Source organism: Bicyclus anynana, chromosome 26 (assembly GCF_947172395.1).
Source record: "Bicyclus anynana chromosome 26, ilBicAnyn1.1, whole genome shotgun sequence".
Lineage (NCBI taxonomy): Eukaryota > Metazoa > Arthropoda > Insecta > Lepidoptera > Nymphalidae > Bicyclus > Bicyclus anynana.
This window is the reverse complement of record NC_069108.1, coordinates 6,283,480-6,355,023: the sequence shown is the minus strand read 5'-3', so window position 1 is coordinate 6,355,023 and position 71,544 is coordinate 6,283,480. Positions and strand designations below refer to the sequence as shown.

Here is a 71,544-nt window from a genome sequence, read left to right as displayed (position 1 = left end):
GTCCAAAGCTGGATCAGTTCCATGGCAGGATGAAGCTATTTAGAATGTAATTAAATAATAAAACAGACACTTACCGAACTCTTGTCTTTGTCTTTGTTCCATAGCCTCAAAATCCTCCATTAGAATAATGCATATTTCTCGCCAACCTGCAATACTTGCAGTATTGTCTTTGTATTTATCCAGCGTCTTGTCCCAAAGGACTGGCCTATCTTCCACCAAACTAATTAACATTTCCTTGTCTATTAACTTTTCCCACTCCTTGGTTGACATGGTTGATCAGTGATTATAATAATTATTACACACAATGGACGCGCGCGTTCTCTAGGAATGTACAATGGAAAATAGTCAAACAACTCGCATCACTCCCCCTCCTACACCCCGCACACACCGCCCGCCACGCACACAGTATCAATCCGTTAAAATTCTACGTATCCGTATATTTTTACTGTTCCGGCGTCCAGTATTCGATGACAAAACGGAATGTCATTTTTTTACGGAACGATATTTTTTACTGTATACAGAATACTGTGCCATGTGTGAAGTCGCTCATACAACTACATACGCCATCGACGAAAAAAAAACGTACACGATAAACGGAACAGTAAAACGGAGACATGTGTGAACCGGCCGTAAATGTTTTGAAGTACGCAGGTCAACGTCGGGTGCGTGCTTATAATTTATTCGCTGTCAATTTCTGTAAAACCAACGCTGGAAAGCGCGCGCCTGTGCGTCGACTTGTGGACACATACAACAAGCTATTTGACGATGTAGACGTATTTGCCTTGTCCGAACCCCAATATAAAAAGGCCATCTCAATCACACTTCAAAAATTAAATATCCCTGTACCTGAGTAGTAATAGTGTCTTAATTCTCATTACTAGATCTCTTATTATAGTTATTATTACATTTTTTTTCTTACCTATTTGTGTTTCGTTGTATTTTTAATTATTATTGTTATAATTCTCTCTTTTTTTATATAGATTTATGTTTGTTTGTTTTTTTTTTTTTTTGTAATTGATTTGTTTGTGTATTTTGTGACGCCATTATTTTCGTATGTGTATTCGTGGATAGTATCGTTGTTTACATGTTTAAACTATTTTTACGTTTACTTTTAGATTTAAGAAATAATATGTAAATGTTAACTATCCCTAAGAAATAAAATAATAAAAATAATCTTGTGGTGCTCGGTCTCTTGAGCCTTTTGAAAGTTGTACCAGGTTTCTTCATCATTAGGTTTCTTGCAAGTTGATTTGGATGTGAACGAATACGCTTTTGGTATGTTTTCATTGAGTGTGCAACTTCTGACTTTATAGTTTTAATTTTTAGTTCACGATGCAGCCGATCATTTTTGATGTACCAAGGAGCATTAGTAATCATGCGCAGCAATTTTGACTGCAACTGTTAGCAGAACCATCGTGAACCATCATGTTCGGGATTTTAAAGTAGATCTTTTGTGTGAAGTGGGTTTCCGATACTACGCAATTTGTTTCTAAAAATAGTTTAACTTCTAAAGAGTGGTGTGACAGGCCATTTGGGTTCCATAAAACTATTTTGAGCTGCTCGAATGTTGACACATGACTGTCATTAAATTGGTGAGTAGATTTGTCACGGTGCATAATTGATTCATAATTTGATTGAACATATTTATTAGATTCTTCATATCATTTTGATTATCGGAAGATTCTTGGATATTAGAATAATTTTTTGGTTGAGATTTGTTTTTAAGGATATCTGCATAGCTCGTTTCAAGCATTTGCCGTTGTTGTCTCAGCGTTATAGGATTGATTGGTATATTAGGCTGTCCTGATTCTGTAGCAGGTATTTTAGGGCGTAGAGGAGGATATTTCTGCTTCTGTAGTTCTTTATAGACACTGCATCCCTTGTAATTTGCCGGCTAATTTCCACCACATAATACACACTTGACTGAGTCTGATCGTTCTTTGCGTATGCAGTCTTCAGGTTCAAATGTTATCCGACAGTTTAGAAGGCTTTTGACGTCGTATATTTCTTTATTGTTTTGTTGTGGAGATAGTTCCACTATGAACATGTGAAGTGGTTTCTTAGATATTCTTTGTTTTATATTCCAGATATTAACTGTTTCGTGTCCAAGATCTAGCAGAGCTGCCTTTATTTCTTCTAAGTCAGTGGAAGGGTGAATCTTCTTTAGGATTACCCTAAATGATCGTTCTTGATTAGGTTTATATGTGTATTGGTTTATATCTGTACCTCTCGTATCCAGCTGTTTCTCTACTTCCCTGTAGACTTCTTGAGTTTCGAATATAATCTTTACTCTATTGCCGCTTAATATTTTTAGCTCATAATTTTTACTTGCATATTTGTCTAGAAGCTGTTTTAAAGGTGCGATGTTTTCTACTCCATCCACAAATATTGGAGGGGGCCTTGGGATTTTCTCAGCTGGGACGGCTGATTCTTTGTCTTCAGCGTCTAGATCCAACTCTTCAAAAGAGTTGGAGGTTTGAATTGCTTGACTTTTAAACTTGGTCTGTTTTTGTGCATTGAAATTGTTGGTAGGGCTTGTCATAGGACGTTTTTTGTAGTTTGATTTATCTGTGCTTGTAGTTTGTGCAGCTTTTTCGCCAACGATACGAGATTCTTCAACATCACTTACAGAATTAGTTACACGTTGGAAGAAACTTGGATGTAAGACTTGTTGCACATATTTTCTGTTTCCAGTAGCATGAACTTCGGCAGGGTCCTGAGAACTCTCTCCTGGAGAGTCGTCGGTCACATTGCCTGGTCCGGGAACCGGGGAGCGCCGGGGTTTAATCGGGTTAAAAGACATCGCATTCTCAGTATAATACTAGTATTTAATAATACTAGTGTAGGTAAATTATATTTTATTACAAATCACTTATTTATTACGTCTTACGCAACAAATAACGTAGGCCATCGTAACTCGCGCGGCGAGGCCGGTAAGAAAACGCGGACGGTAGCGCTGTGTCAGCAGTTTAACTGTGAGCGCGAACGCGGCTGTTTTAACCGAAGTGATAATAACAAATCTAAGAAAATTTATGTCAAACAATGGTTATGATTCACAACACTTGTCAGGACAACTTAATTAACAAATCAAACTGTAACCAAAATAAGACCATAAAATGGCAGACAGACCAATTTCTTGTAATTTTGCATTTAATTAAAACCGCAGCGCTGATTATCGCGCTGTATACGGAAGCGATTTAAACTTTAGATGTCACAAGGCTACGTGAAAATACAGTGCCATCAATTAATGACGTCACTGAAAGAAAAGGATTTGTTGACGTTCTTGAAGGTAACAGTGATCTGCTGCCAACCACGTTAAAAGTGGGTGGCATGTGCAATATTTTATCCTCGTATTTTCACGGGAAACGGAACTACGCGGATGAAACCGCGGAAAATTTATTAAAGGCGAATAGATTGAATCACAACGAGTGCTTTAGTTTCAGTTCCGAATCTTCATAAACACACTATATGTAATTGGCTATGCTATATCAACTGTCGGACTAAACATCGCGCTGTATACTGAAGCGATTTGAACTTTAGATGTTACAAGGCTATGTGAAAATACAGTGCCATCAATTAATGACGTCACTGAAAGAAAAGGATTTGTTGACGTTCTTGAAGGCAACAGTAGATCACTGTCGCCTTCAAGGCTGGCCTATTTACTATTTTGGTCTTTATTATCAACCTATTAATACGTTCGCTGCGGCACTGGTATTTCTGTACTTTCCTCTGGTGCGGCACGAGGGTTTTTGACCTCATACTAAAACTTTACGTGGTGTAGTACGAGGTCCCATCGACCTCGTAACTCTCGAAGACGCTAGACGTACGGGGTCAATTGACCTCGTGCCGCAGCAACGTGTTAAAATGAATAAATCAATGGTTGGCAACTGTCAAATTGGCGCTAGCTAACTTTCACCAAAAAAAAAAAATTTGTGGAGTGTATTTGGTAAAATAATTATTTTCAAGATGCCAAAGAAATGTGAAGTGCCCTTTTGTAAAGAAATCGGCGCTCACCAATTTCCTGCAGGTGTGAATAACTGAAAAAAATGGCCAAAAGCTATAAGAAGACCTAACTTTAAGCCAGAAATACTAGGTTATGTCGACTTCATTTCCTAGAAACGGATTATCGAAATATTAGTAATTATACAGGTATATTTTGATATAGTATTTGTTCCCGCGAATGCGTGATGTCTCGAAAATGGCAACACTGAGACCATAGCCGGACGTCCTACGAAAAGCGTCGGCCATGACACACACTCTCGTCTTATCTCTGCCCGCTAACACTGAACGGGTGCGCACATGTATTAAGCAATAAATCCCTAATTCTCATTAACTTTATTAACATTAACCGACTACTCGAGTGGTGTCGCGTAGTGTTTTTCACAAGTGCATAAATTCAGTGCCTCAAAGTGCTCAGTGCCAGTGCAATCGCATCTCATCGCTCACCGCAACAGGTCAGTTCGTCTCTTGTTACCAATTCCTACTCCAGCATCCCACCACATATACTATGCACAAAAATTAAGAAAATTTCTGTGCGATCATTGTTTGCTGAGATATTGGTAATCAAAGACAAAATGATCTTTTTCCATTCAAACATCGATATCTCAGCGAGAAATGCTCGTATCGAGATTTAAAAAAAACGAAATTAAATCTGAATAAACAAGCTATCCGGTCCATATGGAGGTTGAGTCGAAAAATTTTTTTCCACGTCCGTAGATTAAAAAAAACCCAAAAAAAATTCGAAAATTTTTTTTTCGGTGGTTTTCTTATGATTACTCGAAAAATATTTTCAAAAAAAATTTTCAAACTCAGATCCAAAAACTAAACACTTAAGAGCTACAATTTGCTTTTTATTTTTTTGCTGTACGACCATTTTTGTATAAGTTACAGCCTGTTGAAAATCCCCCAAAAATTTGGATTTTTTTTCTACTCCCTTAATTTTTGTGCAAAGTATAGTTTGGTCAAACTATAAATGACCTGGTCCTTCGAGTAGCCCAGAACACACAACGTCGATTGGGCATTTCGCCCGAACAATATTTAAATACAGTTCTAACATCCACGTCAACTCAGTAATTATAATGAACTTCTGTGCTGTTCCAAAATACAAATAAATTGGTCTAAGTAGAATTCTTAAAAATAAAAAAATAAATAAAAATTTTTGTTTAATAGCTAGTATAATCGCTTATGAATTTGAGATTATGGCCCAACGCAGACGACACACTACCGTGACAGACTTTTTAGTCTGTGAAAATAGAACCTATGTAATCGTATGCAGTAACGCACACGACGCACAAAAAGTCCTGCGCACAAATAATCCGTGTAATTCTGGCAGACCGCGCCACACCGCGCCGCGCCGAGCCGCGCAAAAAGTATGCGAAAAAAATACAACGCTTGTTTCCACCCGAGCTAACGCAGACGCCACGCACTTTAGTCTGCAGCCTGCGCTCGCGACGTACGCGCGGTATTACATCATGGCGCCAGACATCGATGTATCGATGCTAATACAAGAAATACAAAACAGACCAGCAATTTATGATACTTCCAAGCCAGAATATCATGATAGAAATTTAAAAAGAAAAATGTGGGATGAAGTTTGCTGTAATATTTATTCCGCTCCTGTTTGGACATCGATGACGTCTAATGAAAAAACAAAATTCGGTAGGTATATTTTTATTACACTTTATTATACTGCCAAGAAACACTTCCCATAGAAGAGGTAAAATAATTAGCAAAATACTTTCTCGTTTCCATTCCATTATCTGTCCCTCTCACACCTATGTTAGATATATCTTCAAAAGGGCATGTATACAACGCCTCTTCAAAACAAATCCCGTCTCTTTTTCTTACAAAATTATGGAGAATGCACCCTGCTTTTATTATTTTTATTGCTAACGGCATATTTACGTCTAAACTTTTTTGAAATATTCGCCATTTACTGCTGAAAATTCCAAAGGCGCATTCTACCATTCTTCGGGCTCTGGACAACCGGTAATTAAAAATGCGCTGTTGGACGCTCAAATGGCGGTCAGGAAAAGGTCTCATTACGTGTGATGAAATTGCAAAGGCTTCATCTCCTACAAATACAAACGGCATTGGTTGTCCGTTCAAATCACCGGGAAGTTTTTGTTTATTTGGTAGAGGTATTTTACCATCCAGAATTCCTTTCTCTAGTGTGGAGTTCTTAAAAATGTTAGAGTCACTGAATTTTCCATAGGCGCCAACATCAATAAATGTAAAACAGTAATTAGCATCAACAACGGCCATCAGTACTGTAGAAAAATATGACTTGTAGTTGTAATAATTAGAGCCCGAGTTTGGCGGCATCTTAAGACGTATGTGCTTCCCATCTACCGCCCCTAAACAATTTGGAAATTGAGTTTTATCATGGAATTTTTTCGCAATATCTTGCCATCTCTGGACTGTAAAAGCAGGAAAGCATTCACTTTTGCATAGTTCCCAAATTGCTGTACAGGTTTCCTCAACTATAGAACGAATAGTAGTTGCTCCAATCAGATAAGCTTCTTCGAGTTCGACGAACGACATTCCTCGTCCTAAATACCTGCAAAAAATATTAATTTAATTTAAAAAAAGTATGAATACTTAAATGAAAACCCTTTTGCAAATACTTAGACAATTATATTTTTTTATAGGAAAAGAAATACAGACGAAGTGGAACTCTTTGAGAAGTTGCTTTCGAAGGGAACTTAGTGCTCAAAAAAATATTCCTTCTGGAAGCGAAAGGAAAAAGAAGAGAAAATATATTTACTTTGATTCCCTGCTATTTTTATTGCCATTTACAGTAATAGAGAATAATGAATCTTCTATCGAAATCGAACAAAGTTCGGAATCATTAGACGTCACCACAGTGCACAGTTCAGATACTGAATCAATTGATTCTAAACGTCCAAAGATGCAAACGAAGAAGAAGACTAATTGTTACGATGAGCAGTATTTAGAACTACTTAGAGAAGGCAATCAACTAATGAGAAACAACAACAAAAAATCCGAAAGCAGAACAATCTTAGGCGATACCGATGAAGATGAATCTTTTCTTCGGTCCCTTCTGCCTTACGTCAAACAATTTTCTTCAGACGAAAAGTTACAATTAAGAATAGAACTAATACAAACTATTTTAAATTTTAAGAAAGCCTTAACCAGTTCAGCGTCTATTCGCAATCAACCACAACAAGTATCCCATGAACATACAATAATTCGAATTGATCCTCCGATCAACTCAAATGACACTACTGTGAGACCGAGCACTGAGCCTTCTAACTGCAGTAACATTGTAGAAAATTTTGAATATGTTCCAAGACCAATCTCGGTACAATACTCAAGCGGCTCTTCTTATACGCCCTCACCCGTTCATAGAGATTACGTTTCAATAATGTCTCCTGAAAATGAATCGCTATTTTCTCTTGGCGACAACGACGGTGGTGAGCTATAAAGTTTATGAAAATATCTGTGATAATTTGTGATTCTAGTAAGTTTAACTTTTGTTTGACTATTCTAGTGAATTTAAAAAATCATAATAATACCTATTACAAAAAAGAAGACTGATTGTGAATTTTAAGAAAATTATTATTTCAGAAAAAAGAAGACTGCTTGTTAATATCCCGAAGCTATAATAATTATATTAGCAATATTAACTGTGATTTAATCATTAAGCTCCTCATTTTAATTAAAGTGACGATTCACTTAAAATAATAAATCCAAAAATTATTCTTATTTTGTAGGTAATAACCCCTAGGGTTACTTAATTATTTTATGACATCATTATTATTATTAAACTTTGCTAAACGGGTTACTCACGTATAATGTCAGCTACTGGCCAACATGTTTCAACCTCATCCGGAGGTCTTCTTCAGGGCGAATGTAAATCGAGACGCGCGCGCGTACTCGTCCCGATTCGCACTCTAACTCAAAGACCTCCGGATGAGGTTGAAACATGTTGGCCAGTAGCTGACAGTATACGTGAGTAACCCGTTTAGCAAAGTTTAATAATGACCGAGTCTCACGTTAGTTTTAATCAAAAAATCATTATAATTGTTTAAAAATCAGGTCAAATATCATATGTAAGTATTTCAAAATTTGGTGCCATGAAAAAAAGTAACAATTTATCTTTATTTTTTTTATACTTTTTAATAAGAAGTTATAATTATTGTTTTGTTAGAGTAATCATATTATGTTTTGGTTTAAATAATGAGCACCTTAAAATGACAATAGGATAAAAAAATCTAATTTTGTGAGATGAATGATAAAAATATATGATTATTTGAAAATGGTTATGTATTTTATTTACTTACCTGAGAGTCACAGACAGCCTTTCTTCTGGTCCAATACATTTTCTCATTGTTGTGTCCGAATGCGTCAAAGCAGGACTTAAAATTAATAGCAGCTCATTAAATGTAGTAATAGACATTTTGTAAAATTTAAAAAATTTGTCTGGATATTGTTTTAGAATTGAATGTTTAATATGGAATTGTCCTTTCAGTAATCTATCCGAAAGTATAGGATGTACCCAAAATTCTCTATTTCGTCTTCTTTTTTTGTACTTCAAGTATAAAATAATACATCGCAATCTTTGCACTTCCATGGCGTGTACGGCACTACAGTTCTGCCGACAAAATGATTGACAATGTGCGTCGTGTGCGTTGAGTCCGTCAAAAATCCGCGACAGACTTTTTGCGCGCCATACAGACTTTTTGTGCGCCGCAGACTCGATCGCACAAAAAGTGTGTCGTCTGCGTTGGGCCTATGTGAAAGAATTATGGAAAACTCAATAAATACACAGGTAAATAGCATTTGGTATGCAATACTATGTTTTAATTCTTTTTATTAACATTATCAGTTAATGTCATTTTCTATTACATGTAATTGTTTTTGTAATATTTTGATTACTTGTTGCCTTGAAATACAACCCACATTCCTGAAGAAAACTGCTACACTATCACTTTTTTTATAAGGTCTAAACAGCCGTCGAAAACAGAATAAAAACTAATAATCTGTAACTTCATGAATGCTTTATAAATAAAAACTGTTTTGGTACACATCAACTTCCTAATTTGAAGATATTTTACAATTATAAGCAGTCATGTTTCATATGACTATACAGTGTTCCAAGAATTTGTTGAATCAGAATTAGTCGATACATAAAAATAGAAATGCTGTCAGATGTGAAGAGTTTTATGATAAAGTACCTAATAAGTAAAAAAAATAGGTATATAGGTAAAAACTTAATTTAAACCAAGTTAAGAATATTAAAAATGGGTTCAAGCGATTCTGAAATGTTGACACCAGATTCAATTATTAAAGACGAGGCAAATTGTGTTATCGAAAATCTTTTGCCAGAAATCTCATAAGAAAAATATGTAAACACATACAATGATTTTATCAAGTGGCGAGTAAAGAAGAATACAAAATCGTTTTCCGAAAGTGTATTTCTTACATATTTGTTATGTAGTATCAATAAATAGTTTAGATAAACTTTATTTTCCTCATATTCGAAATGAAAAGTAGTGTTTAACACGGGTAAAGAATCAATTCCTACTCGGACTATAACCTCGGGAATTGATTCTTTCCAATTAACAATCTGCTATTAGTGCCGTAAAAGCAAAAGGGGGTTTTAACAAAAATCCTACGGCGGCACTATTCAAAGCTGCCTTTAAGCGACTACTAATTCACATTGAACCACATCTAACCACAAGCAACTGCGTTCCATTAACCGAAATTGGCATTCTAACTTGCACGAAGCCTGCGATTGCAATTAACAATACAACAGATCGGAACAGATTACTCGAAGACAACAATGACCTTCAGCTATCCTTGAAGTGTGAGGGTAGTTTCCGAGGATCATGATTATCTTGTCGATCCAACACGACTTACAGAATATTCCCGAGCTTTGATTATTTACACAGCAGGATTTGAAATTAAAAGCTTAGCTGTACAAATAAAATGTGAAAATTGTCTATCATGTATGATTTCTTCCGAAAAAAAATAAAAATACTCTCCAATTTTAAAAAAGACAAAGGTGGCCTTCATTATCCGTCACCGTCAGTTATTAAATTATGTGAAATAGCAGAGGAAATATTTCAAAAAAATAAACTACTAGTAACTAAGTATACTAGTAGTACTTTCCTAAAAACTAACCATATAAACGGTATTGTGATGGAAGTGTTAAACGTATAGGCAGAAATCGTATAAATGTGTCTCTTCCTATTACAGATGTCAACAATTTTCTCAGCAATAAAAGCCTTGATTTGGCAATGTATAAAGTCAACAACTTTCTCAGCAAAAAAACCTTGATTTGGCAAGGTATAAAGTCAACAACTTTCTCAGCAAAAAAACCTTGATTTGACAAGGTAGTAAGTCAACAACTTTCTGAGCAATAAAAGCCTTGAGTTGTCAAGGTATATAGTCAACAACTTTGTCAGCAATAAAAACCTCGATTTGGCAAGGTATTAAGTCAACAACTTTCTGAGCAATAAAAGCCTTGAGTTGGCAAGGTATAAAGTCAACAACTTTCTCAGCAATAAAAACCTTGATTTGGCAACTTGCCAAATCAAGGTTTTTATTTAATACCTTGCCAATGGCAAGGTATTAAGTCAACAACTTTCTGAGCAATAAAAGCCTTGAGTTGACAAGGTATAAAGCTTTTGTCCACACTTTTTATATCATACGCATGGGAAACGTGAAAGGAGTTCTCCACGAATGGACTGATGATGAGATTATCTCAAATATCACTGTAACGATTGGTTCCAGACTAGTAATTAAAATTATTAAAAGAAAGATTGATTGTCGAAACTAATGTTAGCCATTTTACTAACACACAATTGTTGTCTTTTACCTAAGTACCTAGGTATTTATTGAAATTATAATTTTTAGTTTTTATACGCACTCTTTTTCTTGGAAGCGATAGTGACCAGAGGATTTGTGGGAGCAAATTAAGGTCATTTTTTAGTTACTATGCGCACTCTCATTTATTGGGAGCTGAAGTGATCAGTAGGTGGGAGTAACTTAGGGTCGTTTATGTCCCAGCTCTCGGCTTCCAGATGTATAAAAGAAATAGTTGACGTCCTCACGCAAACCATTGTAGTGGAAACACACTTCACCAGATTTCCCCAGAACTTTCAAGAGCGATTGAAACTTAATTTAAACTTTTGAATGCTCAATTTAAACTTTCTAAAAAAAGACTTGAGCAAAAAGCTTGTCCCTCCCAATAAAATCAACAACTATGTGAGATTATGTTAAAAATTGCCTGCAGTTCCATCACATTATTGTAGAAAAAACTCAAGACTTTATATTTCTCAAGTGTATTTATAATACACTAACACTAAAGTAAACGAATAGTAATATATAATATAATCAAGTCTTACTGTAAGACATGTGTTAAGTTTTTATTTAAATTTTATTTTACTTTGTTGTGTTGTGTTTTGTACAATGGAGGTAAGTGTCATTAAATATTATTTTTGTAAAATAGCAAATATAAATGTATAGATATACATAATTATTTTAACACTAGGCTTCTATTGTTGCAGAACAAATCATATAGTCCTAGCAGTCAAGAATATAATAACACTTACAAAAAGTTTATTTCCTGTTAGTGATAACAGAGAAGAGGCAACACAAGATACATTTATTACTGAAATACCTGCAAAAAAGAGAAAACAAGAATCTCTAGACATGTTTTTTGATATGCAAGCAAAAAATAAACCAAAGTTAAACTGTTCAACAGTTGCTCGAAGTAATAAGGACAATGTGACTACATATATTTCATCAAATTCCAACGATCGACGAGCGACGAACCACAATAAGTGGTGTTCCGTGGTTCGTCACTACTAATGAAATACACCATCACTTGAAGGTTGATACGGTCCATGACGAAATCCAAAAATACAAAACCAGATATCAGGAGAGAATAGAGAGGCACCCTATTGATCGCACTTAAAACAAGATCCTACACCAAACGCCAAAAAGAAATGACATACTTTAATAGCCTAAAAGACCTTCTAAGTTAACAAAAATATGTATATGAAAAAAAAAAAAAATTAGAGTAGATGGTTTGCTGGAATCACGCTCCAACTGCCAACAGCCTCACATCACATCTGATTAAAGTTGTAAAACTGATTGCAGATAAAATTGGAACACGAAAAAAAAAAAAAATTCAACGATGGAGCGAGAGCATCCTATCTGATCAAAATAGAGTTGTATGATGTACAAAAAAGTCTCATAAATCCCTCCATCAAAGCATTGGAAACGTCAAAGTAAAATATTATGTTAATAAATCAAATACATTTCTCAGTAACGTAAATTATTTAATTTATGAATATGTAACCATTGATCGACCGAACGTAGTGGAAGAATATAACCATCACATGGATGGTGGTTTACCATTTCTTAGACTTTGCCATCTCCAATGCCTGGTTTCTGTATACGAGAGTGTACAAAACCAAAAACATGAGCGAGAATCTGTTGTCGTCAGCCGATTTCTGAGATGCTACGATATTATGCAAGATTGGGACAAAGGCAAATATTACACGGCGAAACATTGAGCCGGAAATTCAAGCAAAAAGGCGTTAAGGTCCAGCTCAGTATGTCTCTCCAGTAGCTGTACAAGATCAATTTGGATATTAGCCTGGGCTGACCAGCTGAGAAGAGGATCCGGTGTAAGTATCCTAAATGTGATGGCGTAACACACACCGTGTGTGAGAAGTGTGGCGTAACTTTATGCTATAACAAACAAAATGATTATTACAGGGCCTTCCATACATCTTAACACGTTCGCTGCGGCACTGATTTTTCTGTACTTTCCCCTGGTGCGGAACGAGGTTTTTTGACCTTGTAATAAACCTTTCTGTGGTGCGGAACGAGGTTTATTAACCTCTTAACTCTTGAAGATGCTAATATCCTTTTTTTAGCTTCAATATAATAAAGTTAAAGGGATTTTTTTTTTGATAAAATAAAGAATCTATTAATCTATGTTTGAAGGTTTACCTCAGCGGATTCGTTTGTTTAGAATATATAAGCAAAAGAAAACACGAGGTCAAATAACCCCATGCCGCACTGTAGTCAAAATTTTATTCTTACAGTGCGGCACGAGGTCTTTTGACCTCGTATTAAGAATAAGTATGGCATGGAATCCTGGCTTCATAAATATATATTCACCTCTTTTCTATTCTAATCCGAAAGAAAGTTACGCTCTTTGCACTGGTCAGGTCAATTGACCTCGTTCCGCAGCGAACGTGTTATAAGAACATTTTATGACAATGTAACATATCTGTCACACTCACCTTTTTTTAATTTTTGTACTTTTTTAATAAAAAGAAAGTCCAGTTTAGTTATGCGAGACGAATTAAATGAAGCGATTAAATCTTTGACGTTCTTAGCCGAAAGTAACGACGAGCAGCAATCGATGTATAAGTTTTAACTGACAGAATTTCAAAACCTGAGGCTGAAAACTTGGAGTTGAGGTCAAAGTCGTCGGAAATTGAACTTAAAGTATGTCAGATACCAATCCAGTAAGAGTAATGTTGAAATACAATGTGTTCCTGAGCATCGTTCTGAAAATCTCTTGACGTTAATTCAACAACTGGCTAGGGTGCTTAATTTTGAGCTCGCTCCCAATGATGTGTTGAACTTTCATCGGGTAGCTAAAGTTAATACGGAATCTAAGCGACCTCGCTTGTCTGCTGTAAGTTGCATCTTTTTTTCCGAAAGGCACACTGCTTAAAATCTTCACAACTCATTGCAAGCAAAAATCAATGAATGGTAAATTCAAAATGAAGTGGTTGTACTTGTAAGCGATAATGTTGCCAAAATATCGGCTGCTATTTGGAAGGTTGATTAACCACAGATTCGATATGACCTTTGAAAAGGCGGGCTATTATTATAGTCGGTGCTAAGTTCGAGGTCGTGTTGCTTTGCTAATTCATGCAAAAAAGACATCAATTATGCATCCAAAACTTTGCAAAAACAAGACATCGATTTGGGCGTAAAATTTGGGAGTAAAACTTACCTCGTCCAAATCGATGTGAACCCTAGTGAAGACCTACGTAAAAAGCTGGAAGCCTTCGAGATGTGGACATACCGCAGAATGCTCCGCATAAGCTGGACGGCGAAAGTGTCTAACACCGAGGTTCTTGCCAGAATGCAAAAGAAGACTGAGCTTTTTAAAACCATCAAGCAGCGGAAGATCTCACCGTTTGCTTTAAACTATTATGATGGGCAAGAAGGAGTAGGCTGAAGAAAGTAGTCCTGGCTACGAAACACTAGGGAGTGGACTGGAATGAAGACAGTCGAAGAACTTTTCCGCCTAGCCAAGCACAAGGAATAGTTTAGAAAATTAACCGCCCACCTTTAGTAATGGAGAGGCACTCTAAGACTTCGTCCTAGAGTTCTTCTTAAAGTTCGACCTACACTTTTCTGAATAAACGATCATTCATTCATTAGTACCAGATGTAGGAATAACGATTCATAAATCTTAAGGCGTGCAACCTTATAGAAAATACTTTTTCATTTCCGTGAAAATGTAAACTATCATCGTTATATTATGTAGCCTGTTCTCGAGCTACTTCAGCTAATCTACTATCTTTATTTAGTTACATCAAATGATAATTTCAAATCCCAAGCAAAGGTATCATAATTGTAGTTAATTAGAAAATTATTTATTCGAACTTTTAGCAAGAGGTCCATAGACTACTCCTCTTGCGAAGGTAAGAGGATTTACAATTCCTTACCCATTTGCCACCTCTCCTTCGAGAAGGCACACAACATAAAGGCCCATTTTAACATGACACTCTCGAAAATAAATATAAATTACATTACATTATCGACATAATGCGTGACGCTAATATAGTAAGCATGATCTTGCTATTTATATTATTGGGAAACATAAAAAGTACAATTTAACTATCTACATCCAAGCCTAATACTTGACTATACAAGCACATGGGCGGCGTAGATGCGAAAGATCAGTATTTGTCAAGTCAGCCAGTGGAGTCGAGTCGGAAGAGTCAAGATCATATTTTTATTTTTGCGCGTGTGTTTTACGCAATGTGCGCGTAGTTTTCGGTACGTTCGTAAGAATTGACGTGAAACAAGACAAATACAAATATCTTTGTTAAGGCGCAACGGACGAAATGTTTCATCTGTAAATAAAAACGAATTCGCCTGCTACATATATAATTTAATTATAAATGATGTCAGCCAGTCGAGAGGGTTTGGAATAAAGTTTGGTATAAAAACTTTTTTGACGACTTTAATGCAGCCATATTTAACTGTTTTGTTATTTACAAACCAACAACTTACAGCACCGACAATTTAGAACAGCCTTAGCAGAGAGTTTACTAAAGACTCATCGATAGACAGCCCTGACCACAGACGCTTATTTTTTTATTTTAGGAGGAAATCCTCATGGATGAAATCCAGGCGACCAATTAAAATTTTTAAATATTCAAGACCAACCTGGCGAAACTTCTGACAATTGTCAATTATTTAAACAAAGTGTTGACAGATAATAATCAGACAATGCCAACATAAATTTTGGAGGCGCAGCTTAGGCGAGGAACTAACAATTTATTGACGAAATAACAATCATCACGGAAAAAAAAGGAATTAATAGGTATTGGATGTGTAATTCACAATGCAATAAAATCTGCTGAATATGGGCTACCCGTAAATTACGAAAGCGTTATTGTGAAGATATATTTTTTTTTATATCTACTTATAGCGATGAATGAAACACCGACACAATGCACCTCACTTCCCCGCACGCACGATTTCACACCCGCGCAGTCTTTCCGCCCGCCCGCATATCATGGGAGTGTCATCAACGAACTTGCCAGACTATAACTATGAAAGACAGGTCGTCAAAACCCCAGTTAAAAACCTAGTGCACGCCACAGACCTTATAACGAATGTAAGAGTTAATCTTTTCGCAGTTCTTAGGCCCATATTTAGTACTAGACGTCAATTGATGTTCGGATGTTTTTTTTTTATTCTAGTTAGCCCTTGACTACAATCTCACCTAATGGTAAGTGATGATGCAGTCTAAGATGGAAGCGGGTTAACATGGAAGAAGAAGGAGGAAAATCCATCCCTTTTGGTTTCTACATGACATTGTACCAGAACGCTAAATGGCTTGGCGGTACGTCTTTGTCGGTAAGGTGGTAACTAGCCACGGCTGATGCCTCCCACCAGCCAGACCTAGACTAATTAAGAAAACCTCAATTAGCCCAGCCGGGGATCAAACCCAGGACCTCCATCTCGTAAATCCACCGCGCATACCACTGCGCCTGAAACTGCTGAAATTTATGAGGCCATCAAAAATTTCATTTTGCTGCCATATTGTTCTTTCATTGCACCCTGAAAACATACGAAAAATAATATATTATAGTAGAGCATGTCAATATCTATATCTATACTAATATTATAAAGAGGAAATTTGTTTGTTTGCATTGAATAGGCTACTACTGAACGGATATGAAAAATTCTTTCACTGTTGGGAAGCTACATTATCCCCGAGTGCTATAGGCTATATTTTATTTCCATATTCCTACAGAAGTGTGAACCATACGGATGAAACTGCGCGCCGTCCTATAATACTGAACTGATTTTAAAAATTCTTATACCAGTAGGAAGCAACATTTATCGCGAGTGCTAAGGCTCTACGGAAACTATCTATGTGGGTGAAACCGCTGGGCATCTGCTATATCTCAAAATTAAAAAAAAAAAAACTCAAAATTCATTTATTTCAAGTAGGCTCAGTTTACAAGCACTTTTGATACATCAGTTGACTATTTGTAAAGATTCTACCACAGGTTCGGAAGGCAGATTCTGCTGACAAGAAACTGGAAAGAAACTCAACAGTTGCTCTTTTAAAAAATCATACAATATTATAATTTACATTTGATGACAACATTACAATTTCTTATAGTTTTACTTCCTGTGTGAAGGCGGAAGCTGATCCAATGGCCTCCAAGCAACTTTATCATTAAGGAACTCATCAATGGTGTAGTAACTAACTAACGACTATTAAGTAAATGTTTTTAACACATTGCTTAAAGCTATGCATGGGCAGGTCCATCACAGTCTTGGGGATCTTGTCATAGAAGAGTACACCCAAACCTACAAAAGTTTTTTTACTCTTTGGAGACAATATGCAGAAGTAACTAACTTATGCCTGTGTCTCGTAAGACGTAGGGTTAAATCTCCTTTTTGTTTGTACAAATTAATATTTCTCATAGTATTATGCATCAATTTTCACAAATACGATATTGAAAGTTAAGTTAAGAACTTAACTTTCAACACCTGTTTGACTTTTTTTTATTAATCTTTTCACAACAACAAGTAGCTTATTTTCTTTTCTGAAGTACAAAATTAACAATTTACTAAAGGAGACAGTGTTACCAACTCTCCAAAATATTTATCGCTAAAGTTGGTGTCAAAAACCCCTAAAATCGCCTTAATTATTGAGTTGTCCCCCTAAAAAATATAAATTCATAATAATTTAAAAATAATATGTTGTCATATGTTTCAAAAGTCCATATTTAATACAGACAAAATACTACGTCTTTATCTGAAGATTCAGATTTTTTTAAATCATACATGTTGACAATGAACAAATTTACCAATTTTTTTTATTCGATGAAAATTGCCTCCAATTGCCTCAGAGTGGTTGTAGAATAACGTATTATATGTCGTTATAAGTCACTAGGCGAAGAAAGAAATATTAAAATTATCATCAATTTAAAAATATTAAAGAGTCAAAAAATCCCTGGAAATACCCCTAAAAAAATCCCATTTCACTTATTTGCCCCCTAAATCTGGGGGGAAAACCCCTAAGTTGGGAACCCTGAAAGGAGATGGTCCATTTCAGGACCACTCTTGTAGTGATCTGTCTATTTCCTTCATAACAGGATGTTAATATAAATATATATGTGTTTCTGAAGTCTTGACAAACCATGGTGCATTGCATATGGATTGTAGGTATTATGGGTCCAAAACTTAAGTGTGTCACGAAGGAGCATGTTTACCGGGTCACAGTAGAACAAAGATTGGGAAATGCTGCTCTAAGGTAGTTAATTGTAACTTACTTGTGACTAAAGATGCCATCATGAGTTCTGAGGGCAAGGGAACATCTTATTTTGTTTCATAAACATCTGGAGAGTTCTTCTGTAGCCAAAATCTCAAAAACCATATTATTACTGTACTTATAGGATATTTTATATTAATTTCAATTTTGGGAGAATTTGTTTTAACCACGTTTCATACATTGTTGAGTTCATCTCCTTGCGATAGTCATCAAGACCCTTTCTTGCTTCAAATATTAGCAAGCCATCCTCCACAAAACCTTTTTCACTTCCAATGTGTGAGACAACAAGGAGTCTTCCTTTGCCTGTAAGGCATCAAAGCCCAGTGGATAAGCCATGTAAGAAAGCTTGTCGGGAAGATTGTATTTTTTGTTTTGTGTAGGACCTGAAATATAAAAACATAATTTTTTATTAAACATAAACGATATGTAATATATCATGCAAAGTAAATTAACTGTCATTAATAATTATAGATAAATACCTTCACTGATTCATGTCTCATCTTGATTTTATTTAAATTTTAAAAGCTAATTTTGGACCGTCGTACTCGTATTTCGTTATCGATTTACACCACAGAATATGTTCCTTGCTCATCATCAAGGAACATATTCATCATTTCATTCTTACACTTTAAAATTTTAAATACCTACTATTTTTCTTTGACTTTGAGCGAGAGCGATTATGATTAATTTACTCTTTGGTAGCGACCAAAGAGTAAATTAATATAAGGGCGTATCTAATAATCTGTGGTAGCGACCCTCTCGTCCAACTGTCGTCTCTGGCCTCTGCGTTTTGTGGTAGAGACTAGAGCTGTCAGCACCTTCATTTGTGGTCTGTGGTCAGCACTCAGTAGGGCTACCTTACTAATTTAGACTAAAATTGATAAGGTCTTAAAGGTAAGTACTTCTCTCTTAAAAAACTATATAATATTATTTATGTTGTTATAATTCTAAACAATGAGAAGCTTGGATTTGGATTAATAATATATTCTTGTCAGTTGTAAAACGATATAATTTATAAGTTTATGCCATTAAAAAACCCTTTTGTGTTTTAACAGTTAAAACCCCGTTGAATGTTGATTTTATCACGGTTCAAATGGCTAAACAACTTGAAAACAAAACAATTTTTCATTCTTTTAAATCTTATCGATAATGTCATTATCCACATTGCTCTATTAGCGATTGCAACACAAACTCGCGAAACGAAAATCATACTTTGACGTTGACAGGATGTAATATGAGATTGAAATCGGCATTTCGCAATTGAGCTACAGGTCTACAACATATCCATAAAATGGGCTCATGATCATGATCGTCCTGACCAAAGACGTTGTACTAAGACATTTCTTATAGCTTCTCCATCAATGTCTTGATCTTCATGAGAGTCTGAATTGCCTACGCTTCTAGGGGAAGGAATGTTTATTATTTCCTCTTCTGCAGGAACTATAGTCCACAACTTTAGGCTTTTTACACAACAATATCACTTCTCAAAAAGGTTCTTTTAGGGCGACACTTTTCGTTTCGATCAAAGAGTATAATAAGTATATGGGAAAAGAGAGCCCTCTTGAAGATTTTCGGTGGCTTAAATTGAAGCGCCAACTGCGGTTTGGAGTAAACTTATAGGTACTACTAAAACAGCGGCAATTTTATTTAAATGGAGATTTTAATCGAGGTTTAATAAAACACAAAAAATATTAAAAAAAACTAATTAAGAAAAACAAATAAAAAAAACAAAAAAAAAATATATTGTGATGTAATCCATTCCTCACCCGGGCTCGAACCCATGACTATTCCTTCTAATTACACATATCTTTGTTATACTCCGTTCGACCATGTACACCACTGGACCAGATGACAGTTCATGGCTATGTTGAAATTAATATACTTAACCTAATAACTTACAATCGCAACCAACACAATTTAATTCATGATCATACTGTAAAAACTGTTTATGTGATATTCACGGGAAATCGGACAAAACTAAGGAGTCAAAACATTTTTATTTAAAAAAATAATTGCAGAATAAATATAGAAAAGTATATGACGTCGTAACCAATCTGTAGACATTATTTGCAATCAAACGCATTAAGGACTGGAAAATGGCTTGGAAGAAAAACGCCTTGCCTCCCCATGAATATCACATACTATAAATATTTTGTTCCCGGACATAATATAAAGATTATTACTTCATATCATCTTAGCCATTTAGTTAATATTGTTGCGTAGTTGCCATTTGTTACTTAAAAACTAACCAAACACTCTATAACGTATGCGTCACATATTTTATTAAATGAAGAAGTTTGATTTGCAAAACGATTTAAATATATTTAAATATATATTTCATGTAGTGGTCTATGAGATTATTACAGAGTTACTATTTTTTTCATTATCGTTAAAATTATTAAATATTACGAAATGGTTGCAAATATTGATACTGGGCACACTAAGATTAGCGATGGAATTGCTGCCATCTGTTGAGATATTTTTACCAACTTAGTCGAAAAGTTGTTTCACTACTAGATCTAGATGGCCTGTAAGTCAACAAATTGCTGAGAATGTATGGAACTGTCCCCCCCCTGGTTTCGATTCACATACATTGTATTTTTAATAATAAGCTTTACGGCTCTGGGTTCTAGCCCTTTTGAGCCCGGATTCACAAACAATAAATTAATTATCTCGGACCAATAATAGAAGGACCTACCTCGCAAGACGTTACCTCTCTGTCAAAGAATCAACGATCTATCTATATAGAGCGGGGCATTTAGAAGTGTTTGTAAAATCGACTGGGATAGTTGAGCGGCTAACGCGTGTAAAAAAACTAACAAACGCGTTAGATTGTTCGATTGTATCGATGTTTCATTGTTGTAATCGTTTTCGTCGTCTAAAAAACTCCCTAAATATTCCGGTTTGTGTAGTAAGTAGTTCAATGGCATGAAAAACGGCCAACAACTTCTAATTCAGTAAAAGATGACGTGACGTTCAATTTGAAAATATTTCTATTTTATTTTTGTTATTCTTTACATGTTAGCCCTTGATTTCAGTCTCACCTGATGGTAAGTGATGATGAAATCTAAGATGGACGGTATGATTTCTACACGACATCATACCGGAACGCTAAATCGCTTAGCGGTACGTTTTGTAGGTAGGGTGGTAACCAGCCAGACCTGGCACAATTAAGAAATTCTCAATCGGCCCAGCCGGGGATCGAACCTAGGTCCTCCGTCTTGTAAATCCACCGCGCGTACCAGTGCGCCACGGAGGTCGTCAAAAACATAATTATAATTTATAATAAATTTGTAATAAAAACAATATCTAAAAGAAAAATCGATTCTATTCTTCTAACGAACGAACGAACAGAACATCGATCCATTAATTTAACGTTCTGTGTACAGATTATATTATTCTTGTTAAATATTTTATTATTTATTCTTGTTAAATATTTTCGATGACTGAGTTTACCTCGTCCCTTTCAAAAAACGACAGACAATTTTGTTGCTGCATTTGGGTGCGATGCATTTCCATTTCTAATTCCTCTATGTTAAATATATAGAGTTTGCACAAAAACAATACAAACGACATAAAAAGAACCCAAGCAGACATGAGTCACAAACCATTATGAAAAATAAAGATATTGAGTTTTATGGGTATTAAATGTGCATTTATAAAATTAAATAATAACTTTAATAATTTTTATAAATGTCGTATTTTCATATCAAAAGAAGATGTTTTCTTTTATTTTAATGTGAATTTTACCTTTCATTTATTGCAGAAATACCTATACTATGATTAATTTTTTGATTTTGTGTTATTAAGTGAAAGAAGATTTGACATTTCACACACACACACTTCACAGCACAAAACACTACTTTATTTGTTGTCTGTGAATAATACTCCTACCTCACAGTATTCGTTAACTAAATCCAGACTGTTGTGCGTATTTTCTTCCTTTGTAATTTTTATTATTTCGTTTTGTTCTCGTTTCGTTGTTGTTGTTAATTATTGTTTATTTGTTGTTTGTTTTTCGCGCGTATCTTGTATGTATTATTTATTACCTCATATCTTCGAAACCGCTGAACGGATTTACGTAATTCAGATATCCTTAGATTTGTTTTAATAACCCAAGTGTTCTTAGATAGGTGAAATTAAAAAAAAAACCAACAAGACGACTGTGAGATGCTATAGAATCGAGGTGATTTTTTTTTAAATATTGCAACAAGGGAATCAAATTCAAGGGCTTTTTGTGAGAATTTCAAAATGGTATATAATGGCCAACAAAAAACTACAATTAGAAAAACGTTATTTATTAATTGTATATACATAATACGCGAGGCGGACGACTATAAGGTTTATGAAGTGTAGTTATAAAATACCTTAAATAGACTAAATTAAATATATTGATTATAAAACTCGACATGTGCGAGTCGGATTCGCCCACCGAGGGTTCCGTAGATTTTTTTGAATATTTACTTATCCTCGGTTGGACGTAGGTATACACTATCGTACTTTGTAACAAACGTAACAAATAAATCCGAAATTCACCATCTATCTAACTAAAAATTATGAAATAAAATAATTAAATAAACGAATAACCCGACTGCATAAATGATACAAAAACTGATTAAACTAAAGTGGGGACCTATTAAAAAATGTAGACGTAAATCATTATATTCAATATAATAGGTCCCGACTGTTTTCTTATTTTTTTCTACACTTCTGGACTGAGCTTGTTTTTTTTCTTTTCAGTTTTTGTATCATATAGGCAGTCGGGTTTTTTATTTGTTTAATTAATTAATTTATTAATTTTATTTAGTTTAGTACGAAAATGAATGAAGCGGAGCCTGGTACTAGCCGGAGCAGTTATTCCGCATTGCTATCGTTTCCGTCACCAAAAAAGAAACGTACGAAGCTATCACCCTTATCGTCCTCCGAGAAAACCGTTTTGATTAATGTGTTTAAATATGTCGAGGATACCTTATGCTTGCTTATACATAATAAAAAACAAAACTATAAGGGTTCTTTATTGACTACGGAACCCTGAATATAAGTGAAACATTATCTGTTAGATAAATAACAGGATATAGGAATATAGAATAAAAAAAATATTGGTTATCAAAGGAAGTTTTATTTCATGACAATATTCGTAAATAATGCTGTAGTAAAATGTTGAGCACTCCTGAGTCAGCTGTTTTTGTTTATTTACATTGTTTAAAATACCTACCCGATCTGACTATAGTGCATTGAATGCATTATGTAGAACAGCACAAGCATTAACAATTTTCGCTGCTTTAACAGGTGCATAATGCAATGCCCTTGTAAGAAGACATCGCCATCTAGTTTTCAGTACACCAAAACAGCGTTCAACAGTGTTCAAGTATTGGCGTCAATAAGTATGGCTTGGGTGCATAGCCCGAATCACCTGAATATTAAATTTTTTTATAATTATTTATTATAATTACTGACACATGCAATTTTATCATTGCAGATTTTGAATTTTTCTCTTTCCAGTGAAACAATTTTTCATACATATTATCAGACACATTTCTAATCAGAAAACTATATATAATAAAAAAAATATTCTAATGTTTATTGGAATCATTTGATTTTCTAATTAGACGTAAAATTTAACTTAGATTAGATTTTTTTAGATATTTTTTTATACTTCTAAACCTACATACTTTAGAATAATGATTGAACATTAATGTGTTCTTCTACCTATCTAAAAATATGTATTTTGTATGAGTAATTTGGTGTAGAGATTTGGTTTCATAATTAAAACATTACTCATACAAAAGGAAAAGATAATATTAACTTTTAGGGTACTTACAACTTTACAAATAATTTTAAATTATTTATCTTAGATGTAGGCACTTAGCTCTTATAAACTATACCTATTATTATCTTAATATCTAATTCTTTATAACATACAAACACAGAAACGCTTTTATTTGGATCACAAACGGACTACGAGATATTTTGGATTAAAATATTCTTGGCAGTTGGTATAAATTTATATCAAAAAAATATTCACATTTACAGTTCGGTGGAAATTGTCATGTCACTGCAAAAAAAAAAAAAAAATTCTTACTTTTAAATTTTATCGATAGTGTCGTTTCGCGAAACGAAAATCATACTTTGACGTTGACAGGATGTAATATGAGATTGAAATCGGCATTTCGCAATTGAGCTAGATAATCAAAAAAGCCAGTCATTGACAATGACGATCATTCCAATCATAAAACTGCGGCTTAGAACTGAGGCGTCACTCCAATCCAAATGGTTTTAAGACTTACTCATTCACTGGTGTCACTCCGGCTCTTCATTTTCAACATTAATTATAACTGTGGCTACTTTTTATTGGCATACCGCATAAACTCCCGAGAAACGTGAAAGAAAGTAATGGATGAAATGGCTTAGAATAAAATCTTTTCTTAGAGTCTAAAATACTAAAGTAGTCTGAACTAGCATTATGAGTTCGGACAACTATTTTTGGATTTACCGCCCAAAAATCGTTCATACTCGACTAAAGCTAGGTCATCTTCAAAAAATATACAGACAAATGTTGGTGAATGAATTGTAACATTCATGTTCATATTTTTACTCATAAATAATATAATCTGTGGTTCATACGTTTAGTAAATGGTCTGAGTCGGCGTCACTGTCAAGTGTCATGTCACTTATCACTTTGACTTTGTCATTGTCACTTGTCGTTTTAGGTTATAAAAATCCAAGAATAATTTCGATTCGAGGACTTCGCGCGCGTCGGCTTAGGTTTACACACGTGCGGTGTATATTAATATATTTCGAGTGTTTTTTTTTTGTGAAAAGTAGCTGATTTTTGTGTTTTACTATCATCTTTTGGTGGTGGTGAGTTACAAGTAGTCACACAGGTAGGCATGGAGGTGGATCCGCCGCCTCGGAAGCCTCCACACCCCGGTGGTTCAGAAAAAGCACAGGGTACAAACAGAAGGCGTCCTGTCGATGATAACAGGCCGTCAAACGATAGTGGGAAAAAAACTTCCCCTGATCTAACCCAATCTTCCTTCCAGACTGTTTTTACCCACCCATCCTTTGCAGATGGCCCCAAAGAATACGACAATAATAACGACAAAGGCCCATATATCATTCAAGTCTCCAGGGAAACCTTAGACCCATCTGCGGGTACTTCTATTCGTGCACTTAAATTTGGACAGTTCTTACATAAAAATAAGTTTACAGACATAGCTTGTGAGGGAGTGAAAAATATCGGACGCAATAAGATAAGTGTGGAATTCAGTTCCGCACAGGCTGCAAACCTATTTTTGAACAGCCCTATCTTAAAACTGGCTAAATATCAAGCCACTATACCAACATATAACATTACTGGGATGGGTCTAGTCAGAGTGTCCCCACAGAATGGCATATGGACGAATTCGTCGATTCTCTGAAACTACCAAATGGATATGGGGCAGTACTAAAGGCCCGAAGGCTAAACCGCAAGTCGTCCAATGAAGGAATTACTGAATGGATTCCAACGCAGTTGGTCGTAGTAACCTTTAGGGGCCAAATGCTGCCTTCTAGAATATTCTCTTTTTATTGCTCCCTTACCGTTGAACCCTACAAATACCCCACCATCCAATGCCTTAACTGTTGTGGTTTTGGCCATATTCGCACTCAGTGCAGGTCTAAACCTAGATGTTATAGGTGTGCTCAAGCACATACCGGGGACTCTTGTGAGGTACTTAAAGAAAAATCAACTTGCCTATACTGCTCAGGAAACCACTTTGCATCTGACAAGAGCTGCCCTGAGTTCACTCGTCAGCAGGACATCAAAAGTGTAATGTCACAGGAGAGCATCTCCTATATAGAGGCTTCGTCACGCTTTCCCCCTGTCCGCAGATCATTTGCCTTTTCACCCTGTCCTTCATCCACCCCTTTTCGCCCTATGAACTCTTCACATCCAGCTAATGGTACTCCCCGCAAATCATACAGAGAGACAATCCTCCGATCCCCTCGTCCTCAAGCCCCACTAGGCAAGGGATTTGATAAAAATGCCCATGAATCCATCACAAATAACCCAACATCATCCCTTCCCAATGGTTGTGCTCTCAGGCCCAACCCCAGTGATAACCTTCCATCTCAAGGAAAAATGATGGAACTACTAACTGAATTTCTAGTTAGCATTATTGCTCCATGCAGTGAACTGCTTTTACCGCCCAATGTTGCCCAAAACTTAACTGAACTGTTTAACATCCTTAAAAATGGCCCCAAGAACAATACTGCAATGGAATAGCCAAAGTATTAGACCAAAGAAACATGAATTGATATCAATTATTAACCTGCATAAACCTGTCATTGTTGCCATCTCAGAGACATAACTGGTGAGATTGTAATCAAGGGCTAACTTGTAAAGAAATAAAGATATGTTGTTGGTCGCATGCTAGGCATACTCATTATAAATAATTTAATCACATACTGCGACTTATTGTGTTGTGTGGGTTAGAAGAGTTCTTACAGAAAAAATCTTTAGTCGGGTTTGGGTGTACTCTTCTATATCAAGATCCTCAAGACTTATGGAGGTCCATAACAGTCTTGGGGATCTTGTTATATAAGAACTATCCTTCGCAAATAGCTCAAAAGGGTTCTTCTGAATGGTTCACTCTTGGGAGAGTGGTCGTGGTTGCAGTTTAAACCTATGCATTGGCACCACTGCATTGGCAGGTTAAACAATGTATTAAAGAACATTTACTAAGTCAATCACTACCACTTTCACACAGGAAGTAAAACTAAGAAATTGTAATGATGTCATCAATTGTAAATTATAATACTGTATGATTTATTTTAAAAGAGCTACTGTTGAGTTACTTCCTGGATCTTCTCAGCAGAACCTGTCTTCCCAACTGATCGTTGAGTCTTTACAAATAGTCAACCTTGAAGTTTCAAAAGTGCTTGTAAACTGAGCTTACTTGAAATAAATGCATAAGCTTTGGATAGGCATATGTAGAAGTTGTTATCATTATCATTATCATCATCATATCAGCTGATAGACGTCTACTGCAGGACACTCCAAACATCACAATACTGAGCCACCTGCATCCAGCGAATACCTGCGACTTGCTTGATGTTGTCAGTCCACCTGTGTATTGTGATACCACAGAAGTAAAAAAAATACAAAAAAATTTTGTTCTAAATTTAAGACATTCGGTTGTAATTACATAAATTAGTTGCCTTAAATATCTGTAAATTCCCCATGTATTAATGGTGAAAAATACATGGAATGTTTATAATTATTATTATTTATATGTTTTCCATCATAGTTTTTAATAAATACTGTGCTGAAATAAAAGATTGATTATTGTAAGAAGCCATTAAATTGTTTTGTTGGTTATAATGATAAAAATAATTAAAGTCGTTCGGAATAAAGTTTATTTATTAAAAACACACTAATTGTTAATTTAATTCAGACATTCATGAAAAGCTTTGAAGCAATTTCTTTTCGAGTTAAGACACAAATGAACATTACAAGGCAAACACTTTGCAGTGGATTTCATTGCACAACCAGTGAAGCGACATCGCATTTGCTTTTCAGTAAAATCTGGCATATGCGTTGCTCCTTGCATTCGACGAAGCTTAGATGGTATCGGTACAAAAGCAGATCTTCCGCGTCGCTTTTCGCCAATCTCATTATCTGAACATTCGTTATTTGAGTCCGAAAATTCCAACGGAGCAGTATTCGTCTCAATTAGTTCTTCTGCTATTTTCATCTTGAAAAATCTGAGCTGCAAAATGTTCCTGGCTGGAGTTCGTTTCTGTTCCTCATCCTTTTTATACTGAATCCAGCCATTATTTATTGCCAGGTCCAGCATGTGAGAAAAGAATCTCACTGTCCACTTTTTTGTGCGGCACCTTGACGGACAAACAGCGAGTTGTCTGTCTGCCAAATCTACTCCACCCATATTTCTGTTGTACATTCTAATTACGTCTGGTCTGCAAACATACATTTTTTGTTATCACCATTTCATAATATTGTCTAAAACCAAGTACCTGGCCATATACAGCGAATCACAGCTACTTTGAGGGCCTCCGTGGCGCAATGCTATGCTCGGTGGATTTACAAGACGGAGGTCCTGGGTCCGATCCCCGGCTGGACCGATTGAGGTTTTCTTAATTGGTCCAGGTCTGCTGACCCTACCCTACCGACAACGACGTACCGCCAAGCAATTTAGCGTTCCGGTACGACGTTGTGTAGAAACTGAAAGGAGTGTGGATTTTCATCCTCCTCCTAACAAGAACGTTATCTCCGAATTCTCACTGCATGTGAGGGTGAGCGGGGTTCGATTTTAGAACCTCCTACTTTGAAGTAGGTTAAAAAGAGGCAAGGAACACCATTACTTGTATTCCTTATAGTAGAAAGACATGGCATTCCTCTCTCTGTCGTAATGCGGGTGGAACTGCGTCTTGCACTTTGCACTTTTGTTTTCACATCCCAGTGATGCACCAATCACGCATAAGAACATTTCTAGAAGAAAATCATTATTATCAGTTTCCTGCTTCTTGGAGATAGGATATGGAACTTACCAACAACGCTGCCCGAACAATCAGCGAGAGGTGGTGGCTCGATCCCCGCCCCGTTGATCTATTGACGTACCCATTCCTAATACAATCTGTTATCGCCGCGTTGTAACGACTTGAGGTACGGACGGCTTCAGTGTGCTCGTGGCGTTCGAGCCGTCCACATCTCTTGTTGAGTAATTCTTTATGGGTTACTTGGGATAGGCGGGGAGAGTGACCTGAGTGGAAAAGGGGAGTGTTAGATATCTGTCGAAGGCGCTTTTAACCCTACACACATCGTTCACAAGTGTGTGACTTCACTCAAGGTCATTCTCTGCCATTTGTTAATTAAGTTGTCCTGACTAATGTTGTGAATCATAACCTTTGTTCGACATTGGTTTTCTTATTTTTGTAATCACCTTTAAGTAAGTCTGCTAAAAAGTCTTTTCCGACGAGTTGGATGGTAATGGGAATATTGCTTATTAGCACTCGGTGGCACGGAATATGGCCTAAACGCTATGTGCATTTTAGCCGGGTTTTTGGCATTCTCCTTTGTATTCAATGCGAAGCATTATTGAGATTTCATTAAACATTAACGTCAGCAAGCGATCCACTGGACTCAATTCTTTAAAAGTTTCCTTAAATTTTAAAAACAGTTTCTCACCTTCTAATTTTAAGGCCTGGTGCAGGGGTTCTAATTTTAACTAAGATAATAGGTTCTTAGTTCCAGGCGATGGTAACGTAAAGAATTTCGAGAGCAGATTGTAGTTGTTAGTACTTCTATTGGAGATCGTTAGCGATAATACCTTTTCTTTTAAGGTAAATCGGCGTTGATTGGGTTTCTTTGTTGTTGGTTCGTATTGCATTTTCTTGAAAATTTTAGCAGCTCCTGCCATATTTTGTGTCAAAATTAAAAAAAAAATATTTCTGCAAATTTTTTCTGCATGCGTCACTCACGCGCACACACGAGTAAAACGCTGCACGTGAAAAACCCACGACTGATACACCTCACTTCCACGCACGATTTCATACCCGCGCAGTCTTTCCCCCGTCGCCTACATATCATGAAAATGTCATCAACGAACATGAAAGCCTATGTCTTCACTCACTTCAGCTCACTTTGGGAAGTTGTATATTTTTTTGTTTTATACAAGTTTACACGATCTCACCTGATGGTAATGAGAATAATAAAATGTATTTTATTTTACGAAATCACAATAAATTACCTAAGTTACACTGATAGAAGTATTTCTGCAGAAAGTCACACAGCATCGCATCGGTGGGGCCAGTGCCGATTTAGGGTAAATTGATGCTTCCCTTTAGGCTCCTATCCACAGGCGTGCACTACGTAAAAAAAATCAAAATTCATTAATTTCAATTATGAGAAACGTACGGGGAGCGGGGGGGTCAGCGGTCGACCAATCAGCGTTAATCACCACTGACGCCGCACAGGGAATGTAGCTCCTGTCCGTAATAGTTTTCTCTCTGTTCAGTTTATGTGTTTGCAATTAATAAATATTCAGTTTAGTAAGTCAGTGTTTCATTGAACCCGGGTAATGCGCCGTAACCCGTTTAGCGCCTTTGACTGTTAACAAACACTCTCCTTTTCCACTCAAGACACTCTCCCCGCCTATCCCAAGTAACCCATAAAGAATTACACAACAAGAGATGTGGACGGCTCGAACGCCACGAGCACACTGAAGCCGTCCGTACCGCAAGTCGTTGCAACGCGGCGATAACACACTCTTGAATTTTTTGTTGGGACAGTGCACAAACTCGTCTTATCAACATTAAATATCCGATGGGGTGGAAGATAATGTTATTCTTGCATGTTTTTCAAAGTTGAAAAAAAAATATCTACTACAGGCTTATTACACGTTGATTCTGTAACGCATCGTAATGTCCGGATGTCTACGTCAAAATCCACGAAGCCATTCAAGTCCAACTTTTCCTTTTGCTTCAAAAATGGATGCGGTAAATTATTTCTTTCTGGCAGTTGGTAAGCTAAGGTTAAAACATGATTATTAATTATATATATAGATGTTAATGAGGATTGACATTACGCGCTTAATTGCTTTATTTTACAAAAAAAAAATTATTCGTTTTTACATTTAATATTACTTGAGCATCTGGTCGGTTCTCAATCAAGGGATGAAAGCAGTTTATCAATGCAGCTGCAACTAACAGATCGTCCATTGGATGTAGCGAGGCTCTATTAAAATAACCTTGTCTAAATAATTTAAAGTCTCTTTTTATTCTGCCGTTTGCAACCTCTACAAAGAGTCACACTTTTAATAGCTTGTACAGTAGTAGTGACTTACCTTTATTTCTCGTTTCTGGTTTATATATTTTATAACCAGACAATTCCAAACCTGGTATACAGTCTCTGAATTTGCGGTCTAAAATGAAAATGTCATTACTTCTAAAAACGACCTCATTGGCCCATTCTCATTTTCGAAACATTTTTTGTCATAATTGGCATAGGTTTCTGTTGCACATTTTTTTAAAGAATATTTCCCATATTTTGAAATATGACCAATATTCTCATTCCCTTCCAATTAGTCGGGGAAGACTGTGTTAGGAGTGGGTACGACAATAGACCAACGGGGATCGAATCACCACCCCTCGGTGTTGAGTCGCTCTTACCGTTCAGCTATTGAGGCTTTAAAATAGGGCCTGTGATGTCTATTACGAGTCATCACAGCAACCTGTAGTGAGGCTCGGTGTGCATGTAGTTTTATTATCATATTGTGCCCGTAGACCGTTTATGACAAATTATAAAGAGAAAATAAAAAGAAACGAATTACGGAAATTAAAATATAGCATTTACTAGCTGACGCCGCGCGGTTTCACCCGCGTGGTTCCCGTTCCCGTAGGCATATTATCAAACCGGATCCACATCCTTCGGAATTGGAGGCAGAGGTCATATCCACTGGGTTATCACTGCTCTCAACGACTCACACTGCTTTAATAGAAGATAAAATAGGCTCCGTGCGGTGACGCAGCCCACACATCTATGCACACCTAATAAAAATTGTACAACCTGTATAGATAGTGAAGATAAACTATGACTCGTAGCCACTGATAAATATGAGTGAAACACCACTGGCTTTAGATTCCTGGGCAAAATACACCTTAAGACGCCTGAAATTAACTCTTTAAACCTTCCAACAAACGAATATTGTTGCTGTGTGAACTGTGACCATCCAATATCAATACGAATTATTCAAGACTTTTTTGTTGCAAAAATATCTCCTCAACCGTTTCTTAAAGAGCTCAGAGTTAATACGAAGACTTTTTGTTCATAAATACTTGTGAACCGGGTTGTCCAGAAAACTGAGCCTTATTGTAGGTACCTTTTTAAAACAAAACTGGCGGCAAAAAGTCACCCCTAGCATGGCAGCATGCAATGACAATTTTCCGTTTCTTCGCCTTTCATTTCCAATAGCCAAAAATAATTGAAGTACATTTCCATCTTCAGTACCACTAGCAGGACTTTTCTCAAGTGCCAATTCCTTAGTTGTGATTACTTTCAATGTACTCCCGACCTGAGCTAGTCTGGATTTCTTCCAGTAACACTGTAGAGATGTACAAGATGGTTCTTCTTTATTAATTCTTACCGCAAACGATACCTTAACGGGAAATTGAATTCTTTTTAAGTTGAAAGGCAAATTCGTTGGTATCAGGGATGCGAGGTATCAGCACTGTTTGTCTACTGCTGGACCAGTCAAAACTGTAGCACCAATCATGTTATTGCGAAGAAATTTTACTTGGAGTCTGGTTCCGTTGCATAAATTTGGTTTCAAATTTCACAGCAACACAATTGGAGAGCCAGTTTTTAATTTGAGTGAATGTGGGGGAAGGCCACTCGGATTAAGATAATTTAAAAATTCTTGTGGGTAATGTACCGCATCTTCTTGATCCTCTTGATCCATTACGTTATCAATGGACATGTAGTTCACGCTATCTCCTGGAAGTTTACTCAGTATTTTGTTATTGATGTCGTCAACGCTACTATTTGTAGCTGCCAATATTTCCCTTTGACACATCCATTGATAGTCTTTTTGTTCTATATGGACTACATCTGGATAGACTTTGGAGATTAGTTCTTCAATGTTGGTAACTTTCTCACCTAAATCACGATCAATTTCAATGTTAGTATTGAAATGAGGAACTTTCCCGTCTCCTATTAAAAGTAACTTTGAAGGAAAATTTATATTACCTCCACCCAAATGTGCTCTCATATTAGTAGATAACTTTCTGGTATGAACGAACTTCCATAATAGGGAAGTTTTTAAGCAAGACTTTACAATGTCAGCTCTGGTTCCCCTAACTATTACCGGTAATGTTTGGCGAAAATCCCCAGCAAACATGACAGTGATTCCACCCATGAGTTTGTTAGTGCTTCTAATATCTCTAAGAGTTCTACCTTAAGCATCTACATGAGCTCTATGAATCATAGTACATAGCTTAATAAATAAGCAATTGGCCATAGTTTTTTAGACCCGACTACGTCTTGGTATTGACAACTTAGTTTTATTTGATTTCAGTTGTCACAAGGACATTTTTGTTAGACGAATAAAAATATCAATAAAATATGAAGTTTTAACTTATATGTTTTAAGTAGAGTCATGAGCAAAAACTATACTACTGTACTATGTAGAACTATTAGGATAAAATTTTAAAGCATGGTGAATATCCCAACAGTTCTATAGAACTACGATATGGGGCACTACTGGGATGCACCCCTATGGACGCAGCCCACGCACACATATATGCGTACTTAATAGAAACACTCCCGAGCACCCTGTATAGGTAGGGAAGATAACCTGATCACTGTCACCAGTTCTTAATTTTGTCAAGTTTATTGCCAAACAAGTTTTAGCATTTTTAATATTTTCTAATTCTGGTATAACAATGTTGTGAACTCTGTGACCGTTAATCCAATAATGACATATTCGCTGTATGAGCCGTGATAGCCCAGTGGATATGACTTCACAATTACACAGGTACTCCTATTTTTCAAAGGATGTTTAAAAATTTTCCTATTTTACTGAAGTCGGTTCTGTTTTTATTGAAAAATTAATGTTTCACTTTTTATAAGTTTCTAATGTACAATTTTAAAAACAATAGCATGAAACGGAAAACAAATTAATTAAATACAATAATTATTAAAGTAAGTTAAAATATTAGGTAAAATATTAGGTATACAAAACAAAAAGTAAAACATTAAACTAAATCTTACAAATAATAAAGACAAACTATTACTAATTATAAAATGGTCATGCAACTTATTAACCGACTTCCAAAAAGGAGGAGGTTCTACGTTCGGCTGTATGTATGTTTTTTTTTTTTTTTTAATTTTATTATACTTGGCACATATTAGTCTTATGGGGACTTGTATACCAAGGTTAGTCTTTATAAAAGGAATATGAAATACTTCCGCAGTACGGTAGCGAGACTAACAAGGATAGCCTTTCTAGTAAGTTACCACACTTGATTTTGTTGGTTAATAATTTGTGGAGATCGCATAAGTCAAGCATATCACGTCTTCTTCGCAGCGGTAGCATTTTAAACTCTACTAGTAGCCGGTGGTAGGGCATCCTATGCGAAATACCGGTCGATGTAAAGGCAAGATGCCTAGTAAATGCCCGTTGTATGTTTTCAATGCGTTGGGAATGTATACTGTAGATCAGAGTTCACCAAACTTTTTTGTGTCGTAGACCCTTTGCCATGTTTTTCCGTGTTGGGTAGACCCCCTACCCCTACTTACCTGATATTGATTTCCTGTAAATTTTCAACTGTAGTGAAGATTAGTACTAAAACCTTCACATGTTAATTTATACATTTATTAATTGAATTTAAATTAAAATTACTCAAAATCAAATTTGGTATCTGTTATGTAAAATATACGTAACATGAAATAAACATAAAATAAACTATAAATAAAATAACTTAAGCAATAAGTCAATATTTTTAGTGAGAAGGATGAACCTGATGCTTTAATAATAAAGATATAAGATAGTATGATGTAAGTAAATAGGTACTATCAGTGTATGTGTTAAGATCCACTAACGTGGACCCCCATTTTCATTTCATGGAACCCCAAATTTTTTTCGCTGACGTAAACCCCTTGCAGGTTGTCATAGACCCCTAGGGGTTATACCACTTTGGATATCACTACTGTAGATGGATGTGATGCCCTCCATATTTAGATTCCATAGTGTTGGGTATATCGAAGGACCGTAATTATATATATGTTGCTGGTTCAGGGGTTGCGTTCTATACCTATAGTTGTGATGAATCTGCAATTACCAATAATTGACTCACCCAGTTGACCGGCAGAAAAACGGCTGGAACGTCCAATGCTTCACTGACGGCGGGATCCCTTTATATGCACGGCACAAAACATCACCCAGGGTGGTACAAAGTTTAGGTTTTCACGGAAAACAGCGGTAAAAGAGTTCTCGAATTTTTAACACGCTGAGGCGGTTACGAACCGGCTAGCATTCAGAGTCCTTTCGTACTACGCCGATGGTGGCGACGCGTGCGTCGATTAATGTTGGCGGCATTGGCGAAACTAGCCAATCGCAAGCCGTGAGACGGGCGGTAGGTTCAATATTACCAATTGCAGAAATCAAAACAACTACAGATTAATAATTATCGAACACATAGAGACCTTGCATATTTAGTCTTTTTTTCTACCTAATTCTTGGAAAATAATAAAAAACGATATATTAAATTTTCATTAAAGTTTTATTTATAGTAATTTGAGACGAATATCTTAGAACGCTGTGTCCGCTCGCGTCTCCCGGCCCCAGTCTGGTACGCGCGTGCACCGCGCACCAGAAAAACCGGCTGCAAATCCAGCAGAACCAGTGCCTGCACCTTGCCACGGAAGCTCTGAGGTACGTCAGAAATGACGTCATCCATCGCGACACAAGGACGCATATCATCATCATCGTCATCATTATCAGCCGATGGACGTCCACTGCTGGACATAGGCCACCTGCATGGACTTCCAAACAAAACGGTCTCGAGCCGCCAGCATCCAGCGTTATTGTCAATACGTTTTGTTGTTTCGATTTCAAAATAAATTTAAGTGAATTTAATTGATGTGAATGTGAAACTATAATCAGAGTATAAGGGGTTTCACATCAGAAGCGGTTGTCTGCAAAGCACAATTATTGAATGAAAGTCTGTCAGGTCGCACTTGTGAACGATGTGTGTAGGGTTAATGGATCCTTTGACTGTTAACAAAAACTCCTCTTTTCCACTCAAGTCACACTCCCCGCCTATTCCAAGTAACCCATAAAGAATTACACAACAAGAGATGTGGACGGCTCGAACGCCACGAGCACACTGAAGCCGTCCGTACCGCAAGTCGTTGCAACGCGGCGATAACAAAATATTTAATGATAACTAATTTAAAATAAAATTGAGCTAGTGCAGAAACACAAAGAACTAATAGAAAATAAACGAACAGATTGTTCTACAAATGCCAAGAAAGCTTTTGGCTGGGAGAGACTGGCACATGAATTTAATGCAATGAGTACAAATCGTTTCTGGACAGCATTAACCTTAAAGACGTGATGAGAAAATAAAAAAAAATCCAAAAAAGAGGCTACTTTTCGTAAGAAGGAAATTTACAAAACAGGTACCTTTGTTTTCATTATCAATGAGCAAATATTTTCCATCATGGTCATTGCTAGATTCTATCATTACTTTCCTCTCAAAATGAGAGAGGCATGTAGTAGAGGGAAAGTGTTGGTTGAAAACTTTGCTTCTCAGATACTATTTACCGTTAATATGCAGGTTTTCTCATGGACTGTTTATTACAGGAGGAGGTGGACCCCAACCGACTCCACTTTCAACTAGTATGATTGTGGAGGGAATATTGGGTCCAGCAATGTATGGATTGCCTAACAGTTACGATAGTGATGCCCTGGATTGTATTGTATTGTATGTTATGTATTAGAAATTTTGTACTTCATATTTATGATGAATATTTATATAAATATATAACGGGGCATCGACTATATTCCACTTCTGATATCGGCGAAGCGGACTAAATACTACTTCTGATAACGGAGAAGCCTCGGGGCAGGTTCTAAGCTTTGTGTCAAGGATGACAGATACACAAAGTAACACTATCAATCATTACTGGAACGACCATTTAACTTGCTAATACAGTTCTACCCTCTATATTGATTAAGTACAGCGCTAATACTATCACATGTAAACCAGGGTTATCTATCATAGGGCAGGTAGTCAAGCACGAGCGGATTTCAGACTTGCAACTGATGTCAGTTGGATTGAGGGGCCCCTTTACGACTAATCAATGCTCTCCATCTCCGCTCGCTTTGGCTCCCACCTAATTAATTAACAATGCAATGGCCTTACTTCTATAAACTCACCCACTAGCTTCTATATCACGATCACTATTTCACTATGCTTAACAAATGTAAGACGACTATCCATTTCAAATACTCTGTTACAACTCAACTGCTCCACTAGCAGACTACAGTGGGGGCAAGGTGCCTCACTCTCTCAAGCGTACCGCCTACGCGCCATTTCAACGCAATACTATTGGACGAGACACACGTGATCAATCTTTCACAGTCTTATTTATTTACACAGTAAATAATTAAAATCCAATTTCCATGAAACCTGATTCTAATATTATCACAATAATTAACGTAGATTTTGCTAACCGTTCAAATAACTCACTCGGCGACAAATATAATATATGTTCGCGCTCGCGCTCTGTGTTGGTGTCATTCAAAATTCTCCGTCTAACTGACATTACATATATTATGGATCTGTGAAGTTGTGAAGTATTAATCTGTGCCCGCGCGATTCTGTCTTGTCATTTCGGTGCACGCGTCGTATTTCATTGTCAAATTTTTTCACCAAGATGTCTGCCTTTACTTGCCAAAAAATGTAAAAGAAATTATTACAACTGCTTGAAAAATTTGCGAAGTTGCTTTTATTAATCAACGCTGCCATTCATCAACAAAGTCATTAACAAATTCTGGCGACCGTTACAGGACTTGTAATCTTCGAGAACACTCGTGCGCTTCGGCCGGCTCAAGATCAAGAAGACATAGGCCTCTTTTCCATTACACGGTTTCTCGCCGTGAAAATCTACGGTTAATTCGCCGCGTGTAGGCACGGTCGTCAGTGTGGTATGGATCACTATATGAGCTTGTCGACATGCACGGTGGCGCCAAGGCACGGCGCCGCGGCCGCGTGCGCCGTGACTGCCCCTCGGCGCGCCGCGTCTACGCACGGCGTGATTTTCACCAGTGTTGTATGGCAGTCTATCGGGGTGTGTCGACGGTGCCGGACGTACGCACGGATTCGTGACCGCTTATATACGCTGTTTCGCGATTTTATTATAAAATGAACATAAATCAAGAATTATTAATTACGTTGATTCAAGAAAGGCCTGTAATATGGGATAAGACCATCGACGATTATAAAAATAAGCGGCTTAAATATGATTCCTGGAAAGAAATATTTATTCATTTCCAGCCCACATTTGAAGATTTAAGTGGTGATGAGAAAAACAAGTTTGGTAAGTTACAGATATTTAATTATTAACTTTTTACTTATGCATAGTTGTTTTGATAGGAGAGGCGACCTTCGTTAGATACAAAATATTGTGCAAATCTGTTGCGAACTTCATTAGCCGCCAAACTTCCGCGAACTGCATTCGTGATAGGTAACTGGATTAGTTCCGATTCTGAATCAAGGGTGGACTCATTTTCACTCGCATTGTGAAACTGAAAGTTTTCCTGCTTATGTATAAAATTTTGCAAAACACAACATGTTTTCACAATATCAACTGCCAAATCGATGGACACATTCATTGGCCGGTGAAAAATTCGCCATTTATTGGATAAAATGCCAAACGCACATTCAACAAATCTTCGCGCTCTGGTGAGTCTGTAGTTAAATGTACGTTTTAATTGATCAAGCTGATGACCACCAAATGGACGAAGCAAGTGATAATGCAAAGCAAAGGCTTCGTCCGCAATGAACACATATGGCAAATCGTAGTCAATTCCAGGCAAACGTGTTGCATCGGGTAGATTTAATCCGTTGTTTGTTAAATTTTTCCAAAATGGGGTCTCTTTAAACACACTGGAATCACACTCCTTTCCGTAGGCGCCAACGTCAACAAATATAAAGTTGTAATCGCTATCTACTACTGCCATCAAAACTATAGAAAAAAAATGTTTGTAATTTAAAAACATCGAGCCACTATCAATTGGCTTAATAAGTCTGATGTGTTTTCCATCGACCGCTCCTAAGCACAGCGGGAAGTTGGAAGATTCTTGAAATTTGCTTGCAATGTGTAGCCAGTCTTCTTTAGATGGCATTTTCATATATTCTTTATACAGTTCTAACCAAATGTAGTGGCATACTTCACGTACGATGCAACTTATGGTTTTTATTCCAATTCTATAGCTGTAGTATAGGTCAGTAAAGGTATCTCCTGTTGCTAGATACCTGAAATATAAAACAAAACGGTTCAGGTTCAAATACTAAAACCCCATTTTAGGTCGGGGTCGATTCAGTTTAGGTCGGGGGTTTTTATAAATTTTGAATTTAATAATTATTATTTATTTATTTTCAGGGCAAATGGTGATGAAGAAGTGGACCAATATGAAAGATAGCTGGATAAAATATGACAAAAAAATTAAAGAATGTAAGTCTGGTTCTTCAGCAAAAAAAATAAGAAAATATATGTTCTATGATGAAATGATGTTCCTAAAAAAAAAATGTTGAGCATCGCAAGACCGATTCTAACATGACTGAACATGTTCATGATTCTAGCCTCAGTAATGAAAATTTTGATAGTGCAGTCCCGAATCAATCAAGCTCGGGATACACTGAACGGAGTGAGACGCAAAGGGCTAAAAAAAAAAGAAAAAATGAACTAAGTGAAGTTGACATTAGGTTTATGAAGTTTATGGATTCAGCAGAACGAGATGAGAAAAAGAAAAGCCGTAGTATGAACTTTTTTATGGGAATCGCTGATACAGTTGACAAGTTCAGTGATGAAAATATGATAGACTTTCAGTTTCAAGTAATTTCAATAATTAAAAATATTCAACAAAGACAGTGTACTCGGTATATACCTACATCAAGAAACCAATGGGATCAAGGCCATCAAGGATATTTAAGTGGTACAGCATCCTCAAATGCGCAATCGTCAACATATGGATATTCTACAGCTGCTAGATCGGGCTATGGAATAAGTCGTCCACAGACGTCTTCTCATGATTTTGGACACGGTTCTGGTTTAGAGCCAATCCACTACCGACCCGAATCACAATTATCTGTACATAGTGTAAATGCGGAAAGTATCTCGGCAGATTCTCAAGTTTCTATTGAAGACGAATTCGATTTTAGTGCCGCACTTGAGTAGCATTTTCAGCGTAGTGTATTTTTTGATTTACTTGTTCTTAAATTAATAATTATTAAAATTCAATTACATGTAATAATTTTGTTTGTGTGCAATAAACAATTTTAAACTAAAATATGTCATTTAATTTTGTACCTACTTACCTCAGAGTTACAGCCAATCTTTCTGCGGGCGATATACTCTCTCGCATAAAAGTATCTTGATGTTTTAGTTCCTGGGATAATTTTTGGAGCAAGTTGTCGAATGTAGTTTTCTGCATTCTAAAATAATTGTAAAACTTGTCTTCATCTTCTCTCAATTGATTCTTGACAAGTGTATGAAACGCGCCATATTCCTCCCTTTTTTCTAAAATCGGATGTATCCAAAACCTTACTTCCCTTTTTTTTTCTATTTTCTTTTTCCTATATATGTAATAAGCAACTATAATCTTTTTTTTCGTAAGAAAATTCATGACGCAGCACGTCCTACACAGCCCGAGTAAAAAGCGCTACTAGCCAGTACTTACCAATGTCTCGCGCGGTGATTTTGCCGTATCATGTACAAGCTAGCACGTTTTTTCAACCGTACCGTTTTGGTCCACTCACGTCATTCGGCTCGCATGTTCTGGTAAAAGTAGACGTTTAGCATGGATATTCAAGCAGAAACTTTAATTACGCTTGTCCAAGAGAGACCTGTTCAGTGGGATAAGACCGAAGACGTTTATAAAGACAAAAACTTAAAGTTAGCAGCATGGCGTGAAGTATGTTTAATACTGAAACCAAACTTCGATGAACTGGATGAAAAAGAAAGAAAACAGTACGGTGAGTTTTTAATGTTTTATTGATAAAATGTAAATGCATTGATAAATTTTATTTTATAGCTGCTGCCTGCCACGGAACGGAACCAATATCTGAAACAAAATAATTAGTAAATAATGTCCGTATAGCGTTGGCATTAGGGCCACCTCGACTCGACACATTTCGATTCATGGGTGTAGTTTCTTGTTCTTGTCTATGTTCTATATTTTGGTAACTTTCAAAATTTATACCATCTTTTTCTCTTACAAAATTATGTAAGACTGCACAAGCTTTAATTACTTGAATTGCTGTGTCTACGTTGAGATCTATAGCTCGATGGATTATTCGCCACTTATTTGCCAGAATACCAAAAGCGCACTCAACATACCTTCTTGCTCGACTTAGTCTATAGTTAAAAATCTTTTTATCAGTATTCAAATGTGTACCTCCATATGGACGTAGGAGATTAGGTGTTAAAGCAAAGCCTTCATCGCCAACAAGTATAAACGGTAATTCTTCGTGCAAGTTTTCATGAAGCGGTCTAGGCTTTGGTACATTTAAAGTACCATCATTGATCTTTTGCCAAAATGTACTATCCTTTAATATACTAGAATCGCATTCCTTGCCAAATGAGCCCACACTAATAAAAATAAATCGGTACTCTGAATCGACAACTGCCATTAATACAAAAGAATAATACTCCTTGTAATTAAAGAACATAGAACCACTCTTGGCTGGTTTCAAAATTCTGATATGTTTGCCATCTACTGCTCCAAGACAGTGAGGAAAGTTGGCTTTTCTTTCGAATCCTGAAGCGATGTCCTCCCATTCTCTCTCAGTATCAGGCAGCTTAAGGAAATCTGTCTTTAGGTTTTCCCAAATGACGTGGGTCATTTCTTTTATTAGTTTACTTATTGTCGAAACGCCTACTCTGTATGAGTAATGTATTTCTTTGAATGAACATCCTGAAGCTAAATATCTGAAAAAAAAAGTATTTTTTGTTAATACATTATTACTTTATACGTCACCAAGAAACAAATTGTATTGTTTTATGATATTTTTTTATTGATTTCAGGAAAACAGGTTTCAACTAAATGGAATAATATACGAGATTCGTGGCTTAAGACAGTAAAGAAACAAAAAGATGAGTCTAAATCTGGATCTTCGACCAAAAAGACACGAAATTATTTATATCACGAGCAATTAATGTTTTTGAAAAAAGTCTCCGAACCTCGACCACCACATGAGTCAGTTTCAAAAAAAGCAAGAACCGAGACTGAAGTAGGCATGGAATCAGATTTTCGTTCACCTTTAATTAAAGATAAAAAAAAAATTGATAATAAAGAGGTAAATGACAGGATGGTAAAGTTTTTGGACTCCAGAATAAACCCAGAAAAGGAAAACCATCATCTATCTTTCTTCAAAGGCATTATACCAATCTTGAACACTTTAACTATCGAAGAGACTTTAGAATTTCAAGCTAGCGTCATGACAATGTTGCAAAAAATTAAAAGTAGGAATTATGAGAGACCAAATTACGGACATTGGCGTGATTCATATAATCAGATAACCGGACCAGATCAGTATTCTGGATACTACACACATAATAGCGTCAATCAACAGCCAATACCTACGCAAGATCAACACTACCCTGGATACTCTACGCAATATAATAGTAGCAATCAACAGGCAACAACATCTATACCATCAACTTCATCTCAGACATCGAATCCGATTCCAGCTTCGCCATCAGCATCTAGTAATCGTTCCATACATTCCCAAGACTCAGATTACTTAGATTTTGAAGGGATTTAAGTTTGAGTACAAATAAATACTTAAATAATTGTTTGCATTTTTAATTCATAATGAATATCAAATACATACACCCTCCCACACACACACATTATATATATTCACATTCATGAAACAAACATACATAGCAAACATTCATTCATTCATACAGTCTTAAGTAGGTACCTACGTCAAAACTATTATTACGCAATCTATACTAATAGCATTAACAACTGAGTCTTAGGGCCATAAATCATTTCTCTATATCTATCTCGCTTGCACTTATGGGTCTTATGGAGCCGTCTAGTGAAGGGTGTAACAATGAAAGACATATTATCGATAAGTAAAGTTTATTATCGTATCTTGTTCACAAAATTAAAAAAATTAACAATATTTGATTTAATATAATACATATTTCATATTATATAATTATTAACTAAATAAAATTAATCTTCATCTGAGTCTTCATCATCAGAATCTTCGTCTTCTGCCAAATTTATTATATATTAGTATCCATAGTGCGCAACGAGTAACACATGAATGTATTTATTTAATTGCAGTAAACACATTTATAGCAAAAAAAATACGCAATGCAATTACATTAGAAACCGACCAATCAGAATCGTCCAAATCATTATTGACTCATCATTAGCACGTGCGCAGGTAGCCGTTTATCGATAATTAGGGTGCGCAGGTAGGCGCGCTGCACATTCCTATCTTTTTTGACTTTTATGACCGGACGACTCAGATGATAATGCGCATACTATAGTGCATAAAATAATCTTACCTTAGACATATGGCTAATCTTTGTTCTGGGCAAATACATTCTCTGAAACTTGTATCTCGTACTCTTATGTCTAGTCGTCCCAGTAACGCCACGTTCACACGGCGTGCTACCGAATCGGTTTTTTGCAGGATTCGGTTTAGTGGCATAAGTATTTCAATGAAGGAGTTCACACATGCATTCGGTTTCAAGACACGACAAAAAAGCCGAATCTTGCTGAAGTTGACATCCGATTTTGCGACTACAAACCGATCCGGCGATACTGCAAAATGCAGATCCGATACAGTGGTATAGGGCATTCAATAGATGCGTTCATACGATACACGCAGGGGTAGATTCGGTTTTTTGTCGGATCTTGAAACCGAATGCGTCGCACAAGCTGGGAAGGAGGGGTGGGCGGGAGGGACACACTGCACGTGCGCTTGCCAGTCGCCAGTTCTTTTCGCCCGCTTTGACTGACCGCTCGCTATGACGACGAAAAATATAAACGTTGAAAATTTAATTTCTCTTGTCCAAAATCGGCCAGTTTTATGGGACAAAACTCTCGAAATATACAAGGATAAAAACTTGAGAACTGCTGGCTGGCGAGAAATATGTATAAATTTAAATGAAGATTTTGAAGAAATGGAGGAGAAAAACAGGCAGGATTATGGTAAGTTTGTAATTTTTTAAAGTAAACAGGTTAAGTATTTGTACATTAGCAGTGTGTTACAAAATTAACGTTAGATTGATTCGTCTTGCCAAGGCACAGCTCCTGCTGTAGAAATAAAATAATTTGTGAATTCAGATCGTATAACATTAGCACATCGTCCACCTCGTGTACTATTTTGTTCATTGGGTGCATCTGTGAACACGTTAACCACTGATGATACATTGCTTGTTGTTTCTATGTTCGACTGTACACCTTCCATATCTATTATAAAATTATGAAGTACAGTGCAAGCCTTTACAATCGATATTGCTGTGCTGGTATCAACATCCAGTGGACGATGAAATATTCGCCACTTGTTAGCTAATATCCCAAAGGCGCACTCAACATAGCGTCGAGCTCTGGTTAATCTGTAGTTATATATTCTTTTGTTTCTATCCAAATGGTTTCCGCCGTAAGGTCTCATCAAATGTTGATGCAAGCCAAAACCTTCATCGCCTATTACTACAAACGGAATCGATAAATCGGAATCGTTTGTCAGTGGACATGCTGCCGGTAATTGCAAATCACCATCTATTAGTTTTTTCCAAAAAGTACACTCCTTGAATATTGTCGAATCGCATTCTTTTCCATACGAGCCCACACAGATGTATGTAAATTTATAATATGAATCAACCACTGCTAATAATACGATGGAAAAGAAATCTTTGTAATTCATAAACATGGAACCACTGTTGTTTGGCTTTTTTATCCTAATATGTTTACCGTCCACTGCACCAATGCAATGGGGAAAGTTTGCTCTAGTATTAAATCCATTGGCGATATATTCCCAGTCAGATATTGTGTTGGGTAATGTCATAAACTCCCCATGCAAATTGTTCCAAATAGCATTCGTTACTTCCTTAATAATGTTACTGATCGTAGACACTCCGACTCGGTAGGCGTAATGTAAATCCTTCTATGAACACCCAGAAGCCATATATCTGCAAGTAAATTTAATTATATTTTTCAGCTAAATCGATCGTAAAGAAGTGGACTAATATTAGAGACAGCTGGATGAGGAGTATTAATGAGAAAAAGAAATCAAAAAAATCAGGATCGTCTGCGACATGTCCGAGAGCCTACGTTTATCATCGTCAAATGTTGTTCTTAAAAAAAATTGTGTCGCCAGCTGACACACATGATAGTGCAACTATTGTTACACCAAACCCAGCAGACGATAGTACAGCCGCTACAGTTACATCAGATGTTACCCATGACAGTGCGATGGCTCAGGACAATTTAGGGCTTGAACACAAAACTGCGATGCGACGCGACGCGAATTCGCAACGCAGAAAATTACGACACGAATTGCTGCGACGCGATTTCGTGCGGCAAGGCGTCTCCCAGGGTGACCATTCCTTCTACGACCGTCAACCGTACTAAACGTATTTTGAATTGAAAACTAGGTCATGACATGGATCGTAAAAAGAAGTGTGCACTTCAGTTATTGCTTAGGAGATACACGAAAAAGAAACAAAGAAGATTTTGGGTTCATCCATTTATTACTATTATGAATCCCGCTGGGAACCATGCCAAATCCCAAAGAACAGGGCGCTCCTCAATCAGTGATATTAAAAAATCAACGTCGTACTCTGTCATTTTTGTACATACGTCTTGTTCACACGCTGTCCCAGACCGTACTAAAAATGGCGTCAACAAGTGTGACGAAACATCGCAGGAATGCGCGTTGCGAATCAATTCGCTAGTTCTTGCGATGCGTTGTGCGAGCTCGTAGGTTTTTACGATACGATGTCGCATCGCAGTTTTGTGTACAAGCCCTTATTCGGTGAAGATGTCGCAAATAATCAAGATGCTACAGATGAAAGTCAACAAGAAATTGATAATGAAAATTTAGTAGGTGGTTCAAAAAGAAAAAAAAGCAAACCATCGAGGCAGAATTTAAACGTGTTTGATAAGAAAATGAGTGAGTTTATAGATTATCAAATGGAATGCAACAAGAAGGAAGAAATGAAAGAAGACCGTAATTTGTTTTTCTTTAAAGTCTACTTCCATCATTGGCAACGCTAAACGATAATCAAACATTAGAATTTCAATCAGGCGTCTTAAATTTATTGCAAAATATAAAGAACCGAAATGAATGGTCTCCTGCACACTCATCAACATACAACTATCAACCAAATGTGGCACAATCACAAGGCTATTTTACATCGCAGTACCAAGCATCACCAGAGTCTCAAAGTATTCAATCGAATGCTTCTGATTTACCAGACTTTCATAATATGTAGTTGGGAAACTTCAAACTGTGTACCTACCAAGCGATTGTCTATAATGTCTTAATCATATTTTTAATAAATTTAATTATAATAAAATACAGTATTTCAATATTACCTTATACATATCGCTAATTTTTCTTCTGGTCTAATGCTTTTCCTCATATTTGTATCACGCTTTTTCAAATCTTTTTCCACTTTTTTCAAAAGATTATCAAATGTAGGTATAGTCATTCTAAAGTAGTTAAAAAATTTTTGTGGATCATTTCTTAACTGCTGCATTAGAGTTGTAAAGGCACCAACTGTTGATCTTCTTTGTACTATTGGGTTTAACCACAATCTTTTTCTACGACGCTGACGGCGATAATACCAGTATAGTATAGCAAGACTGTTCACGTCCATCGCTTCCAAATCAACGTGAGAAACTGTGCGCGCTCTTGCTAATAAAAGCCGGATGGTGAGTTCACACGAGATCCCGATACGAGGCCGTCGGATACGGCCAAACAAGATGTGCTGTGTGAATACAACATTCGGTTTTTCCAGATCCGATGAAAATAAGATTCGGCAAATCGTGTCTCCGTGTGAACGTACCGTAAATCGTCAAAAGTGGTTGCTGTCATTCGAAAATAATTGAAGAACTTTGATTCGTCTCTTCTAAGTTCACCCATTAATGTTTCAAATGTTCCAAGTGAAAATCTTCCCCGTAAAATAGGGTGTACCCAATGTTTTCTTTTATTTTGCCTTCTATTAAGATACCACCACAACACAACAATTTCGTCGTCCATTGTGCGCGCAGGTCCAAATTCAACTGAGGACTGTCTGAATTTCTTCCGGGATCCGATGTAATGTGAACACTCTGTCCGGTGTCCGGTTTTCGGCAGATCTGCCGGTCCGGCGTAGTGGGAACCCGGCCAAAGAAAAAAGGAGCGACGACGCCATTTCGGTGCTCGACGGCGATGCCAGCAATTTACTTAAAGTGAGCCCGTTCCTTAACAATCCTTTTCTTGCTAATGTGGTCCCGCTTCAAACTGTTACAACTATATTGTTCCGAAGGTTTTAAGTAACTATTAATCAATCACGTGCTTTTCGCGAGCGCCTATTAACTTATTACTTTAATAAGACAACATGCTCGTGAGCCTAGTGCACACAATTATTTCAATTTTCACCAAGCAGCGTTGTATTTAAACAATAATTATGTAACTTCACAGATCGATGTCATCATCATCATCATCATATCAGCCGATGGACGTCCACTGCAGGACATAGGCCTTTTGTAGGGACTTCCAAACATCACGATACTGAGCCATCTGCATCCAGCGAATCCCTGCGACTCGCTTGATGTCGTCAGTCCACCTGGTGGGGGGTCGGCCAACACTGCGCTTACTAGTGCGGGGTCGCCATTCCAGCACTTTGGGACCCCAACGTCCAACGTCCAACAGATCGATGTATAACAACCTATTTTCAATTTCGACGCCTATCGTTTCATAATTAGTATTCATAATTTCATACAATATCGTCTCTTTTCTAATATTTTGTACCTATTTTTAGAATCCATTAGCCGTTTCAAACTTATAAAAAGTCGTAAACTTAACAATATTCCAATTTGTGTTATATAAAATTATCAAGTTTGGTACTAATTTGGCAGTATAATGTCTTCTGGTATTTAAACAAAATGTAATAAGGTTTATTTATCTGTTTTAAACTGTAATTATGATTACATTACTTAGAAACAGATGTGAGGTATTTATTAGTTCTTGCTATAATACTTACATCGATATACTAGAAAATAACATTAAAGTTAACACAAAATATTTTTGGTCATACCTTAAACAGCAAAGGAAAAATAAATGTTGTAACGCAAAGACTAGTTCCCGCATCGCATACTAGATGGCGCTGCTAGTGTTTTAGCCCGCGCTAGCGTTTGTCCGACACATAAAGCATATATGGACTGGAGACTTATGTATTTTTGTATTTAGTCGTACCTCGGTGTGCACGGACTACTGGGCCACCAAGGATATCGGCAGTGTCCGCAGACGTGGACGGCTGATTAATTACGAGAATTATTTTGTACATTCTCAAATTCTCTGAATAAATACCTTTAATCTGTAATAATGTGATATTTCTGCATCTATAGTTTACAATGATCAAACATTTACTGACGGCGTTGTTATATGTGACCAATATGGTAATCATTTTTCTAGTGTATTTAACGCAATAACTTCTAATGTTTCTGTTTTACTTTCTACGAATAATACTAAAAATTTGTATGACTACGACTCTGTTATAAACAACTTAACCTTTTATGGGGAGCAAGTAAGGAGAAAACTGTTTAATATTGATATAAGGGAAGGGGCTGGAGCTGAATAATTCCATCTATATTTAATAAAAGTTGTGCTGATGGCCTAGCTTCCCCCCCTCACTGATATTTTTAACAGGTCTCTCCTTGACGGGGTATTTCCCTCTTTCTGGAAAGTAGAATTAATTGTAACAGTTTTCAAAGAGGGGGATAGACGAGATGTAACGAAGCATCGGCCGATTTCGAAGCTTCCTATATTTACTAAAGTATTTGAGTCATTGGTATGTCCTCATATAAATTGGCATATGAAATCTATTCTATCTAGTAAACAACATGGATGAAACTTAACAAATTCAGATCCACATTGTCTAATCTGGTAACATATGTTCGACTATCTGTCTACTCACGTAGACAGAAACATACAGATAGACAGTCTATACACGGATTTCTCCAAAGCTTTTTATTTAGTAGATCATAATTAAATGTTCTTATTAATAAATTAAATGCTTATGGTTTTATCGGTAATATCCTGAAATGGTTTACATTGTATCTATCAGATAGGCATATACGAGTGGTGTTAGGTGGATTTGAATCATCAAAGACGGCTTACTCTGGTGTCCCTCAGGGGTCCTTACTTGGACCGATACTTTTTAATATTTTTATTAATGACATTGTAAACTGTTTTATAAATTCTGAAGTCCTTCTATACGCTAACGATCTAAAAGCCTTTAGTGCAATTAGGCCGAACTCCGAACCTTATAACCCAGTTATTGAGCATCACCGAGATGCTCAACATACCTGGGGTAAAGATCGAAAGCTGGAGAGACAGGAAGGGGCCCGCGCAGTGTTTCAATTTTTGACAGACGGGTCAATTACGATTCTAACTGAACTAGTAAAACCGCGGACATAAAGCAAATGTACCTACAAATAGAAGTTTTACCTCGCGACAGAAAACATTTAAAAATTTTATTTCGTTTTCAGAATAATGAACAGATTCAAGTATACCAATTGAATCGCGTCCCGTTTAGATTAAAATCAAGTCCCTGTCCCTATCTAGCCATGCGTACTATAAAACAACTGTGCAGTGACGAAATTCAACGTTTTCCGTTGGCGTGTAGCGTTGCTAGCTGGCAGTTATACATGGACGACCTCGTACATTCAGCACCTAATGAAAACATCGCGAAAGATTTGTCTCAAGAATTAATTACTTAATTTAAATCTGGTGCTTTTGACTTAGTAAAGTGGAACTAGTCTTATAAGACGCATTTTCGCTTGACACGCCGTCATCATTCGCATACAATTTTTAATTGTCACGAAATGCATTAGCCCAGACCTACGCTGCTAACCGTCGCATTTTTTGAACCCGCACCAAAATTTAAAGACTTTATCCAGCTCCGCGCCGCTGTACCTATAGCAAATTAAATTCAAGTGTAGTCATTTGCTGTGCCTACGAAAAGAAGACCTACTTATCTAAACGAGCTCTGGCAACACGTTGAAAGGTAAGATTAGTTATAAGAATGCTATTTTAAATTGCACAGTAAAGCGATCGCATATATGTGAAGCATATAGGTATAACATAATCCCATCCGCTAATAAACGTTTAAGGTACAATTTACACGTGCTTAAACAGACTTAATTTGTCTTTAAATTTTAAAATTCGATGTAATAAAATATTATTATCAGAATGTCAAGGGACTTCCCTCAAACACTAGTGAAACGTATTGTGAATTTCTTAACCACAATTTTAACATAATCATTTTAACTAAAACATGGCTTAATGACAGCATCTTTGACATAGACATTTTTGATAACAGATACCGAATATACAGATAGGGATACCTCTTTATTTTCCAGGCACAAAAAAAAGCCAAATATACTCGTATCAGTTGAGACAATCGATAGCCACTAATTATACCAAAGATGATATTGAAGGAAATCTACTTCACATAATTAAACAGAGCACTAGCACTAGCACTAGTAGAAGAAAAATCATTTCAACCAGTGACAGTACAGCTAACATTTTCAATACTAAAAAACTACTTAGATATAGAAAATACACCGATAATTTTTGGAGATGATATTTTGATATGTCATATGGCTTTCACTTCTAGCCCTTTTATGAGCGAAATAAAAGCACAGCACAGCAAAAAAAAAGAAAAGGAAAATCGCATGTCCATAAAAAAACAAATGCAAACGAAACGTGTATTTTTTGAAGATAATTTTGATTTCAAGCTGCCGTTTAAAAATCTAGAGCTAAGAGAGATCGAAAGCACACTGCGCCTATTATTTTAGATGATGACAATAGCTTCGAGAATCTTAATATAAGTAACCTGAGTCCGTGTTTAAAAAACACAGACCTACGAACTCGAAAGCAGAAGCAGCATATTATTGACTATGACGATGACCTTGCGGAATCATACGCCAATGAGGACGAGGAGAAAGTGATGCAGCTTGTATTTACTGCAATGAACTATTTAGTCAATCTAAGCTAAAAGAACTTTGGTTGAGATGTCAAATCCCCAACACTAACCTGAAAACTCAAGACGATAGAATTCGATTGTGTTGGTACGTTGCGGACAAAGCGACCTAGCTATATCCTGCCTGTCACTTCCTCACTCGGATGCAGCGGTAAAAAGACCTTTCTCACAAATGAATTTGGTAAACAATAGACCCATTATCTAACTACGCTGAATGCAATTCTGTTTATTAGAGATGCGATGAAAAAAAGGCAAATGCTGTTTTAACAAGTTATCCCTAAACGTGCTTCAACAAATGGGAGTCGTTGAAAAATATTTAAGATCGGAATCGGATTCAGAAAAACTAACACAACCATCCACACCCACATAAACAGCTCCCAATTTATAAAAAGAAATGTACTACATATACTCGTACCTATAATAATAATAAAAGTTAACTCATTTAAATACTTGTATGTCATCTACCTTTTCGAGAGGAATCTAGTGAAAGAAGAGAACACACACTCTGTGTAGGGTTTAACAAATCTGTATGCATGGAACACTGTATCCTCAAAATCCATTCGTAACTTTCGTCAAAATCACCCTACGGCCACAAGCAAGCGGAAATTAATTGTAATAGACTGAGACCTACAGCATCAAGCGGATTTTAATGACAATGATTTGGAATGCTGGCCAGAAGCGGATGTTGATGATAATGACTGGGACCTCTTACTGAATAATGAAATTGTAATCTTGCTTTTTGAGACGGCAAACTGAATTACGACCTTTGCAAGGTAATGTTAATCCCGAAGAATTGCTCACGCTCACAATAATATAACAAGCAGTAAGTCAAGCTGCTGCATTAAATGTTGCTAAACATATGCTTGCCACTTACAGTGAAGGGCTACTATGTGAAGAATTTGTTATTAAGTTCATGAAACAAGACAATAATTACCACAGAAATGATATGGTGTATGAGTATATGTGGAGGAGAAACATTTACTTATGTAAATATTGGGGCCATTTGAAGAACTTATCAAAGTTGTAAAACATGTATACAGGGTGCTGGGGAGTATTTCCCTTAACTAAGAACAAGACCCTTTATAGGCACCGAACTAATATTATATTAACTACAAAACACGAAATTATTTTTTCATACAAAGCAATTCAAACTTTTTAGACAGAAAAATTTTTAGACAATTATTGAGCAGCTTATCATGGTCTGATATCATCTCTGTTACACATTTAGAGTCGCATCCTAAAATGTTTTATCTCGCTCCTAGGTCTACACCGTTTGCCCATCATCATAATGTACAATACACAAGCATTGGAACAAAGGTGATGGAGTTGAAGTTTCTGAGGACGAGTTAAGCTTTTGGATTGAAAGAAACAGAGCCACGTTCAACGATTTGCTGAGTCAAACACCAAGCCTTAATCGGTCAGATCAGAGGTCAGCGGATGTCGGCGTGATCTTTGAGGCCCATAAATGATGAGAAATCGATGGTATCGTACGAAAAATGACACGACACGAACGACGAAAAACAAAAACAATGTATGAATAATTTGGCGGAGTAAACTTACTACTATTTGGCGATATTATGCAATTACCTCCGTGCAAAAGAAACTGATGTTTTTGCAGCCATCGTGGTTTGCAGCCGAAATTAATTTAAAGCATTAAATCTAATTTTGCAAATGAATAATAAACGTGCGCCAACAAAATGATGCAGAATTCATCGACCTGCGTAATAACTTGCGGGTCGGTGAATTGACTACGAATTGCCGTTTGAACGACGCAAAATACCGTAGACGGAGCTTTGCTGACGGAATTGAGCGAATCTTCCCCACCGTTTAACAAGTTGACGAGACTTAAAAAAAGAGATTGCACGCTCCGACATCACTACCTTCGCAGAGTTGTTGGAGAGGGCTCGTCACTTGGAATCTCTGGAGAATGTTACATCAAAAACTTCTTCAGTGTTCAATGAGAATCCTGCTACCAATCCATGTCTATTTTGCGGTAGAAAGGGACATAACATTGAAGTATGTCGGAAACGGGCAGCCCAAATGACCGAACACAAGCAATCAAATGCTACAACATTAAAGCCCAGCAACCCAGTCACTTCAAACCTAGAGCCAGTAAAATCTGCTATTAATTGTTATGGCTGCGGAACGCTCGGAATTTTTAGAAGCAATTGTGATAAATGCAAATTGAAAGAATCATTCCCAAAACCGGTACCGTTAGTTACGATCGAAGCTAATCTAGAAGATCTAGTGATAATACCCACGATCGAAATAAATATTTATGGACAACATGGTTATACAAATTTATATATAGCTGGCAAAGCATGGTTTTACAAATTTATGAAAAGGCAAGCTGAAAACACATTTTTGAATAGAATTAAAGGATTCAATAGAGATGATTTTTGAAAACTTTTATGATTTAATAGAGAAGATGGTAGATAAATATGGTAAAGACCTACCAATATCTTCAATGTAGACGAAAGTGGATTTTCAACCGTCCAAAAAACACTTCAAAAAGATGTAGGATTAAAAGAAAAGAAGCAAATTGGCGCCACTACTAGTGAAGAACGAAGCGCCGCAGATGCAGCGTCGTAAGATCGCGGCCGAATGGCCAGATTTCGAGGATGACCAAGAGATGAGACTACTGGACCGACATGAATATTTTTTGTTTTTGTTTGCAAGGGGACTCCCGAGGTAGTCCTATTTTTTACATGTCCAGGATCTGATGATGGGATCCTGGAGAAATGGAGAACTTTAAAAAATTGTAAGGATGATTATAGCGTTTGTTAATATTTTCATTAAGCCCTTCACTAAGGATCTGATGATGAAGACTAAGTATAGTTAATAGAACTCCTCAACGGTTTACAGTAACTACCTCATTATTGGACTCAATCAATTTGTATTCAAGAGGGCTTAGCACTTAATCTGATCAGCAGGTAGAAAATGTTCTACCTGCTTCAACTCAGCGCTGTTGAGCGCTGTCAGCGGTCATAAATCAACCGCCATTTTACGAGCTAAGTTCCGATGTGTCGAGTAACTTTTTGTAACAGAATTAAAAAATAATAATTTAAGTACTGTGTATATTTTTACTAACTTGTATTTAAAAAAAAATTGTTTTAATATGTTTTACTAGTATGTTTATTTGTATGTTATTTTTGTTTTTGCAAATTGCAAATAGCCCCCGCGTGGAGGATTGAGGCGTGGGAGAGGAGTGCGCGTACGGGGAAGACGAGGAGGAGGTCCAGGTGCAGCATCAATGGTGGCAGCGGCTGGTCCAAACCAAGCGGGAGCGCGCGTAGTGCCCGAACCTAGCGACCAGGACCTCGCACGATTGGAGAGTAAACCAAAGCACACTCGAGACCCCACTGGACGCTGATTCCGACGACTTCGCGGCGTTGGAAGCGGCCGCGGTTGTCGATCTACCGGCTGACGCAACGGACGTCCCTGTGGAGCTGACGGACCTACCCAGAGACGTTAACGATTTTGAGTGGAGAGAATTTCGCGGCCCTCAGATTCCTCTGGAATTGAGGCGCGAAATTTTCACGCAAACCAATGTAGCAAACGCCTACTGCTCCATCGGCCGACCCATACAGGATCTTTGGTCAAATCTGGGATCGGCCGATCACGGAGCACATAGCGTCAGAGACAAACAGCAGGTGGCATCCCAAGATTTCGAGGACAACAGTCTCCGTCCCAGAAGCCGCATCTGCCGTTGGGTGGATACAACGGTAGATGAGCTGTACGCCCTTTTTGCGATTATTCTGGCGATGGGGGTTGTTTGCAAAACAAGAGTTGACGAATATTGGAATGTCACCCGTGATGTATTTTATAAAAAACGACGAAAATGTAAAATAAATTATTAGCAAATTGTAAGTTCATCCCATACTAGAATCATGAAATCATCATTTCGGGAACGTGTCATCATGTCAAATGTACAAAAAATTGTTTAAAAGGCTTTTAAATATATCAGTTTTAAATTCATTTATAATTGCCAGTCACTCATCTTCTATGAATCACCGAGATTTTCGAACTAATTTAATAAATTAACTTCTTTCGCGGCACGCCACCGCCCGTCCGTTTCCGCCCCAAATAGTCCAACAACAGAGAATAGAGTTGAGTCACCGCTTGAGTAAACAATCGCGCCGCGTTTGCGTGGTGTGTGGAAAAAGAGTGGTGACACTCAGTGTAGGGTGCAACAAAAATGTGTGCATGGAACCCTGTTTCCTCACTTTACATATGTAAATTTCAAGCAAGGTAATAGTCAAGGTCATTTCGTAGAAAAAACTATGTTAGATGATTACAAAAACGAAAATACGACTAAAATCGATGTAGTGACTCATTGTTTGAATGGTACACTGAGATACATAATAAGGCCGCAGAACAGACTGACTATTTGACGCCCACACAAGAACGCGAGCTTGAAACCGAAGACAACCAAAAAAACGACGAGACACTACGTCACATTGTCCAGTCAGACGACACCTTTACGTTTACCTGGACAAATGACCCGACCAAATTCACAGCTCGACGGGAAACTTTTGCTGGGTCGCCTGTACAGACATTTGACCTCATATCGTTTATCAACCCATATTCGGCTCACTGCTGTGCTCGAGTCTCCTCTCAGAAAGAGGGGTTAGCTAGTTGGCGGTGTTTGTTAGGACACAGAGTTTTACATTATGACGCAATCACTACTAGTGAATGCCTGTGTCACGCTAAACAACATCACCAATGCACGAAATACCCCAGTAGACGACCCAGAGTATACCACTCACGACAATGATGTTGTAAGTCAACAGCCTCAGAGGGAAGATAGCACACTAGATACTGCACGGGACATGCTCGTAAGACAGATATATGTATCAACCCATATTCGGCTCTCTGCTGTGCTCGAGTCTCCTCTCAGAATGAGGGGTTAGTTAGTTGGCGGTGTTTGTTAGGACACAGAGTTTTACATTATGACGCAATCACTACTAGTGAATGCCTGTGTCACGCTAAACAACATCGCCAACGCATGAAATACCCCAGTAGACGACCCAGAGTATACCACTCACGACAATGATGTTGTAAGTCAGCAGCCTCAGAGGGAAGATAGCACACTAGACGGGACATGCTCGTAAGACAGATATATGTATCAACCCAAATTCGGCTCACTGCTGTGCTCGAGTCTCCTCTCAGAATGAGGGGTTAGTTAGTTGGCGGTGTTTGTTAGGACACAGAGTTTTACATTATGACGCAATCACTACTAGTGAATGCCTGTGTCACGCTAAACAACATCGCCAACGCATGAAATACCCCAGTAGACGACCCAGAGTATACCACTCACGACAATGATGTTGTAAGTCAGCAGCCTCAGAGGGAAGATAGCACACTAGACGGGACATGCTCGTAAGACAGATATATGTATCAACCCATATTCGGCTCACTGCCGAGCTGGAGTCTCCTCTCAGAATAAGAAGAGTTAGGCCAATTGTCGACCACGCTAGCCCAATGCGGATTGGCAGACTTCACACACGCAGAGAATTAAGAAAAGTTGACGGCTGAAAGCTCAAAGGTAGCAGGCGGTTTAACGGCAGAGCCCTGTGCTTGGCCCTTCAAGAGCAAGCGATACTGACGAACCAGTTGTAGAACGGAGATTATATGTAGCGGAGGTAATCAATCACTAGAGTTGAACAAAATTAAAATGGGTACTGGGAACGAAACAGCAGTGTGAGGCTTTAGCGGAGCAAAGACATATGGGTGGCAAAAGAAAAATTATGCAGAACTCACCAAATGTCACTACATTTAAAACAAATTAATGAATACGGGTTCACGGGTTCACGGGTTTGCTATAAAAAATCTTGCAAAAAACAAAGAGACTAGAAACAAACGAAGACTTTTTTAAAATGTTAAGATTTAACCAAAATCAGACAATTCACGAGGACCCGTAGAAGAAAGGGGAATGGGATGTTTATCCCGAGGCACCATATCAGACTGATTTAATTATAATTATAATATGTATTTCTTAGACAAGCAGAGAAATTTAGAAAATATTGGAGGGGCGAACAAAATTGTTCAATTAGATGAATTTATTGTTTCAGGTCGGCATTTAGGACATTAGGTTATTGGAATGATTGAACATTGATCTGAAGACTTGAGATTGAAGGTGCCCTGTGTGTGTGTGTGTGTTGGTGTCCTATATCAAGAAACATGTAGAAGTGGGCACTACAATACAAACAGACCTTTGGCGGGCATACAACTGCCTTAGTCATCACGGGTACATCCACAAGAAAGTGAAATTCAGATCGAGATAACCTCTTTGTATTAACCCAGATGGGACTCATACTCAAAGTATAGAGTCCCAATGGAGAGGGATAAAAAGATTTAGTGTGAGTTCAGGAGTAACATTGTCGGAATTTCTGACAAAAGACAGACACATTCATGGCTGCTAGACAATGGTTTGGTGTCAATAAATGTTGGACCAATGAAGGTACCATCTTTCTTATCAGTCCTGATGGGTCAAAACGTAGAATCACTTCAATAACTGAACTTGAGAGTATTCCATCTACATCGGTTAGCACTGAGAAAAAGGCAATAATTGCATAGACCAAATTATTAGGCTGAATATTTACAATAAGGCGCATTTTTAAATCTTGTTATAGAAGACTTTCGAATGTTCTTTGAATATAAAACTTAAACAGTAAGGCCTCTTTTCCATTACACGGTTTCTCGCCGTGAAAATCTACGGTTAATTCGCCGCGTGTAGGCACGGTCGTCAGTGTGGTATGGATCACTATATGAGCTTGTCGACATGCACGGTGGCGCCAAGGCACGGCGCCGCGGCCGCGTGCGCCGTGACTGCCCCTCGGCGCGCCGCGTCTACGCACGGCGTGATTTTCACCAGTGTTGTATGGCAGTCTATCGGGGTGTGTCGACGGTGCCGGACGTACGCACGGATTCGTGACCGCTTATATACGCTGTTTCGCGATTTTATTATAAAATGAACATAAATCAAGAATTATTAATTACGTTGATTCAAGAAAGGCCTGTAATATGGGATAAGACCATCGACGATTATAAAAATAAGCGGCTTAAATATGATTCCTGGAAAGAAATATTTATTCATTTCCAGCCCACATTTGAAGATTTAAGTGGTGATGAGAAAAACAAGTTTGGTAAGTTACAGATATTTAATTATTAACTTTTTACTTATGCATAGTTGTTTTGATAGGAGAGGCGACCTTCGTTAGATACAAAATATTGTGCAAATCTGTTGCGAACTTCATTAGCCGCCAAACTTCCGCGAACTGCATTCGTGATAGGTAACTGGATTAGTTCCGATTCTGAATCAAGGGTGGACTCATTTTCACTCGCATTGTGAAACTGAAAGTTTTCCTGCTTATGTATAAAATTTTGCAAAACACAACATGTTTTCACAATATCAACTGCCAAATCGATGGACACATTCATTGGCCGGTGAAAAATTCGCCATTTATTGGATAAAATGCCAAACGCACATTCAACAAATCTTCGCGCTCTGGTGAGTCTGTAGTTAAATGTACGTTTTAATTGATCAAGCTGATGACCACCAAATGGACGAAGCAAGTGATAATGCAAAGCAAAGGCTTCGTCCGCAATGAACACATATGGCAAATCGTAGTCAATTCCAGGCAAACGTGTTGCATCGGGTAGATTTAATCCGTTGTTTGTTAAATTTTTCCAAAATGGGGTCTCTTTAAACACACTGGAATCACACTCCTTTCCGTAGGCGCCAACGTCAACAAATATAAAGTTGTAATCGCTATCTACTACTGCCATCAAAACTATAGAAAAAAAATGTTTGTAATTTAAAAACATCGAGCCACTATCAATTGGCTTAATAAGTCTGATGTGTTTTCCATCGACCGCTCCTAAGCACAGCGGGAAGTTGGAAGATTCTTGAAATTTGCTTGCAATGTGTAGCCAGTCTTCTTTAGATGGCATTTTCATATATTCTTTATACAGTTCTAACCAAATGTAGTGGCATACTTCACGTACGATGCAACTTATGGTTTTTATTCCAATTCTATAGCTGTAGTATAGGTCAGTAAAGGTATCTCCTGTTGCTAGATACCTGAAATATAAAACAAAACGGTTCAGGTTCAAATACTAAAACCCCATTTTAGGTCGGGGTCGATTCAGTTTAGGTCGGGGGTTTTTATAAATTTTGAATTTAATAATTATTATTTATTTATTTTCAGGGCAAATGGTGATGAAGAAGTGGACCAATATGAAAGATAGCTGGATAAAATATGACAAAAAAATTAAAGAATGTAAGTCTGGTTCTTCAGCAAAAAAAATAAGAAAATATATGTTCTATGATGAAATGATGTTCCTAAAAAAAAATGTTGAGCATCGCAAGACCGATTCTAACATGACTGAACATGTTCATGATTCTAGCCTCAGTAATGAAAATTTTGATAGTGCAGTCCCGAATCAATCAAGCTCGGGATACACTGAACGGAGTGAGACGCAAAGGGCTAAAAAAAAAAGAAAAAATGAACTAAGTGAAGTTGACATTAGGTTTATGAAGTTTATGGATTCAGCAGAACGAGATGAGAAAAAGAAAAGCCGTAGTATGAACTTTTTTATGGGAATCGCTGATACAGTTGACAAGTTCAGTGATGAAAATATGATAGACTTTCAGTTTCAAGTAATTTCAATAATTAAAAATATTCAACAAAGACAGTGTACTCGGTATATACCTACATCAAGAAACCAATGGGATCAAGGCCATCAAGGATATTTAAGTGGTACAGCATCCTCAAATGCGCAATCGTCAACATATGGATATTCTACAGCTGCTAGATCGGGCTATGGAATAAGTCGTCCACAGACGTCTTCTCATGATTTTGGACACGGTTCTGGTTTAGAGCCAATCCACTACCGACCCGAATCACAATTATCTGTACATAGTGTAAATGCGGAAAGTATCTCGGCAGATTCTCAAGTTTCTATTGAAGACGAATTCGATTTTAGTGCCGCACTTGAGTAGCATTTTCAGCGTAGTGTATTTTTTGATTTACTTGTTCTTAAATTAATAATTATTAAAATTCAATTACATGTAATAATTTTGTTTGTGTGCAATAAACAATTTTAAACTAAAATATGTCATTTAATTTTGTACCTACTTACCTCAGAGTTACAGCCAATCTTTCTGCGGGCGATATACTCTCTCGCATAAAAGTATCTTGATGTTTTAGTTCCTGGGATAATTTTTGGAGCAAGTTGTCGAATGTAGTTTTCTGCATTCTAAAATAATTGTAAAACTTGTCTTCATCTTCTCTCAATTGATTCTTGACAAGTGTATGAAACGCGCCATATTCCTCCCTTTTTTCTAAAATCGGATGTATCCAAAACCTTACTTCCCTTTTTTTTTCTATTTTCTTTTTCCTATATATGTAATAAGCAACTATAATCTTTTTTTTCGTAAGAAAATTCATGACGCAGCACGTCCTACACAGCCCGAGTAAAAAGCGCTACTAGCCAGTACTTACCAATGTCTCGCGCGGTGATTTTGCCGTATCATGTACAAGCTAGCACGTTTTTTCAACCGTACGGCTTACACACCGTACGTTTGAACAACCGTGTAATGGAAAAGAGGCCGAAGGCCCCAAAGCCAGGCAAGCGAAGGGCGGCTAAAAAGCCCGCTCAACCCAAAGTCCAAAGCTTCATACGCGACTCACTCCGTCTCGAATGTAGTCCGTATGGAAGAATACGATCTCTTCATTGAGAAGTACAAAGTAGACCCCCTAACTAAGGGCAATAAGCGAGCACACTTTACTGCCCTCGCCCGTAATAAAGTCAACTGTCGGCTTATTACAATAAAAAAAAATACTAGAAATTCGTTCTTTTGTTTACGAATTGGGATTGCACGTGTTGATTGTTGTTGACCATGACTACTAATAAGTAGAACCTTCACCTTCACAAACTTTTTAATGTAGTCCAGTCAAGCTTCGCTTTGACTCATTTCTTACCCATATTTTTAATTATAATTTGTTTGTCGCAGGTAGCGACGAATCCAGTGAGGATGATGGTGATGACGTCGAGGCCATCATGGGGCTACGAGCGTACCAAAGTACACTTGAGACCCCACTGGACGCTGATTCCGGCGACTCCGCGGCGAAGCGGCCGCGGTTGTCGATCTACCGGCTGATGCAACGGACGTCCCTGTGGAGCTGACGGAGCTACCCAGGGACGTTAACGAATTTGAGTGGAGAGAATTTCGCGGCCCTCAGATTCCTCCGGAATTGAGGCGCGAAATTTTCACACAAACCAATGTAGGGCCTACTGCTCCATCGGCCGACCCATACACGATCTTTGGTCAAATATGGGACCGGCCGATCATGGAGCACATAGCGTCAGAGACAAACAAAAATGCACAGCAGGTGGCATCCCAAAAATTCGAGGACAACAGCCTCCGTCCCAGAAGCCGCATCTGCCGTTGGGTGGATACAACGGTAGATGAGCTGTACGCCCTTTTTGCGATTATTCTGGAGATGGGGGTTGTTTGCAAAACAAGAGTTGACGAATATTGGAATGTCACCCGTGATGTATTTTATAAAAAACGACGAAAATGTAAAATAAATTATTAGCAAATTATAAGTTCATCCCATATTAGAATCATGAAATCATCATTTCGGGAACGTGTCATCATGTCAAATGTACAAAAAATTGTTTAAAAGGCTATTAAATATATCAGTTTTAAATTCATTTATAATTGCCAGTCACTCATCTTCTATGAGTCACCGAGATTTTCGAACTAATTTAATAAATTCACTTCTTTCGCGACGTCCGTTTCCGCCCCAAATAGTCCAACAACAGAGAATAGAGTTGAGTCACCGCTTGAGTAAACAATCGCGCCGCGTTTGCGTGGTGTGTGGAAAAACGGAACGGAATAGGGTACCATACCTACGCTCTCCGCGAAGAGAGTCCTTCGCGTGGTAGTCCGCGGCCTTCCAAAGGAGCTCAGTATAGAGCAAATAAAAGCCGACCTCGTTGCACAGGAGCTCCCTGTGCACGAGGTTCATCCTATGTACCGCACGCGTACAAAAAAACCCGTAGACCTCGTAGTGATCGTCCACCTCTCTCCCGAGGGTATGAGGATATACAACCTCATCCATCCATCTGTCACCTCTCTGGTCTCTTCTTCGAGAAGCCAAATAACAGAGGACAATGTCACCGATGCCAGTTATATTATATATAGAGCACATGTGCTCTCTTTGACTAATTATTGTCTAGGTTTTTGTTGAAACAACGCGTTGAGGCGGCGATTTTGGCCATTACGTTGTTCAGCACGAATTTGGTGCGCGAGTGGTCCGAAGACGGACCTTTGAAGTGGTTGAGCGGCGTGCGCGGTTTTTTGTGGCGTGTTTGGTGCCTTGACTGCAGTGATCGTGTGGTGTTGCTTGGAGTGCTTGGGGTTTTGCTGACGGGTGAGTGATCCACAATACACCGATACTCATACTACCAACACAAGACACATCACCTAAACTCCGTGGACCACTGGGCGTAGCAGAGGGGCTCCCAGCGGCGCTTGTTGCCCACGAGGGGCTTCGCCGATTGTTAAGGTCAGTCTAGGTTAACCGATCGCACTAATATTAGTTGACGGCGAACTAGGACGCGGTGTACCGCCGACTCCTAGTGGAACGGACGCCCATCGCGTGCGCTCATGGGCCTCGCATTGCGTTTGAGGGGCGCCGTGCTCGGCCGCTACAAAGTTTGGCACCAGAGCGTGGTTTGCGATCGGTTGGTCTAGCTGACCACGTAGATTGTAGGATTAGAATGAATTAATTGTTGTTGTAGGGTACTATAGCGCGACCTAACCAACCCTTGAAATATTTTGTTGTCTTTTGTTTAATATTTTTTTTTTTGTTTGCGTTTTGATATTCATGGGTTGGATTAGTATTTAATTGATTAATTAATAGTGTTTTGTTTGTATTAATAATATTTTGTTGGTTAACCGTGTTAGTTAACATTAATTTTTTTTGTTGTTGGCAACCGCACTGATAGGATTTTTTGTTGTTTATCGGATTCGACAGCTTCGTGAGATGCCGACTCAGCGCGAATTATCAATCAGGATCGCGGCGGAGCTAAGGTGGGCTGCAGCAGCCCACACATTGATAGGCCGTGACGACCGCGTGGAGAGCCTAAGGCAGAGGTGTTTGCAGCTGTCGTCGAGGCTGTGCGCTGCCGAGGAAGCGTACCGGGCGCTACTCGGCATGGACGGCGTTGATGCAGGGATTTTGGAGTCCAGCTGCAAAGATCTAGAGCAGCTGGAAGAGCTCTGCGATGGGCTACTTGAGGCAGATCGTAGGCTGGCGCGTGAGGCCAAGCTCAACGCCTTGGACTCATCGCCCTTGCGCCGTGCGACCCAGCGACGTTAACGATTTTCAGTGGAGAGAATTTCGCAGCCCTCAGATTCCTCCGGAATTGAGGCGCGAAATTTTCACACAAGTCAATGTAGGGCCTACTGCTCCATCGGCCGACCCAAACACGATCTTTGGTCAAATATGGGATCGGCCGATCATGGAGCATATAGCGTCAGAGACAAACAAATATGCATAGCAGGTGGCATCCCAAAAATTCGAGGACAACAGCCTCCGTCCCAGAAGCCGCATCTGCCGTTGGGTGGATACAACGGTAGATGAGCTGTACGCCCTTTTTGCGATTATTCTGGTGACGTACTTTGTACACCCGGTTTTACTGCACACATGCCAGTCAATCATCTTCTATGAATCACCGAGATTTTTGAACTAATTTAATAAATTCACTTCTTTCGCGACGTCCGTTTCCGCCCCAAATAGTCTAACAACAGAGAATAGAGTTGAGTCACCGCTTGAGTAAACAATCGCGCCGCGTTTGCGTGGTGTGTGGAAAAAGAATGGTGACACTCAGTGTAGAGTGCATCAAAAAAGTGTGCATGGAACCCTGTTTCCTCACTTTACATATGTAAATTTCGTCAAAATCCGTTCATCAAAATCACCCTACACACTCAAGCAAGGTAATATATGTTAGATGATTACAAAAACTATGTTAGATGATTACAAAAACGAAAATACGACGATAATCGATGTAGTGACTCATTGTTTGAATGGTACACTGAAATACATAATAAGGCCGCAGAACAGACTGACTATTTGACGCCCACATAAGAACGCGAGCTTGAAACCGAAGACAACCAAAAAAACGACGAGACACTACGTCACATTGTCCAGTCAGACGACACCTTTACGTTTACCTGGACAAATGACCCGACCAAATTCACAGCTCGACGGGAAACTTTTGCTGGGTCGCCTGTACAGACATTTGACCTCATATCGTTTATCAACCCATATTCGGCTCACTGCTGTGCTCGAGTCTCCTCTCAGAATGAGGGGTTAGCTAGTTGGCGGTGTTTGTTAGGACACAGAGTTTTACATTATGACGCAATCACTACTAGTGAATGCCTGTGTCACGCTAAACAACATCACCAATGCACGAAATACCCCAGTAGATGACCCAGAGTATACCACTCACGACAATGATGTTGTAAGTCAACAGCCTCAGAGGGAAGATAGCACACTAGACGGGACATGCTCGTAAGACAGATATATGTATCAACCCAAATTCGGCTCACTGCTGTGCTCGAGTCTCCTCTTAGAATTAGGGGTTAGCTAGTTGGCGGTGTTTGTTAGGACACAGAGTTTTACATTATGACGCAATCACTACTAGTGAATGCCTGTGTCACGCTAAACAACATCACCAATGCACGAAATACCCCAGTAGACGACCCAGAGTATACCACTGACGACAATGAGGCGTAAGTCAACAGCCTCAGAGGGAAGATAGCACACTAGATACTGCACGGGACATGCTCGTAAGACAGATATATGTATCAACCCATATTCGGCTCTCTGTTTTACTCGAGTCTCCTCTCAGAATGAGGGGTTAGTTAGTAGGCGGTGTTTGTTAGGACAGAGTTTTACATTATGACGCAATCACTACTAGTGAATGCCTGTGTCACGCTAAACAACATCACCAATGCACGAAATACCCCAGTAGACGACCCAGAGTATACCACTGACGACAATGATGTTGTAAGTCAACAGCCTCAGAGGGAAGATAGCACACTAGACGGGACATGCTCTTAAGACAGATATATGTATCAACCCATATTCGGCTCACTGCTGTGCTCGAGTCTCCTCTCAGAATGAGGGGTTAGTTAGTTGGCGGAGTTTGTTAGGACACAGAGTTTTACATTATGACGCAATCACTACTAGTGAATGCCTGTGTCACGCTAAACAACATCGCCAACGCATGAAATACCCCAGTAGACGACCCAGAGTATACCACTCACGACAATGATGTTGTAAGTCAACAGCCTCAGAGGGAAGATAGCACACTAGACGGGACATGCTCTTAAGACAGATATATGTATCAACCCATATTCGGCTCTCTGCTGTGCTCGAGTCTCCTCTCAGAATGAGGGGTTAGTTAGTTGGCGGTGTTTGTTAGGACACAGAGTTTTACATTATGACGCAATCACTGCTACCAAAATAGTGAAAGCCTGTGTCACGACAACATCCCCAACGCACGAAATACCCCAGTAGACGACCCAGAGTATACCACTCACGACAATGATGTTGTAAGTCAACAGCCTCAGAGGGAAGATAGCACACTATATACTACACGGGACATGCTCGTAAGAGATATATGTGTCAACCCATATTCGGCACACTGCTAGCTCGAGTGTCCTCTCAGAATAAGAAGAGTTAGGCCAATTGTCAACCACGCTGGCCCAATGCGGATTGGCAGACTTCACACACGCAGTGAATTAAGAAAAGTTAGATGGCTGAAACCTCAACGGTAGCAGGCGGTTTAACGGCAGAGCCCTGTGCTTGGCCTCAAGAGCAAGCGATACTGACGAACCAGTTGTAGAACGCAGATTATATGTAGCGGAGGTAATCGATCACTGGAGTTGAACAAAATTAAAATGGGTACTGGGAACGAAACAGCAGTGTATGGCTTTAGCGGAGCAAAGACGTATGGTGGCAAAAGTAAATTAGGCAGAACTCACCAAAAAATCCTTTGCTTCACGGGTTTGTTTTTTTTTTGCAAAAATCATGCAAAAAAAAAAGAAGCTAAAACAAACGAACACTTTTTTAAAATGTTAAGATTAAACAAAAATCAGACAATTCACGAGGACCCGTTGAAGAAAGGGGAAAATGTTTATCCCGAGGCACTATATCAGACTGATTTAATTTTTTAGACAAGCAGGAAAATTTAGAAAATATTGGGGGAGAAAATAAAATTGTTCAAATAGATGAATTTATTGTTTTAGGTCGGCATTTAGGACATTAGATTATTGGAATGATTGAAGATTGATCTGAAGACTTGAGATTGGAGGTGCCCTGTGTGTGTGTGTTGGTGCCCCATATCAAGAAACATGTAGAAGTGGGCACCACAATACACACAACTTTTGGCGGGCATACGACTGCCTTAGTCACCACGGGCACATCCACAAGAAAGTGAAATTCAGATCGAGATAACCTCTTTGTATTAACCCAGATGGGACTCATACTCAAAGTATAGAGTCAAAATGGAGAGGGGTAAAAGATTTAGTGTGAAATATAAATTCAAGAATTCAGGAGTAACATTGTCGGAATTCCTGATAAAAGACATGACACCTTCATGGCTGCTAGACAATGGTTTGGTGTCAATAAATGTTGGACCAATGAAGGTACCATCTTCCTTATCAGTCCTGATGGGTCAAAACGTAGAATCACTTCAATAACTGAACTTGAGAGTATTCCATCTGCATCGGCTAGCACTGAGAAAAAGGCAATATTTGCATAGACCAAATTAGTTGGCTGAATATTAACAATAAGGCGCATTTTTAAATCTTTTTATAGAAGACTTTCGAATGTTCTTTGAAAATAAAACTTAAACAGTAATAAACCTATACTCGTAAACGGTAAAATAAGGTATTATAGTACCTTTATTTTACCGTTTACGAGTACACAGTCATGTCACAGTACATGATTTTTTTTACATAACACAGCTACATACAAGGCCGGCCTTCTTTGATTTGTGCCTTCACTTTATTGGCCCAAAAGCCTACACTTTTGTTAGAAAACAATTCGATACATGTCTACCACATCCAAAAGCTTTGTACCGATGGTATTGTTGTGTTGATTGGGAACCACGGTTTACCATAGAGAGCAACAAAATTGTTGTCGAATAAATCAAAAGAAAAAAGCATTTGTGCTATTAGTTGAGATGACATGTCGATTAGGCAGCATGTTCAGTGGACTGGGAATTAATCGGTTAGTTATGATAACACGTTCGTTGCGGTACGAGGTCAATTGACCTCGTAAGTCTAGTATCTTCAAGAGTTACGAGGTCGATGGACCTCGAACCGCACCACATAAAGTTTTAGTATGGGGTCAAAAAACCTCGTAACGCACCAGAGGAAAGTACAGAAAAATCTACGAAGAAGAGGAAACTATTTAGATATAGACAGACAATTAACTAGAGATGCTCTTGTATTTATGGTGACTTCAATAAATGATCAGTGGAAACTACCAGTTGGTTATTTTTTTACAAATGGTGTTAATGGAGAACAAAGAGCTGCTCTTCTTAAAACTTGTGTGAGTCTTTTAAATGATTTTCGTATTGTTGTTACTTCTGTAACATTCAATGGCTATCCTGCCAATTTTGCTATGGCGAAAGATTTGGGAGCTAAAATAAACAATTTTAATAATTTAAACCCCAAAATTAACGTAGGTCAATAAATTGTAATTTTTCCTAATCCTTGCCACACGAAACCGATTAGAAATTGCTTGGCTGAAAAATGGGACATTTTAGATGAAAATGGTGTAATTTCTTGGATTTGAGAAAGAAGAACATCTTGAAAATGGTGTGCGTATTCCGTGATCTTATAGAAGTATAAAATGCTGCAGCCACATGTAGTTACAAAAGAAATGTGTTTCATGAGACTGCAATCGCAGGGTATTATTTTGTAAATAATTGTGATGTGTGGCATAATGTAGTAATAAATATATTTTCTTTCTTTATTTCAATCGTTATTCGATTTAACGAAAAACCTCGATAATGAAGACTTGATTTTGTTCCGTGCAAGGTTCAAGGACCTTGAAATAATTAGATCGAACTACGATACAACCGTTCATGAAATATGTTCATTAAATAAGAAACACGATCCAGAATTTGTACCCACCTATTCGGATATATCGAGTATTGATAGTATATACTACGCAATACAAATTGAAAGAAAACCGGTCGGAGACCAGCAATATGATAAATAAACGCGGCTTATATCCCATTAATTCCGAGCGACCTAAATCGATTACAACAAATAAATTTAATTTTGAAAAATAAAATGCATCTTTAGCATTTGTAGAAGTTTTACAAGATATAAGAAAACCTACAACCCTTGAACAACCTAAACGTAAAAGAAAATGCTGCGTTCCACCTGGAAAGAGTATAACAGGGGAAGCAGAATAAAATGTAGTCAGCCATCTTCTTTTCCCCATCAGCATGCAGCAAATTTGTTAAAGACAAAGTTTTTATGAATACAGATTATTTACACTGATGTATAAAATGTAAATTTAAAAAATACAACAGTGTCAATATTAATAAATATAAAATGAAGACATTTATGAAACCTGCAAAACAGGAATGCAGATATTTTTTCAATTATTTTCAAAGGCAAGTAACCATGACATGGATGAAGAAACCAAGGCGCAAATATTTTTTTTGCATTGCATGAAGCACTGTCGTTTGTTGAGTAGAGGCAGCAACGCCTTGATGGAAAAGTTCAAAAAGATGAAAGATTATAAGTGAAATGAAAAATTCAATTCAACGAATGTTTCAATTCACTAAAATATGAATCCCTCATTTATTGATTTGAGTGAAGCATAGACATTAGTCTATGCTTCACTCAAATGTTTTTTTTTATGCTTTACAAATGAAGAATAAGAAATGTCTAATTTTGAATGTAGACATCCTAAGACAACCATTTTTTTTGTCCTAGCAGCGCACAGTTACTTTGTTAAAATCAAAGTCTTTACTTTATTAGCACTGATATATACTCAAGAGGGACAATTATCCGCCCTCTTTATAAGGATGCGAGTATATCAAAGTGGGCGGATAATTGAGTCTCCGAGTATATAAATCGTAAATTTATAATATCAATAAATATAATTTGCTGTAGTCATTTACAAAACCTGCTTAAGAGGATTTAATTAAGACTTTTCCAGAGACAAGTAACCATAATATGGTTGAAGAAACCTAACACGAAGCATTGACATTCAACAGAGAGGCAGCATTGCTTTAATGGAAAAGTTCAAAGAGTTGAAAAGTTATAAGACTCAGGTCATCGGCTTCACTAGTAAATCACAAAAGTGCAATATCAGAATAGGTACTCAAACAATTCCTTTTGCTAAAGAATTCAAAATCCTTGGGGTCATCGTTGACAATACACTCAACTTCAATAAACACTGCGAATATGTCATTGACAAAGAAAAAAGTTATTCAATAAACTTACCATTTTTATTAGACCGACTTGGGGAGTTCACCCGGATAACGTAAAAATATATGAAAGTGTAATCGAACCGATTTTGGTCAACTGTGCTACTATGTAAATACAATATTAATAAATTTTTATCCTTACAAAGATTGTTTGCAATTAAAATTGTTCAAAGTTTTCGTACGGTCAGAACCGCCACCTCCATTTCTCTCGCTCAACTCACTCCCCTTCCTACTAATATATCCGAGGTAGCTGATATTGAGCTTACCAAACTTAACGGTCATTCTAAATTATTACCATCCGATACCCCTTTAGAACGCCCGTCACCCCCCTCTGAGCTACTCCACCCATCCCTTAGGACAGGAATCAAATTTACTGAGGTGAATGAACCAATGAATCACCAATGAACTCACCAACCTTTCACTTCCAAACACCACTGAAATTTACACCGACGGTAAACAACACTTACACTATACCATCAAACAACTAAAAACAATCAATAAATAACAAACTGCACTTACAGATGCAACCAACTTATAATTAGCTATCATATTAGTATTACTTTAATTTCAATAATTTACTTAATAATAATAATAATCCTAGCTTATGTTATTAAACTTACTTACTATCGTATTGATAGGTGCTATATCAGAGTGAATTGAAAAATTCAATTCAATGAATGTTTAAATTCACTAGATTTTTAATTCCTCATTTATATCTATTCTACACTTAAATGTTTCATTTTTTATGCTTTACAAGTGAAGGATAAGAAATTTTTAATTTTGAGTGTAAACATCCTAAGACAACCATCTGTTTTGCATGCAGCAAATATCTTTTTTTATACAATAAATTATAATACAATAAGTATTATAATGATACTGCCATTATATATTTTTATATTATTAATATTTTTATATAATTATATAATAAATATTAAACGCTGCCATTATATACAGAACCTGCATAACAGGACCACTGATATATTTGAAATTTTTCCAGAGACAAGTAACCATAATATGGATAAAGAAACCAAGGCGCAACTACGGCGCGTTTTAAACCCATTGCATGAAGCATTGACATTCAACAGAATAAAGGCAGAAATTCCATGATGGAAAAGTTCAAAAATATAAAATTTTCATCAGCAACCAGTTATCACAGAAATTAAACAAAAAGGAACTTTGAGGTTGGATGAAAGAATACTTGAAGTTCCCAAAAAAACCTCAATCGGCCCAGCCGAAGTTTGAACAAAGGACCTCTGACTTGTAAATCCAACGCACACACCACTGCACCACAGAGGCTGTCAAAGTAACCAAGGCTTTACTATGGCCTTTTATAAAGATTGGTTTTATCTATAGAGCCAGGCAATAGCAGAGGCAGAGTAGAGGTGTCTCTTCTGTTCTTAAAAGCTTCATAGTTCTGTAGCAGCTTGTAATTATACAACTGTGTACTGTGATTCAAACTTCATCTTGTGGCTGTTATTCTTTGCTTCATAATAGTGCTTTACTGTTATGCAGAAATCAATGCTCCCAACAGTTTCTTTTTCTCCTTAGAAGTGAGGTTTTGCTTCCAAAGTTGTAGTTCTGATGACACAATCTTCAAGAACTGAAAATAAAAAAAAAATATTGTGTTTTAATCTACACTACTAATACTACAAAGAGAAGTTTCGACTTTAAGGGTTATGAGTGGTATATTTATCCACTACTTATATCTTGATTATGCTCGGCGACTGCTATTACATATGTGTTTACAATACCATCTGACTTAGAATGTGTACTTTATTTACCTACACCTTTTGAATACATTATTATCCAACCCCATATTTTAACGACTCATTACACAGCGACAATGTTCTAGTATTTCTATTCTCCTGGACTCCAGGAGTAAGGGAAACTTAGATGAACCACC

The 71,544-nt window shown here is 37.5% G+C and overlaps 8 protein-coding genes and 1 long non-coding RNA gene across 12 annotated transcripts in view; 5 read left to right on the top strand and 4 right to left on the bottom strand.

Moving 5' to 3' along the window:
* The window catches only part of LOC128199530 (uncharacterized), a 2,373-nt gene extending 2,295 nt beyond the window's left edge, over positions 1-78 (top strand). The window contains exon 2 of the mRNA XM_052889529.1: positions 1-78. This exon is cut by the window's left edge and continues 849 nt beyond it. Within this exon, the coding sequence (XP_052745489.1) occupies positions 1-43 (43 nt within the window). The 3' untranslated portion in view covers positions 44-78.
* Positions 1-4,904, bottom strand: part of LOC128199533 (uncharacterized) — a 6,575-nt gene extending 1,671 nt beyond the window's left edge. Inside the window, exon 1 of the mRNA XM_052889534.1 lies at positions 75-4,904. Coding sequence (XP_052745494.1) covers positions 75-270 — 196 coding nt within the window. The 5' untranslated portion in view covers positions 271-4,904. The remainder of the gene's footprint in view (positions 1-74) is intronic.
* Positions 4,905-5,198: 294 nt separating this feature from the next.
* On the top strand, positions 5,199-7,612 carry LOC128199634 (uncharacterized). The gene is made up of 3 exons (XM_052889875.1): positions 5,199-5,658; positions 6,651-6,948; positions 7,591-7,612. The coding sequence occupies exons 1-3, from the start codon at positions 5,199-5,201 to the stop codon at positions 7,610-7,612; spliced, it is 780 nt and encodes a 259-aa protein (XP_052745835.1).
* A 7,142-nt stretch (positions 7,613-14,754) lies between these two features.
* LOC112045820 (uncharacterized) lies at positions 14,755-18,818 on the bottom strand. The gene is made up of 3 exons (XR_002886829.2): positions 18,571-18,818; positions 18,093-18,474; positions 14,755-16,362 (listed from the first exon to the last, which is right to left on the bottom strand). It is a non-coding gene; the product is annotated as an uncharacterized LOC112045820 (long non-coding RNA).
* Positions 18,819-37,704: 18,886 nt separating this feature from the next.
* On the top strand, positions 37,705-39,600 carry LOC128199534 (uncharacterized). Its single transcript, XM_052889535.1, has 3 exons — positions 37,705-38,195; positions 39,261-39,332; positions 39,461-39,600. The coding sequence occupies exons 1-3, from the start codon at positions 38,021-38,023 to the stop codon at positions 39,565-39,567; spliced, it is 354 nt and encodes a 117-aa protein (XP_052745495.1). The 5' UTR covers positions 37,705-38,020; the 3' UTR covers positions 39,568-39,600.
* Positions 38,192-43,827, bottom strand: LOC128199531 (uncharacterized). 3 transcript variants are annotated; one of them, XR_008252152.1, is made up of 3 exons: positions 43,407-43,827; positions 39,054-41,807; positions 38,192-38,990 (listed from the first exon to the last, which is right to left on the bottom strand). XR_008252152.1 is itself a non-coding variant. In XM_052889531.1 (3 exons), exons 1-3 carry the CDS (start codon positions 40,501-40,503, stop codon positions 38,230-38,232), a joined length of 1,149 nt encoding a protein of 382 aa, XP_052745491.1. In that variant the 5' UTR covers positions 40,504-40,636; the 3' UTR covers positions 38,192-38,229. The 3 variants fall into 3 exon arrangements, 2 of the variants coding, with proteins under 2 accessions (XP_052745491.1, XP_052745490.1); XM_052889531.1 differs by lacking the exon at positions 43,407-43,827 and having other exon boundaries at positions 39,054-39,133; positions 40,196-40,636; XM_052889530.1 differs by lacking the exon at positions 43,407-43,827 and having other exon boundaries at positions 38,192-39,133; positions 40,196-40,636.
* A 44-nt stretch (positions 43,828-43,871) lies between these two features.
* LOC128199633 (uncharacterized) lies at positions 43,872-45,477 on the top strand. Its single transcript, XM_052889874.1, has 2 exons — positions 43,872-44,055; positions 45,065-45,477. Exons 1-2 carry the CDS (start codon positions 43,872-43,874, stop codon positions 45,475-45,477), a joined length of 597 nt encoding a protein of 198 aa, XP_052745834.1.
* Positions 45,478-57,113: 11,636 nt separating this feature from the next.
* LOC112054809 (uncharacterized) lies at positions 57,114-60,110 on the top strand. The gene is made up of 2 exons (XM_024094711.2): positions 57,114-58,246; positions 59,312-60,110. The coding sequence occupies exons 1-2, from the start codon at positions 58,072-58,074 to the stop codon at positions 60,103-60,105; spliced, it is 969 nt and encodes a 322-aa protein (XP_023950479.2). The 5' UTR covers positions 57,114-58,071; the 3' UTR covers positions 60,106-60,110.
* LOC128199532 (uncharacterized) lies at positions 58,243-64,277 on the bottom strand. 2 transcript variants are annotated; one of them, XM_052889533.1, is made up of 3 exons: positions 60,246-64,277; positions 59,105-59,184; positions 58,243-59,041 (listed from the first exon to the last, which is right to left on the bottom strand). In XM_052889533.1, the coding sequence occupies exons 1-3, from the start codon at positions 60,551-60,553 to the stop codon at positions 58,281-58,283; spliced, it is 1,149 nt and encodes a 382-aa protein (XP_052745493.1). In that variant the 5' UTR covers positions 60,554-64,277; the 3' UTR covers positions 58,243-58,280. The 2 variants fall into 2 exon arrangements, with proteins under 2 accessions (XP_052745493.1, XP_052745492.1); XM_052889532.1 differs by having other exon boundaries at positions 58,243-59,184; positions 60,246-63,540.
* Between the last annotated feature and the right edge of the window lie 7,267 nt (positions 64,278-71,544).

Bases quoted from the DNA above. Each gene is read 5' to 3' on its own strand.
- LOC128199634 (XM_052889875.1), top strand. From the start codon at position 5,199: ATGGCCCAACGCAGACGACACACTACCGTGACAGACTTTTTAGTCTGT. The intron at 5,659-6,650 runs GTAGGTATATTT...ATTTTTTTATAG, and splicing joins TAATGAAAAAACAAAATTCG to GAAAAGAAATACAGACGAAG. The intron at 6,949-7,590 runs GTATTTAGAACT...TTATTATTTCAG, and splicing joins ACTAATTGTTACGATGAGCA to AAAAAAGAAGACTGCTTGTT.
- LOC128199534 (XM_052889535.1), top strand. From the start codon at position 38,021: ATGAACATAAATCAAGAATTATTAATTACGTTGATTCAAGAAAGGCCT. The intron at 38,196-39,260 runs GTAAGTTACAGA...ATTTATTTTCAG, and splicing joins TGATGAGAAAAACAAGTTTG to GGCAAATGGTGATGAAGAAG. The intron at 39,333-39,460 runs GTAAGTCTGGTT...TCATGATTCTAG, and splicing joins TGACAAAAAAATTAAAGAAT to CCTCAGTAATGAAAATTTTG.
- LOC128199531 (XM_052889530.1), bottom strand. From the start codon at position 40,503: ATGAATTTTCTTACGAAAAAAAAGATTATAGTTGCTTATTACATATAT. The intron at 39,134-40,195 runs GTAAGTAGGTAC...TTTATATTTCAG, and splicing joins AGATTGGCTGTAACTCTGAG to GTATCTAGCAACAGGAGATA.
- LOC128199633 (XM_052889874.1), top strand. From the start codon at position 43,872: ATGACGACGAAAAATATAAACGTTGAAAATTTAATTTCTCTTGTCCAA. The intron at 44,056-45,064 runs GTAAGTTTGTAA...TATATTTTTCAG, and splicing joins GAAAAACAGGCAGGATTATG to CTAAATCGATCGTAAAGAAG.
- LOC112054809 (XM_024094711.2), top strand. From the start codon at position 58,072: ATGAACATAAATCAAGAATTATTAATTACGTTGATTCAAGAAAGGCCT. The intron at 58,247-59,311 runs GTAAGTTACAGA...ATTTATTTTCAG, and splicing joins TGATGAGAAAAACAAGTTTG to GGCAAATGGTGATGAAGAAG.
- LOC128199532 (XM_052889532.1), bottom strand. From the start codon at position 60,553: ATGAATTTTCTTACGAAAAAAAAGATTATAGTTGCTTATTACATATAT. The intron at 59,185-60,245 runs GTAAGTAGGTAC...TTTATATTTCAG, and splicing joins AGATTGGCTGTAACTCTGAG to GTATCTAGCAACAGGAGATA.